The 60,948-nt window shown below is 45.2% G+C and overlaps 3 protein-coding genes, 1 long non-coding RNA gene and 1 other non-coding gene across 8 annotated transcripts; 3 read left to right on the top strand and 2 right to left on the bottom strand.

Moving 5' to 3' along the window:
• The first annotated feature begins 1,925 nt into the window (after positions 1-1,925).
• Positions 1,926-10,694, top strand: LOC120660076 (pre-mRNA-splicing factor 38-like). The gene is made up of 6 exons (XM_039938418.1): positions 1,926-2,311; positions 2,399-2,520; positions 2,629-2,719; positions 2,870-2,999; positions 3,087-3,166; positions 10,076-10,694. The coding sequence occupies exons 1-6, from the start codon at positions 2,022-2,024 to the stop codon at positions 10,539-10,541; spliced, it is 1,179 nt and encodes a 392-aa protein (XP_039794352.1). The 5' UTR covers positions 1,926-2,021; the 3' UTR covers positions 10,542-10,694.
• A 140-nt stretch (positions 10,695-10,834) lies between these two features.
• LOC120660074 (RNA pseudouridine synthase 4, mitochondrial) lies at positions 10,835-21,844 on the bottom strand. 3 transcript variants are annotated; one of them, XM_039938415.1, is made up of 10 exons: positions 21,430-21,842; positions 20,719-20,790; positions 18,164-18,304; positions 18,036-18,083; positions 17,879-17,956; positions 14,506-14,619; positions 14,308-14,400; positions 12,178-12,289; positions 11,590-11,636; positions 10,835-11,466 (listed from the first exon to the last, which is right to left on the bottom strand). In XM_039938415.1, the coding sequence occupies exons 1-10, from the start codon at positions 21,760-21,762 to the stop codon at positions 11,104-11,106; spliced, it is 1,401 nt and encodes a 466-aa protein (XP_039794349.1). In that variant the 5' UTR covers positions 21,763-21,842; the 3' UTR covers positions 10,835-11,103. The 3 variants fall into 3 exon arrangements, with proteins under 3 accessions (XP_039794349.1, XP_039794350.1, XP_039794351.1); XM_039938416.1 differs by lacking the exon at positions 20,719-20,790 and having other exon boundaries at positions 21,430-21,844; XM_039938417.1 differs by lacking the exons at positions 14,308-14,400; positions 14,506-14,619 and having other exon boundaries at positions 21,430-21,844.
• Positions 21,845-24,557: 2,713 nt separating this feature from the next.
• LOC120660073 (triacylglycerol lipase 1) lies at positions 24,558-30,124 on the bottom strand. Of its 2 annotated transcripts, XM_039938413.1 has the most exons (9): positions 29,820-30,124; positions 28,484-28,594; positions 28,184-28,324; positions 27,745-27,855; positions 27,531-27,674; positions 27,402-27,442; positions 27,241-27,320; positions 25,342-25,437; positions 24,558-25,169 (listed from the first exon to the last, which is right to left on the bottom strand). In XM_039938413.1, exons 1-9 carry the CDS (start codon positions 30,024-30,026, stop codon positions 24,844-24,846), a joined length of 1,257 nt encoding a protein of 418 aa, XP_039794347.1. In that variant the 5' UTR covers positions 30,027-30,124; the 3' UTR covers positions 24,558-24,843. The 2 variants fall into 2 exon arrangements, with proteins under 2 accessions (XP_039794347.1, XP_039794348.1); XM_039938414.1 differs by lacking the exon at positions 28,184-28,324 and having other exon boundaries at positions 24,691-25,169; positions 29,820-30,111.
• A 17,200-nt stretch (positions 30,125-47,324) lies between these two features.
• LOC120660072 lies at positions 47,325-50,167 on the top strand. The gene is made up of 2 exons (XR_005669334.1): positions 47,325-47,887; positions 49,073-50,167. It is a non-coding gene; the product is annotated as an uncharacterized LOC120660072 (long non-coding RNA).
• LOC120663155 lies at positions 48,158-48,239 on the top strand. Its single transcript, XR_005670378.1, has one exon. It is a non-coding gene; the product is annotated as a small nucleolar RNA Z199 (small nucleolar RNA).
• Positions 50,168-60,948: the final 10,781 nt, after the last annotated feature.

Here is a 60,948-nt window from a genome sequence, read left to right as displayed (position 1 = left end):
CCATTTGGCAGCTTTGTCTTCCATGTGTAGAGATGCAATAGTGGGCCACATACCCTCAGGAAGATTGAAAATACTGAAATAATCCTCACACTTGTCACGCCAAATACCAGGGTTGGAGTCGTCAAACAAGGGAAATTGCATCTTGGGCATATAAGTCCTGGAAGTATCGTGATCCTGATGTGCTCCACGGTCCTGATGGACGTGGCGATGGGGTGGAACACCTGCACGGCTGGGTGCTGCTGTAGTGCCCGCAGTCGCTGGTGGGCGACGCTGCTGAAAGTTGATCTCGTCGGTACTGTCACTGGAAGCTGGACTAGGTGGACATTCCTGCTGATATCGCATCTAAGCCAGGGTCAATTGTACCACCGCGTTCCCTGTGGACTCCATCTGTTTAGCAAGTGTCTGCTGATCGAGTAGCATCTTTTCTAGGACTCTGGTAGACACATCAAATTGGGCTTCCAGTTTCTGCTGACGGTTGTCGACAAAACCCACCTTAGCAAACAAGAGATCTAGATTTTCCATCACGCTGGTCCAACGCTCATCGATATCCTGTGCACGCTCCTCCATGTGAGAGAGGAGGATCTGAGTCTGCGCGGAGGGCTTAGGGGGCGCCGTGATGCCTCCACTGGTAGTGAGATGACTACAACCCGAATTGATGTTACCTCAAGAGGCTTGAGTAGAGTCACCAAACCCACGGAGTGTTGTAGGTCTCACTGGATCCCACGAACTGGCACCGAATTGTTCGAAGCCGCGCCCGTGCTGCGCAATCCACACTCAGAACAGTCGTGTGCAACTGAAATTCTCCCAAATCCGGAGGCCCGAAGGAAGAGACCTCGCGATCTCGGATCTATAAACCTAAGCGGCGCAGCAGTGTGTGGTCGACGGCGCTGGGACGGCTAACCGTCGATTTGCGGTGTCCGCCGCCGACTGGGAGTCGGTGGGCGGGGCGTGGACGCCGGAACCGAATGATTCACAGCAGAGCGAGTCAAGTTCGCTGGACTAGCGACACTGACCAAAATGGGATCGAGGAAGGAGAATTGGGCGGAAACATACCGAGGAATGCTGAATCTGATACCACTTGTAATACCCGTTGCTACCCGAAGATCAAGCAGCGTGAGAAATCAACAAGAGGAAGAGCAAATTCGGTAGGATAGTTGGAGGCCGGGCGATGAACCCTGACGCCCCGAGAACAGAGTGTTCTTCTTTCAGAAACGCAATGGTTCCAGCCGTGGCGGCTGTCTCAACTTTATCCCCTTCACAGGGTTACAAGTTGCTAGACCCCACTAGTCAGCCTCTCATTCAAAACTAGCGTAAACGATAGAAGGAAAATGTAAAGTAGATAACTACACTACTCCTGTCTTGACACGGTAGCAGTCATGACAGCCCTCCCGGTACGGCACGGGTGTGCACATCTCTCCCCTGCTGTCGCCGACACCCGACGCAGACGACCGGGAGGTGGACTTTGCCATGGCCACGAGCTCTCCCATCCCTGCTCACTCCTCCCCTACACTGAACTCTCCTCTTCTCGCGCTGCCTTCTACTCTTGCATCCTTCTACTCTTGCCGCCATTTATCAGGTTCTGGAGGAAAACCACCCACTTTTCCCGCCCTTACAAGTGGGCCAAGGGGACCAGCGTGGAGGTATATCCAGCGTGGCGTTCAAGGCTACCAGCACCCTTGAGGGAAGTTTTAACCGGTTTCATCTATTTTAGGGTGTAAAATACCTAGTTTTGTACTTGGGACGGTGTATTTCACTTTTCATAGTTCAGTGTGAAGTAGACTTTTTCCGAAATAGTATAATGTATAATAGTTTTGCATTTTACAAAAAGGCATTCAGCCGTCGGATTCTCGGGGAACGGTCGATCCCAACCGTCCTCGGACTGGGTCAAGGCCAGTTAGTTCTCTCATAACCTTCGCCTGCCTCATGCACGGCCGGTTGTCTAGGGTTTTGTTTGCAAATCCAGTCCACCCCGCCGCCGCCGCCGCCGGCGAAGCGCGCCGCCGGGCGCGGGTACCGAAGGGATGGCGAACCGCACGGACCCCCTCGCGAAGAGCATCCACGGGACGAACCCGCAGAACCTGGTGGAGAAGATTGTGCGCTCCAAGATCTATCAGAGCACCTACTGGAAGGAGCAGTGCTTCGGCCTTACCGCCGAGACGCTGGTCGACAAGGCCATGGAGCTCGACCACACCGGCGGGACCTACGGCGGCAACCGCAAGCCCACCCCGTTCCTCTGCCTCGCGCTCAAGATGCTGCAGATCCAGCCCGACAAGGACATCGTCGTCGAGTTCATCAAGAACGAGGACTATAAGTGCGCCTTACTTTCTCTCTACCAATTTCTAATTGGTTCCCTTCTTTTCCTGTGTTTGTATTTTGTTTTCCCTCGACGATTTGGCAGGTATGTTCGCGTTCTTGGGGCCTTCTACCTGCGCCTCACCGGTACCGTTGCCGATGTCTACCAATATCTGGAGCCGCTCTACAATGACTACCGCAAGATCAGGCACAAGCTCAGCGATGGACGTATGCACCAATTGCCCTCCTTCCCCCCCACCTAGCTCATTTTTTTCACACAAAGTAGGGGTGAATATTTGACCTGACATTTACAACGGATTCATTTTTCATGTCAAGAGTTCACACTTACCCATGTTGATGAGTTCATCGATGAGTTGCTGACCAAGGACTACTCCTGTGATACAGCCCTGCCCCGCATCCAGAAAAGGTTTGTTTTTACTCTAAACGTTCAGTGAGCCTAGTGATGCACTAAAATCATTTTGCTGCAGCATTTTGTATTGGCATACTCATATATTATAAAAACCTCTTGAAACTCAATTTCATCTCATGTTTGGGCTTTTGTGGATTCTTCGAACAGATGGGTTCTTGAAGCGTCAGGAACTCTAGAACCAAGAAGAAGTGCACTTGAGGATGATTTTGAGGAAGAAGAGGAAGACAAGGAGGAAGAACAACCTATGGAAATCGACGAGCCTAATGGCCGTGAAAAGGTAAACAGCTTTTCAATTCAAATCTGCAATCATTGTACCATTAACATGTTATGCTGATTGCTGAATCCATTTGTTGTCATCTTTCAGGATAATCATCGTGGAAGGAGCCCTGCAAGGGAACGGGATAGGGATCGGGACCGGGACAGGAAACATGAAAGGCACCACAGGTACTGCTCTTTATAAGCTGCACTCATATCTTGGTTTGTTATTGAATTATTCTGACTGTTTCTTCAACTGCTAATTATTTTCTAGCATCAATATTGCTTGTGTGAAAATTAGGTATCGGAGTAAAAGGTACAGAGTAAATGCTGTTACTATTTTGATTTGTATCATCTCTGGATGTTGTAAAATGCTTTTTGACTGACTAAATGCTTTTTGACTGATTAAGGACCCTGAAGTTCACTCCCTTTTACTAATCATTAGAGCCAGTCTGCAAGTTATACCGATTTGTAAAGTATGGGCCTGTTTGGGACTGCTCCGCTTCACGAATTCCAGCTCTGCTTCCAAATCTTCATGCCAAACACATCCAGCTCCACAAACTCTGGCTCCAGAAAAAACATGGAGCTAGGGGTCAGCTCCATAGATTTTAGGGAGCTCCTCAAGGAGTGCTCCAGAAACTCTATTTTCATACCTCCTTGTGGAGTTGTGGGATAATTACTTACCTATGCCATCGGTTACCCACTATGTAGCACCGATACGGATAGGCGTATCAGTATCGGCCCGATACGGATACGTGGATACGTCAAATTTCTGCAAAACTTAAAGGCACAAAGGTGTATCGGAGTATCGGATGCGGATACGTATCGGATACGTGATACGGGGTCATGTTGAAGTATCGGGGTTACAGAGGTTACCCATACTCCCTGACATATTGAACAGACTCCTCTTCTTCCCTGAGACCAGTCACCTCCCCGTTGTTTCTCATCCTGTGCAAGCTCTGCCAAACCCTAGATGCCGCTGATGGAATCGAGCAGCTTTGCCGGCCGTTCGCCGGCAAAATGGACCGCACAGCCACCTCTCGTCCTCCTGCCGGCGCACCGTTTCACCCACCAACCTCTGTGGAATTGGTGCCTAGCAGGCTAGGGCACGGCAGCATCGGTAGCCAGACTGTCACCGCCTCACCGGCCTCAGCACCCAAGGGTTGATAAGTGGCCAGCTTCAAGCTGATCCTCCCCTTGGGTAGGTTCAGCATCACCTGGGACTTGGCATCGTGGCCGTACATAGGGTGAGGATCACTACGGATCCGTAGTTTAGGGTGCAGGCCGTGAAGCATATGGCAAGCACCTACGCAATCAGAAGACAACTGTAGTTTCAGTCAAGATTCAGGACCAGTAAAAGGTTTCAATCACTATAAAATGTTTCCCCCCTTCTGCTGTCATTGAATCATGTACAAGACAAAACAATTGACACATTAGTTTGCTACCCAACGGTAAGGTGTGGCAGTGCAGCTGACTGCGAGCGCGGGTATTGTAGCATCGAAAAAATTGTAGCATCCAAAAAAAATCCTCCCAAAATGCTATCAAACAACAACCATCCATCCACCATGGGTAAAAGAGACTATTTCCACCATGTTCTACAATTCTAGAAGCCGGAGCTACGTTACCAGCCAAACAGGTTCATCAGCTCTGTGTTTTTCCTGAACCCTCTAGGTGGAGCTGCTCTATGGTAAAGTTGGTGGAGCGGAGCTGGATTTTATGGAGAGGAGTGCTCCCAAACACGCCCTATATCGACTGAACCACATGCATGTTATATCTTTGTTTTGGTAGATCCAAATAAAAAGCCATACCTAACTGTCATTATAGAACATCCAGCACTACAGCAGTGTCATTTTGCAGAACTCTGCTCTTACTAATGTTCTGTTGACATTCATTAGCCCCATCATGCTTAGTCATTAGAGCCAGTCTGCCAGTCTGCAAGTAATACTGATTTGTAAAGTATATCAACTGAACCACATTCATGTTATATCTTTGTTTTGGTAGATCCAAATAAAAAGCCATACCTAACTGTCATTATAGAACATACAGCAGTGTCGTTTTTCAGAACTCTGTTCTTACTAATGTTCTGTTGACATTTCAATAGCCCCATCATGCTTGGTCATATTAACTAGGGGGGAAGATCTTTTGAGCTGTAAGCACATATTATCTGAGTTACCATAGGATCTGCTTGTTTTGGTCTTAGAAGCTGCTTAATTTCAAAGAATGTTCTGGTGATAAAAACATCATGCTTAATTGCTGATTTCAAATCTAGATGCTTTTGATTCTTCTTCTTGATATCATATACTGGAAGCTGTTGCTGTATCATTGCAGCGTTGAATATCAGTGTTACTGCCATGGCATGTTAATATCAAGAGCCATTGGTAGGGAAACCGCTTCCTAGACTGAATCGTGGCTCTGCCAGGTTTCTCTGCACTGATAGTGTGCAGTGAGAAGTATGATGGGTCAAACAGATACAAAGACATAAACATTTTGGAATTAAACATCTTGTTTATTGAATGTTACTTCTTTATTTAGTTCACATTGAAGTCCGTTGGCCATGTCATTTCTTTTCTTCTCCATTTGCATATTTTCTAGCTGCGATGCCATTCTGGTTTTGACAATAGTTTGCTTTCATGAAAGTTTATAGTGAGTAATGTTGGGTTTCTGTGTAATACTTAAGTACTTATATTTCTGTATAAGAAGTGTATAGCGTGTGATGGACATTTGTCCTATTTTTTAATTGATTATCATGTGTTTTTAATGATCAGGCAAATGATTATTATATCAAATCTTGTTTGGTTTCAGTAAAGCAAGGCTTGTTAATGGAATAAAAGAAATGTTAATGATTTTGTATCAGCATTTGCCACCGACTTTGTAGCTTAAAATTTGGAGAACAGTGGATTTTTTATCAAGTAATATAGAAATCATCTTATATTGTAGTTAGTAGGAAGAGAGTTAAATATTTAACGAAACATAGAGCTAGTCAAAATATTTCATCAGGTGTGGATAATAATGAATGGAAGTTCAAAAGTATCGTGGGATTTCTAGGGTACCCACAGCCGGGTGGCGGAACGCACCCGCCTATTCCCTGAGAGGGAGTACTCGGGAAGGTACTAGGCGATTGGGTTAATCTAGCTCTGAGTTAGGTGCACAAGAACACGCGATCTTGAGTGGTTCGGGCCGTCTGAGCGTAATACCCTACATCCACTGGGAGAGGTTTTGATCTTGGTTGTGTATGAACCTATCCTCCCCTCTTTTATAGACCAAGGGGTGCGGATACATAGGGCGTTGATGCCCCGACAGGTGGGCCCAACGCGACTGTGCAGCGTACTGCGCAGAGTAATTAAACAGCTACAGTGGTTGCGAATCTTTCCTCCGATATGCTTCCATGCCCTGCACACCCTCTGACGAAGGGAGGTCTTCTCTTGTCGTGTCAGCAAGGTGCCCGTTAGGGGAACGTAGCTTGCGGCATGACCTGTGGAGGCTATTATGTAGGCGTCATAATGGGTGAAGCCGAGCCGTCGTATCCATCTGATATGGCAGACTGGCAGGCGCGGCGTGGGCGGCGCCAGCAGCTCCACTATCTTGGTAATACGCGATCAATAGTGCCCCTTGGTTAAAGAATCGCCTCGGCTTCTGCTACATTAAATGCGGACGTCCTCCTGTCGCAATGAATGCAGTGGTAGGTGAGCCTTAATATGAAGACCAAGCGGCCTTATATACGTGTCTGGGCCTGCTGACACGTGGCGGCCCCTGACCACCCCGAGGCGGGGTGTCGATTCCTTCCCTTGGAGAGGGGTCCGGTTACTATACAGGGGGTCCCGGACCCCATGGGGGGTCCGGGATTCCCTGGGGATCCGGACCTCTTCGGGAGGTCCGGAGCTTCCGGCCGTTCGGGCTGAGCGCCAGCTTTTCCCGGAACACGTGGTGCTCCCGGACCTTTCCCAACCAGGGTACGGGTCCGGGACCGCTGTCGGGTGAGCAGGGCTCCGGACCGCAGGGGTCCGGCTGCTGGACGTAGTTAAGGATGACTACAAGGCTTTTGCCTAGACACAGCAAGAGGGGGTACCCCAGTCCTGGGGTACCGACAGTGGCCCCCGGGCCCACCTCGGGAGAGGCACGAACCCGCGGGTGGGGCCACTAATGAGATGTGTTTCCACGCAACTTGATTGCGTCGGTGTGCTCATGCAAAGAGCAGGTGCTCCGGACCCCTGAGGCCGGTACACCGGTTGCCAGGTTCAGGCTCTAGAGCGCTCTGCACAGGGCGACGAAGGTGTAGGCTTAGGGTGCGGAACCAAGCTAAGCGGCTACACAGACCTCGGATCGCTCAGGGAGCAAGCACCACTTCCCGGACCTGGCTCTTGGCGACCGTGGCGAGTGGTCTCCGCCGGAGCGGGCCACCGGAGTGGACTTGAATCGACCGTGGCGAGCGGTCTCTGCCGGAGTGGGCCACCGGAGTGGACTTGAGGCGACCGTGGCGAGCGGTCTCCGCCGGAGCGGGCCACCGGAGTGGACTTGTGGCGAGCGGTCTTCGCCGGAGCGGGCCACCGGAGTGGACTTGAGGCGACCGTGGCGAGCGGTCTCCGCCGGAGCGGGCCACCGGAGTGGACTTGAGGCGCTGCTGACGATTCGATGAAATATGTCACCGGAGCTCGTAGTAAGGTGCAAGAAACCAAGCCTTATACTAGAAGGGAGCTCGGGACCTCTAAAGACAGCAGCCTCGGATACTAGAGTACTTGTAACGGGGTAGTGAAGTACGTAAACTTAGGGTACATTACCAGGCTAAGCTACGCGGAGCTTCTCTACCCCAGGATACGAGTACCACTTCTCCAGAGCAGGTCCTTAGGGGTCCGAACTGTCTTCCAGCTAGAAGGGGTGTCTCCACCTGGCCACAAGCCAGCAACTTAACTCGGATTGTTAGTAAAAAAGGAGGATTAACTCGGATTGTTAGTAAAAAAGGAGGATTCCGTTTAAAAGGAAAGAATAGTTAATCCAAGGCGAATAAATGTAATCAAAGTGGAGCCTAGATAAAACTGAGAAAGAAAATCTCCTTTATTATTGTGGTTGTCATGGTATACATCAGAGGTCGGGATTACGAGGTCGGACCTCTACCGCTCCGGACCGTTTCTTGCCTTTCTGTGTGATAGGGCCAGAGGTCGGGTTTACAAGGTCGGACCTTGACCGCTCTGGACTCACACGTAGGCGCCACGCTATTACAAAGGAGGAATTCTCTTTCTCTTAGGAGCAACCTACGGCTGCATGCTATACAGCGTGTTCTTCTCCGGTTGGAAGTGGCACGGCCACTCCTGAATTCTTCATAGTCGTCGGAGGCGAAGGCGCTCTAGATGTGCCTGAACTGCATCATCTAGCATCACCTCGGGAGCCTGGGGGCCACTCCTTGCCTAAGAGCTGTCATATGCTTAGGTAGCATGAGACAAATTCTTTGGCTTTGAATGGAAGAGGCCCCCTGCCGCCGCCGTCCGCCACCGGGAGCCAGCCGCCTGTCACTCGCTGCGGCAGGAGCTGGCTTTCCGCCCTGGCGCAGCGGGAGAAGTGTGCTCGTATGGACGAGCACGGAGCGTGGAGAAGGGCGGTCGTTCGCCGGCTTGTCCTTGGTGCTCGCGCCAGAGGCCCCCGCGCCTAGCGGCGGGGTCCTGTCTGTGGCAGCACCAAGCACCCCGAGTGGCGCCGGAGACGACACGACGACTCGGCCAACTTCCTCCGGGATGGCCGTCGGCTCCAGGCTCCATGTTGAGAGGAATCCTTGAGCCGATGCCATGCCGCCGCAGAGGAAGCGTGGCCGTTGCTTGAGAGAAACCCTTGAGCCAACGTAGGGGCGGCAGCGCCCAGCGGCGCCTCCGCTGTGCGTTGCCGCGCCGGCTCTGAGGTGTCGCAGTGGCGACGCACAACAAACGCCGCTGCCGTGCACCGCCGTACTGCGGGCGTTGGCGCCCCAGTGCCACGGCATGTGGCGTGGGTGACGCCCTGCCTTCCTTCATCTTCTCGTTCGCCGTTTGCAGAGGATGAACACAGCCCCCAGAAGCCTGGAGATCCAGCCCGCGCCTGACCTCCCCACGGACGGCGCCAAATATCGTGGGATTTCTAGGGTACCCACAGCCGGGTGGCGGAACGCACCCGCCTATTTCCTGAGAGGGAGTACTCGGGAAGGTACTAGGCGATTGGGCTAATCTAGCTCTGAGTCAGGTGCACAAGAACACGCGATCTTGAGTGGTTCGGGCCGCCTGAGCGTAATACCCTACATCCACTGGGAGAGGTTTTGATCTTGGTTGTGTATGAACCTATCATCCCCCCTTTTATAGACCAAGGGGTGCGGATACATAGGGCATTGATGCCACGACAGGTGGGCCCAACGCGACTGTGCAGCGTACTGCGCAGAGTAATTAAACAGCTACAGTGGTTGCGAATCTTTCCTCCGATATGCTTCCATGCCCTGCACACCCTCTGACGAAGGGAGGTCTTCTCTTGTCCGTGTCAGCAAGGTGCCCGTTAGGGGAACGTAGCTTGCGGCGTGACCTGTGGAGGCTATTATGTAGGCGTCATAATGGGTGAAGCCGAGCCGTCGTATCCATCTGATATGGCAGACTGGCAGGCGCGGCGTGGCGGCGCGGCGTGGGCGGCGCCAGCAGCTCCACTATCTTGGTAATACACGATCAATAGTGCCCCCTGGTTAAAGAATCGTGCGGACGTCCTCCTGTCGCAATAAATGCAGTGGTAGGTGAGCCTTAATATGGAGACCAAGCGGCCTTATATACGTGTCTGGGCCTGCTGACACGTGTCGGCCCCGGACCACCCCGAGGCGGGGTGTCGATTCCTTCCCTTGGAGAGGGGTCCGGTTACTATACAGGGGGTCCCGGACCCCCCGGGTCCGGGAGGTCCGGAGCTTCCGGCCGTTCGGGCTGAGCGCCAGCTTTTCCCGGAACACGTGGTGCTCCCGGACCTTTCCCAACCAGGGTACGGGTCCGGGACCACTACATTTGATTTGAGAATTGTGCTTGCTTGTGGTTGCAGTGAATATTGATGTTTTTTGAATTAACCACCTGTAGATAATAATTGCAGCACTTTTATCTCTGTTTTTTACAGGGACCGAGATTATGAGAGAGATCGGGATTATGATAGGGACTATGGGAGAGGACGGGAAAGAGACCGAGATAGAGATCGTGAAAGGGACAGAAACAGGGATAGGGATAGGGATCGCGATCGTCATCGCTTGAGAGATGATGATTACAGCCGAGACAGGGACCGAGACCATGAGAGGGATGGTAGAGAAAGGGAACGCCGAGACAGAGACCGTGGCAGGCACAGGAGCCGCTCAAGAAGCAGGGATCGACGAGATAGAGACCGTGAAGATGGAGAGTACCGCAGGAGGCGTGGTCGTGGCAGTATGAGTCCTCGAGGGCGTGGTGAGGATGGCGTCACAAGAGAGGAACCGAAGAGGAAGAAGGAAAAGAAAGAGAAGGGTGGAGGGAATGCTCCGGATCCGAATGATCCTGAGATCATAGAAATGAACAAGCTCCGGGCCTCTCTAGGGTTGAAACCGCTGAAGTAGATTTCTTGCTGTAGTGTATTTTTGAAGCTTGTTAGCTCCGGTAGTTTGAACCGAGCTGCAACATTTTTTGCTGGTTTTCTCACCTTCATGTAATTACCTTGTATTATTACGTTGATGTAATGATGTCATCTCATCTGATTGGTTAGTTGTCCATTGCGATGCCTGTTTCAGTTGTGGCTGCATGAGGCAGGAAAGCAGCTATCTTGCACGTTATGCTATGCTTTGAAGAAGGCTCCACTAATCTGCTGCATACATGCGGTGCTTATAGGGAGCGAGATGATCCAGTTATCCAGTAGTCGTGTAGGTTGGTCGTGTCATGTTAAAAGAGAAGGAATAACTATCATTGTTCGTTTTACATGTAATGATATAAAGCAGGTTTTCTCTGAAGGGGAAAAAAAAGAACAATGTAAACTACACAAACATTGTTTCTCTGCTTATCGCATCTCTAGAGGACCACAACTTGGTCAGCACTAGCATTGGCATTAAGGTTGTCCAAGCGAAGCTTTTGCGTTACTTGCCTAAGGACTTCATGACCAACAGATAAAAGACTAAAAGTACAATATTACTTGCCTAAGGACTTCAAAATCTCCCAGCTCAACCGCATATGCAACGGCAATGGAGCAACAAAGCTGAGCTTCTCAAGATCAGAAAAATCATGGTCAGCATCTGAAGACTGCAGGCGTTGCATAGCCTCTGAGATGTCAGGAAGGATCATCTGCTTGCAGTGTAGATGCAGCTGAGGCTGCTCCTCAGCTACACTTCCACCACCCAAAGCAAGCCCAAAGGGAAGCTTCCTTTTATTAAGCATTTCCTCATCGATTGCATGTGGCAGGGGAAGAGGCGACCAGTTCTGGTGTGCTTGCCGTCCGTACTTGTAATCCCCAACAATTGGTGTTCCAAGAACCTCCGCACAATGGACACGGAGCTGGCGGTTCATGAAGAAAACAGGAACAAGTTTTTCAGAGCACTTAGCCTGATCATGATACCTTGCAAGTAAAGATGAAACTAGTTTGTTCACAGATAACTCACATAGAAGTATTATAATTACCTGATGTTTCCTTCCTGTACGAGGAAATAGTTCTAACCAAGAGTAGCCTACAATTATTAGCAAACTTTCAATATTATTAAATCACAACAATAGTTATCTGTAAGTGAAGTCCACAAAACTTAAAGCAGTCTCACTGCATCACATTTTGCTCCTTACTGATAGTTTCACAAACTCGTCACAAAAAAGACAACAATTTTCAATAAAATGATGCATCATGTTTCGGTAGCAACAGATTGCTGAATATCTGATTTGTTTGCTAAGCTTGCAGCAGCTATCATCATCCAGGACAATCTAAGGTTAAAGCACTAGGAAATATGAAATTGGAACATCAATGATAAATCAATAATACCAGATCAATGTCTTAATTACATTACAGTTTTACCTTGCTGCCTATGCTCGGATTTTTCTCTAATTGAATTCGTTTTTGTTCACATATCATTTGATAGATATTTACTATCCTATCAGCAGCATTAGTGGCCAAGAGATATGCAGTATCTCATGCTACTTATTCCAGGCCAGCAGTTATTTATTTCTCCAGTAAAGAACAGCATTTGCTCTCCAACAGGCATTTTTTTGCTTCTTGCATACCTTGCGGGCAAGATTCAATCACTCGGTACTCTGTCAAAGCATCTTGAACAGAGGTGGAATTTGAACCAGAACAAACAGTCAGACGCTCCGACTTGCCATCTTGTAATACAACCTGTGAAAGTGCAAAGCATCACCATTAAATACTACCAATGGGAAACAGCAGCCAGCAAGCAATATAGTTGGTGAACAAACCATATGGAAAAGGAAGAAGAATTCTGAGATGGATCAGAGAGGTCTGAAAGGTGTAGGAAAAGAAAGCAAAGTTTTTGAGACTGAACAAAATAGAATAGCGATCAACAAAGTGATCAAAACTCACTGATATCTAAAAAAAACTCGACCTGCGAGGGGCAAGCCACCCCCCCCCCCGGGCATTGCATGTAAGAAGAGGCCTCACGCAGGCCTAGAAAATCCCCAAACCTCTGCCCCCACCTTTACACAGGCCGCTTGACACCCGGGCCGTTGCCCGTGTGAGAACGGGCCATACTTTGGGCTGTTGCCTCCATGTGCTTTGGTGCGGGAACAGGCGAGGGAATTTTTTTAACCTCAGCCTGAAATTCGCTCTCACGGGGAGTCGAACCCAGGACCTGAGGAGTGCTACTGAGGCCACCTAACCACTACAACTAGGCACCCGTTCGCTAACTCACTGATATCTCACCTAACACAAATCATTAATCAGTTACCCACATGCATGATTAACTTAGTGTAGTTCACTAACCTGTACATATAACAAATGTACTTTATATGTGTATCCACAAAAAATTGAAATGATGTTTTCCCTCGCTTTTGTTATCTCTTTACATTTACAATGAATCCTTGTAATATTGAATTGGCGTCGTATACAACGGACGATGCAAAAGGCCGGGACTCCTTTTCCATTATCTAAAAGAAACAAGCCAGTGGCTGGCTGACTGCCAGAGATAAAGTACAGGTGGATAACTGGATATTGCCATTTGTACAAAACAGAGGAAGAAAACTGCAAAATATTTGATGGACTATGGATAAAAGCCCCCACCCCTCCCACTATAACACCTGGGTTTTATGGTCGGGTTGGCTAGGTGGGGCGCGCTAACATGGTATCAGAGCCGAGGTCCCGGGTTCGAACCCACCCGACCACGCATTTCCGCTGCGCGATTTCCCCTGCGCCCTCTCGTGTGCTGAGACCTGCTGCGGGCTACGCCGGGCACTAGAACCTGCTGCGGGCTACGCCGGGCTCGCATGCCGTAGGGGGAATGATGGACTATGATAAAAGCCCCCACCCCTCCCACTATAACACCTGGGTTTTATGGTCGGGTTAGCTAAGTGGGGCGTGCTAACAATATTCACTGGCAGGAAGAAAGTCCTCATTGTGCTCAGAAGAGGAGACAACTGACCACCTTCTCAGCAATTGTGTGTTCGTGAGAGTTTTGGGTCAATCTCCTCCAGTGTTTACATATCCAACTGCTGTCACCTTCAGCAGAGGATGGGAATTTCGACGATTGGTGCAGTAGGCCTAGTGGTCGGCTAGATGACCAGGTGCAAAAGTATCACCATTCTCATCCTTGGCTCTTGGACCCCTATGGAATCATAGGAACAATTGTGTCTTCGATGGAGTTGCTACTAGCATGGCTGGGGCCTTACTGATTGCCAAAGAGGAGGCAATGTTATGGGTGATGGCTGGGGCTAAAGGGCTTTTTGTCTTGACAGCTCTAGGCCCTAGTGAGTAGTGGGTTGTTTTGAGGTTGTTTCTTTTCTAGTCACAGGCACGGATGTATGTTTTTAACCTTGGTTTGGAGTGTATGGTGTACTCAGAGCTCTATCTTTTTCTTCTTCTTTAGTACAATAATAATAGGAACCTCCCGTGTGTTTGAGAAATAAAAAATCAGACCAAACTCAAAAGTATAATGTTACAGCATCCCTGAAAACAAAACAATCCCCCCTCTGATCTGCCATACAACAAGTATGCAATACACCTGATGGCCTAAAAGGTAAATGATTTGTTCATACTTAACAAATAAATAGCTTTCAGATATAGAAATCCTACTTTGAGATTGCTGTTCAAGAGAATTTGAGGTTAGTCCAATGTCACTGAGTTGTGCACATTACTGGACTATAAGATAAATGCAAAGGAATTGTAGAAATATTCGTACAAACCTTCGCAAGTGGAGCTGACAGTAAACCCTTGGGATGCCTAGGTCTTCCCATAACAAGCGCAACATATTTTCTCTGCAGTACTTGTTGAGTACCCTTGACATAATGGATAATATTGTCAACATACATGTGTGTTCCATGATAATACCAAATGGTGCAGGGTTGAGTGATAATATTTTAAGGAATTATGTTTTAACTTACATTAGCTAAAGCATCAGCAGTTTTCTCACGGAATATAGCATGCATAATGGAAGCGCTAAGTTGGGTTCTTCCCAGAACAAGGACACCACTGCAATCCCTATCAAGCCTGTGGACCTTGTGAAGTAAAAGAATCAAGAAAATTAAAACAGGCAATTCATGTATAAACTAAGGGCAGCTCCAGCATTGATCCAAATTGAACAAGAGCGAAGTAGCATTTGATTTATACACTACAGCAACTGAACCGTGCGGGGATCTTTTTACAATTGATCTCTGCAGACAAGTCGAACCATGGATAATAAAAAAAATCAGCACCAGGCAGTAACTCATACGTGGAAGGCAAGTGGATGTCCCCTGGTTCAGCTCAGAGGGGAGAGAATGCTGCTCCTTTTTTATTTCTTTAATCACCACATGGGCCCCATAAATCGATTTAGGACCAGGGGGATCGATGTGTACACAGCAGGTAACGAACCAAAGTTTCGTTCAACTTCTTCGCTCTGCAGAAATCAATGTGGCACTGGAGCTGCCCTAACAAACAAGTTGTTTATTGAAACGGCGCCAGCATAATGCCAACTTGCTGAGGCAACAGCTTGAATAATCTCAGAAAACATGCTACTTAACACTACAAGTCTACAATACATAGTATTAAAATATTGCCAGTTTGAAACAATATAGCATTCACTAATTTAAGACTGATCTACCACTCTACCTGGAAAAATTCATGCCGTCCTAAGTTTCTTTGAATCAAACATAGCTTACATATCCCTATTTACTTATTAGTTGCCCTCAAGGTGCCTAAGTGGTTCATCCGTGCAATCGACAAGATCAGAAGGAGCTTTTTGTGGAAAGGAAGGAGAGAGGCAAATGGTGGGTGCTGCTTGGTGACTTGGGAGAAACTCATGCGACCACTTGAGTTAGGTGGGTTGGGTATCCATAACCTAGAAGTCATCGGCTTTGCAAATGAGATGGCTGTGGATAGAAAAAACTAAGCCAGAGCGCCTTGGGCTGGTCTTGAGATCCCTGTTCACCTACACACATTGGCCATGTTTGCAATATCAGTTGTGACTTGGGTTGGCAATGGGGAGAAACATTTTTTTTTTTGGGCTGATCGCTGGGTTCATGAAAGCTGCCTGGAGGAGTTAGCACCCAATGTTTTCAAGAGTGTCCCTTCGCGTTTGAGGAACAAAAGAACCGTGGCCGAGGCTCTCCATGAGCTGACTTGGGTTTCAGACATAAGAGGAGCCCTCGGCTGGCATGGTCTAGCTGAATACTTGCAGCTTTGGGACATGATCTCCGGCATTGCTCTTACTGTTAATGAAGATGCCCATCAGTGGAGGTTTGAATCCTCAGGCACCTTCTCTACTAGATCGGCCTACCGTGCTTTCTTCATTGCATCCATCTCCTTCGAGCCTTGGAAGAGGATTTGGAAATCTTGGGCACCGGGCAAATGCAAAACATTCATTTGGTTAGCCATCCGCAATCGCTGCTGGACAGCGGACCGGCTACAAAGGAGAGGGCTTCCCCATCCAGACCACTGCCCACTGTGCAACCAGGAAGACGAAACGGTCAGCATCTACTCACTTCATTTGTCTTTGCTAAACAATTCTGGTTTAACATCCTACAGCCCCTGAATTTGACAGCCCTGGTGCCAAACCGAAGATGTATTTCTTTTGGCTGATTGGTGGAAAAAATCCTGGAGGAAAATACCCAAGCAACACAAAAAGGGATTTAATTCACTGGTCATTCTTGGGGCTTGGACCCTTTGGAAGCATTGAAATGCTTGCATTTTTTATGGATCTACACCCAACAGTCAGAGGGCCCTCCAGGCTCTTCAAGATGAGATGGATCTTTGGCAATTGGCTGGTGCAAAGGGCTTAACTGCCCTCGGCCTACGCCGAGTGGTTCAGTAGCTTTTTCTAGCCCTGTGTGCGTTGGTGGTAAGGCCCTTCAGTTAGTTTCTTTTGTATAGCTCTTTTTTAACTGTTAAACACCAGCCCCATTCTAGTCCACGGTGGGGTTTGGGTTCTGTAATTGGACTATTCTTTCTTCTAATACAAAGATGCGCAGCTCTCCTGCGTGTTCAAAATAAAAAAAACATAGCTTACAATACACAACACCGCCTAATCAGTAGTAGCTTCTTAAGATGCCTACCAGAATAGCCTTTTTTTTGTCACTTACAGTAATGCCTACCAGAATAGCTCCTTTAGAACAGTTTAATGTTTTTTTTTCTCGAACGCGCAGGAGAACTGCATATTGTAGGAAAGTAGGATGCGTATAATGTGGTCGATGTATTGCATTGAGCCCTTGGGCGGTATATATAGGAGTACATGGCTTGGAGGACAAGTAGCCTCTCCTAGAGATAAGGAAGGTTATCCCGGGATTACAATCAATGCTAAACTAACCATATCCGGAGTTGCCTAATATACTCTAACACACATCATTATATTATGTCACAGGAGATGGACTCTAGAGCGTAAACTGGAAGAGCATCGGATTTTGGGGTAGGATCATAAAGAAGAATCAGGAAGAAGAAAGTCATAGGTGGAGAAGAATGGAGAAGGGCAAATAGCAGATAATTTCAGTTCCATTCATCATCTACAGCCAGCTTGTGCCTTATATAACAATGCCACCCTCGTAGCCCTGGCTTTGAGTCCACATGTCATCCCACGCTTGTGACCCTTACAGCAGGCTCCAACATGATTACAGGACTTAGCACTAACGCCAACTCCTCTAGCACATGACATTTAATGCCTCATATAAATGCACTCAACAATAATGAATTTTCTTTAGCACAGATTTGTGCACTGTGGAAAGAGATTATAGCCAAATGGCTGCTACATTTCGTCTACACTATTACCAATCACCACACCTTAAGTGCTTATGCAGGCTGAGAACCTTCAGATGGAGAGCAGGTTAACATCCTTGATATCCAGCCCTAGAATGGGGGGACCTAAACCAATATTGGAATGACAATTTTCTTGGCAGTTATTATGATCCATTTTCCAAAAGTAATATTGTGCATTTTTTTTAAAACAATTGCTTTGTTTTTTTAATATTGTGCAAATTATCACCTAAAAACACAGCTACTGTTTTTTCAACAAAAAAAAAAGTTGTGTTGTGTCTGGTTAGTGACTTTAAGATGAGGATTAATACTTATAGACATCCTATTCTATTTGGATCTTCAAATTCTGCAAACTCCTTTTATAACGCTACAAAAAGAGCTGGAAGCTCTTCAATGCATATTGCAGTTAACACTTCTATCTTATTGAAGGAAGTAACAATTCTTTTTAGTTAAGATGATACAGCAGGTTTGCACAATAATATACATGTACCAAGATCACTGCAAGTGAGTAGCATTGCAATGTACAAAACTCACCAGTCGAGGTGCTTCAGAAGAACCATCCTCAAACATCAGGGACAGCATATCAATACTATTTTTTATGCCAACACCACCCTTCAGAATCAAGAAGCAAAAAGGTTTTAGATAGGTGCTGTAATTTTCCTGAAGCTGCAGGAGAAGGAAATAGATTTACTTGCACTGGCATTCCAGGTGGTTTATTGAGCACGATGATGTTCCTATCCTGAAAAAAATTACAGATGCCAATAAGATCATTTACCATCCAATCAAATCATCTTTAAGAAAATAAATACAAATTTACACCTTGTAGATCTCAAGGCTGCGTAAAAAGTCAATCTCATTCTTGTTACCAAATTTCTTGGTCTTCTCAGCAACAGAAGATTCTTGAATGTTAACTGGTAGAAAGAGAATATCACCAGGCACAAGTTCATCTTTCGCTGAAACCTTTCAAACAATTAAAACTAGGTCACAAACTGCAAGAGAGGACTAGTTACTTTTTTGATTGGAAAACTCCAAGGGAAACCCCTGAAGCATAAAGGTGCGGCACCCAGGGCGGAAGCACTCCAGCCCCTTCATGAGGAACATTGTGATCTATAACCTCATTAGGCTACAACTAAACTTCGTCTCATTTTATAATATCATTGGCCATTCTTTGTCCATGCCACCTTTTCCCCTTTGGCAATAGACCATAAAAACTCTACATTAAAGCATGACACATGTGTGCAGGATGCAGCGTAATAGAACCAGACATTGCGATATCACTTATTAGGCGAACAGTATGGTTGCATGAATAACTGGAGACACAAAATTGCAGGAATGAAAGAAAAAAAGAGAAAACAATGAGAAAGATTTGTAGCTCCACAAACTTCCGCAAATAATGAAGAAAATGTGAACTAGATAGTCATGATATAGTGATAACTGCTAAAGTACAAATGAATGTTTCTGAAAATTGAGGCATTATGTTGAAACTTTGGTGCTGATACCACCAGTAAAAAAAGGGCGTATCCAGTGCCGTAGGCTTTCCGCACTGCGTGGGGTCTGGGGAAGGGTTGTTTTAAGCACCAAGCCTTTCCCGCACAAATGTGCAGAGGTTGGGGCTCGAACCCGGGACCTTCCGGTTACAGACTGTAGGCTCTACCGCTGCACCAGGCCCGCCCTTCTGCTGATACCACCAGTCCAAGTCATTATTTGGTCAGTGATTGCTATTGCATCATATAAGTTATAAACCATGGTCACAAGCTACCAAGTTTCTCATTTAAGCAACAGTAATATCAGAAGATAGGTCATTACTCAAGAGAAAAGGATTTGTCAGTCCCCTGTTTCACTAATATGTAGGCCCATAAACCAAATGCCTGTGACACATCGAGCATCAAATTCTCAAGGCGAAGGATGGTGTAAAGTCCGCAAAATTCAATAATTGGTGGAGTAACTCTGTGTACCAAACTAACATTGAGGATCTGTTTGGCATTGCGGTGTCTTTTTCAAAAGCATTTATTTCTTTCCAGATTGGGCGCAAGAGCTGATTATGAGCATCATTTTAGCCATAACAGAAAAAACTTGCTAGTATTAGTTAAATTACCATCCTTGAGCAGCACAGCACAACAACCACAAAATGGCCCTAAATCAAACTGACGATTATATACATATACATATACGTATAGGTTTATATACTGTACCAAGGCAAATCTTTTATCCAATCACCATTTTTACATGAGTAGTAGGAGTTTGTGTATAGGAACACAGATTGCTCCACCTTAATGTTAGTTACTTTGATTTAAGATCGTAAATCTTTTTAAGAGGTCATTGCAGAAGCACACACCATAAAGTTATACCTCACTCAAGAACATATTTAATTTCTTTCAAAGAACATTACTATTCACATATTTTCTCAAAATTGTGCATATGGTAGCAAATATATGATGTATCCCAATTTCCAAACAACACATGATACAAATTGTAAAGGAAAAACATATACAACAACAACAACAACAACAACAACAACATAGCTTTTTTTCCCAAGCAAGTTGGGGTAGGCTAGAGATGAAATCCGAAAGAAATAAGTTCAAGGTTCAGGCACATTGATAGCTAGCCTCCAAGCGCTCCTATCCAAAGCTATCTCTTTAGAGATATTCCAATCCTTAAGGTCTCTCTTAACCGACTCATCCCACGTCAGTTTAGGTCTACCTCTACCCCTCTTTACATTACCGACCCGCTCAAGAACCCCATTACGCACCGGCGCCTCAGGAGGCCTTCGTTGGACATGTCCAAACCATCTCAGCCGATGCTGGGTAAGTTTCTCCTCAATTGGTGCTACCCCGACCCTATCCCTAATAACTTCGTTCCGGACTCTATCCCTCTTTGTGTGCCCGCAAAACCACCGCATCTCTGCTACACTCAATTGCTGGACATGTCGCCTTTTTGTAGGCCAACATTCAGCACCGTATAACATCGCCGGACGAATTGCTGTCCTATAGAATTTGCCTTTTAGCTTTTGTGGCACCCTCTTGTCACAAAGGATGCCAGAAGCTTGCCGCCATTTCAACCAGCCAGCTGAAATTCTATGCCTAACATCTTCATCAATGTCGCCATCCTTTTGTAGCACCGATCCTAAACACCGAAAAATATCCTTCTGGACCACCACTTGCCCATCTAGACTAACGTCTCCCCCCTCATGCCTAGTCGCGCTGAAATCGCAATCATGTACTCGGTCTTGGTCCTACTAAGTCTGAACCCTTTCGACTCTAACGTGCGTCTCCACAGCTCTAACTTCCTATTAACCCCTGCCAGGTTAATAGGAAAAATTAAAACTCAGAGTCTCAGACTGTCAGGTATTTCTGATTAACCCATGTCATTCTTACCCTTCTTAACCGGAGTTGTTCAGTAATGCCATCAGTTGAAGAGGTACCAGCAGTCAGAAGATTCCTCTTAACCTGCAATAGTGAGTAGACAGTGCAAGAAATATCTTCTCAGAGAATAAACTATAACTTCATGGAGCAGCCCTTTTTTTTTGGGGGGGGGGGGGGGGGGGGGGCAAGAAAAGTGGGATCCAATTCCCTACAAAGTACACCTCGTGCTTACAAAATAATTCTATTAGCAATTTGTGGCCTCATAAATACTCAGCTTGGAAGAATTACACTGCCCAAGAGTGCCCAGTTTTGGAATATTCGTGCATATTTAATTGATAATGAGTCCAGATATGGAACTTTTATAAGTAAATACCTACCTCTATGATTTTTTCATTGGTCTTATATTGTTAATGCTCCTCTTCCAAACATTATCATATGAGCATAGTACTGAGGGTAAGTTTTGCATGAGGGCTAAATTTGCATCCAAAACGAGATGACTTGTGCTATGTAAGAAGGTTTTAGAATTCTTTTGCGCATGCTGAAATGTAAATCAACTAGAGATGCATCATCCACAAGCATCAAGATTAGCTAATTATGGAAGATCGCAAGATGAACACGAAGTTTATCATGTTTTCCTTTCCAAGAGATGCGAACTAACTGCGAGGGAGGAGGACAGGCAGGCACAGGCAGTGTAGCATTTGGTCGAGTATGTGGTGGGCGCACCTTGCGGAGGCGGAACAGCTTCTGCACCAGCGACGCCGGCATGTGCGGGCAGCAGCGCCGGACCCACCTGATCGCCGTGGCGTTGGAGCACGCACCTTCTCCCCCTCCCCCTCGAGAAATGGCTCGCGCGGCGGTGTTGGCATCGAGCGGGGTGTAGGGAGGGAGCTCCAGCCACCGCTTCCTGTTCCCCTCCCCACCGCCACTGCAACCTCCGTCGTCTAGAACATCGTGTCCCGCTGCGGTGGATAGACCGGCGACGTAATGTTGTAGCGGCTTTGGAGCAGCCGCGGCTGCCCGGCGCCTGAAGAGGAGCGCCGCCATCCTCGTCGCCATGGAGCCTTGGGGTCGGTGTCTTCCAAACCCTTCGCCCTTCTGTTTGTCCTCCACTCGTTCTAGGCTCCTAGCCGTTGGATCTACGGGCCGGGTTTGGGCCTAGCCAAACCAACGGTTATTTTTGGTGTGCGAAGGCCGTTAGCCCCAGCCAATCAACTGGAAATGGAATTTGGAAATACTCTCCTAGGCCGCAACTAGCAGCCCAGTTTGGAGAGCAGATCACGTCTGAATATTGTATTATATTATATGTACATCTATATCGCCCAACCAAATGTTGGCCTCCGGTGGCCTGAGTAACTGTTATTGTGTGGGACCCACATCATGTGTCGCGTGTCACCACGCCTCGGTCGTCGAACGGTTGCCAGTGCGGAACAAAAGTTGCGTCCGGCCTATGCGAAAGCCTCTGCACGTCGTTCTTCACCGCCCAAAAAAAACAATTACGTAACGTTAGCCTCAGGTTCTCACACCCCGCGGTCCTCGCCTCCAGCCATCTGCCATCCAACGCCACCGCCATCGTCGCCGCCGCCTATCTCTGTGGATCCGTTGCTCATTCGTGGCCATCCTCCGCCGCCTGCTAACCCCACCACAGCAGCTCCGGGTCCTTCGCTTCCTCGGCTCCTCCACCGAAGGTTAACCCGTCGCTCTCATCATTGCCGGCGTCGTTGCCTCCATCTCCGTCCAAATCGAAGTCTCCGTTTGCGGCGGAGCTCTACGTGCTACTGCACGGTGAGGGACCCGTCCGGCTAGACGGACGCAGAGAAGACAATGCGGTAGCTGCAACGGCTTGTGATGAAAGCAGGCTTCGGCAGCTGCATTCCTCCTTTCGCTCTAACATTCAGCTTCGCTCATATGCTTTTGCACAGTGATGGACCAGTCTCCAGTAGGCGAGCCATCTGCTCCAACCCTAGCGTTGCCGATTCCTGTAGCCGTATGCGTCGTCTCCTTTTCCAGATAGAGGTGGATTCACTTGCATTGCTCGACAGTACTAGATTACTTGTTTAAAACATTGGATTTGGAATTGTTTAAAACATTGGATTTGGAATTTTGCTAGAGGCGCCCTACAGGTCATCATATCTGGCGATGCACCTTTATTCATACTAATTATTAAACCAAAAGGTGTTACTTATTTCATTTGTGTACCTTCGTTTGTAGACTTTATCCCATGAATTACAATTCCAAAGAGCTGAACCATGAACAAGTTCTTTTCTTTTTCTGAAGTTTTAGGTGCAATCATGAAATCGGTATGTGGTATTAGTTGGCCTTTGATTCTAAAGGTTCGGCCCTTTAGATCAACACGGTTCATTTTCTTTTCTTCTCATTGCTGGATTTCTTTCACGTTCTTTGAGTTCTAAGAATTCTGGTGGTAATCTTTGTTCTTCATATTTTGAACGGTTACGTATACCATACAACTATTTTTTTTTGCGGGTAGTATACCATACAACTGTGTACCAAGCAACACCATAGTTTATTAGTTTTCAATCTCATCTTTCATCTCATGCTATAAATGTGCCGTCTCTTCAAAAAATTGACTACTAAATCATTTTTCAGGTATCAGTTCAAATGTAGGGTGGCCAACTACGAATCGCCACTATCTTGAGCAAACTGCTGAGACCCACTACATATATGCAGTCATTATGCTTTATCATTTACATTGTAATTTATCTACCTTTCTTCTGTCTTTACTATGAAGGATTGCATGGCCTGGCCACTTCTTGAGTTCTATGCTTGGGCGTCACTTGATACATATGTGCGCTCTGCATTGGTGCATTGGTTTGCCGGCCGTTAAAAATTAAAGAAAGGACTTGCTTTTTGTTGCATGTATTGCACAAGTCAGTGTGTCTGATAGCATACACACACCAGCACGCACACAATCAGCACCAGCGCGGCGAAGCGCCAATCTTCCTAGTTACATCTTGTCGCAGAAGAAATCCCCGGCCAACGAGCCCATCGGGTTACTGTATGCTACAGTACGTTGACAAGCCCCGCGTCTACTTCATGCGGTTAGAAAAAATTGATGCAAGGGGATTTGTGAGCACCAAATTAAAGATAGCAGTATTGTTGGTGTGCGTCCATTATTTCCCCCTCAGCATCCTTCCTCTCCCTTCTCGCTTATGGCTATGTTTAGATCACTTGGCCAAAAAATTTGAAAAGAAAATCTTTCTAATTTAGAGTATTAAATAAAATCTATTTACAAAACTTTTTGCACAGATGGGTTGTAAATTACGAGACAAATCTAATAAACCTAATTAATCTATGATTAATCCATAATTAGCGGATGATTATTGTAGCATCACTGTTGCAAACACATGGATCAAGTAGACTAATTAGATTTATCTCATAATTTACAACACATTCATACAAAAAATTTTGTAAATAAATTTTATTTAATACTTCGTGCATCTTTTATTTCGTGGACCTTCTCGCTTCCCAGTGCATACGGTTCGCAGGACACACTGTCGGCCGATCACCGTCCTTGATGACAGACGACGCACCGGCACCCGGCGCTCCGCAGCCCGCTCAAGTGACCACAGCTCGCCTCCTCGCCGCTCTCACCCAGCTCCTAATTTTCCCCATAGATGGTGATGATTTAGTTGGAGCTGCGTGCTTTCCTCTAAAGCAGAGGAATTGTGAATTCTTCCAAAAAAATTTCTAATTTTCTTTTGCTTCCCATACATTCCTTTCCATTACGATTTCACAATTATTAACCTCTTCATCTTTCCCTATATTGTTGCAATCCGTCCGTTTTCTGTCTCTGGATATGCATTATAATCACTGCATGATGAACCAACAAAACATTACGCATTTACAACTCGATTTGCTTCCCGGATGCAAGCTCACAATTGGCGCAAAATAAGCCAAATTGCTTGTTCTACATTTTTTTTCATACACCAGTACATGTACCGTACCCGGAACGCAGTACAGCAAACAGATAGCAATCCACACCATACACGAGCAATTTTTTTAACGATAAGTATACACGAGCAATTTAATTGATTGTTTGCGCTTGCCGTTGGTACAAGCGCATATATACATATTTACATGGTCGTACTGTCATAGTGTAAAGATGTAAAGGCGTGCGACCTAATAGCTGCTGTGCAGTCCCTGCTGGGCCCTGAGAAACCTCATTAAGTCGACATAAACATCGTCTTTTGCCCTCACGCTCATGATGAAATCAATGTGACCATAGTCACCAATGTATAATAGTTCTGGTGTGGACCTCAACTGTTTGATAGTGCGTTCAACATCTGTGACATCGGCCAGTGCATCAAGACCTCCATATCCCATCCATAATGGCAGTGATTCCGGAATGCTGCTTAGATGGAATGGGGGAGGGTGCAGCTGGCCATAGCGTGCTAGGTTACCCACCCATCCATAGTCGTACTTTGCAAATGTGCCTTTCCTAATCACTGCATGATGAACCAACAAAACAATTTGTTTGAATGAATTGTAAACAATAATACACTCCAGTAGCACTGACAAATAACAAATCCAACAATATCCTGCACTGATTGTGGTACATGATTTCCAGAAACAGACTGAATTGGCAATTTAAGAATTAGACGGGAGAAAACAACATACTCTGGAAAAGATGACGCAGATTTTTTGTTGATGATGGATGGGGTTCATACTCCAAATAATAGTCAATCCGTGATGAATTGAAGCAACAGTTTTGACCTAAAATAAAGGGTGTAAATTATATTTGACAAATCATAGATCAGCCAAAATATGCTGCATCACATAAGCAACCACACTAAAATGTTTTAATTTTATTCATCCATTAACATTCATTCCAGTATGACCAATTTGGGTCTCCGCATGGATGATAGCATTGATGTAGCCTTCCAATACAGATAAATTAAAATATTAGACAGTTGATTTTCTTTCAAGATGTTAATTTGTGTGCCACGTATATGAAATGCTAAAAAAAATAGCAATTGTTTGTTTGTTGTATCATACAAACGCCACTACTATTGAACAATTATTATTCTTCGAAATATCTAATTGAAAATTATGACGGTTTTTCATATGAAATCGATGTGAGCTAGTACTGGTTTATCACACTGAAGAGCTTACTGGGAAATTATTTCAAACTTTTGCTCAGTAAACTAGCCATTTACTGACGAAACGTCACTATATAGATAGCTTTCAGCATTTTCCACATGTAGGATTTGTTCATTCAGCAAAAAAGGCCACCAACTGCATAAAGCAAAGTCCCCTCCTAAGAAAGGAAAAACTATTGTTCCTTTGCTCTCACCACCATGACCTGAAAAGTATGGCTGTGTATCTAAGGTAAAAGAGTCAAGAGGTGTGTGCCTGACACCATGCTGAAGTACATCAAACTTTACCGCACAGCCTACGCCAGCAACTGTACAAGACGTAGCATGATGGTCTCATCTCATGAATTTGAGTAAGTACTGGGCTAACTCTCCATTTTTTTTTGTGAGACGAGCCATCAATATGTGAAGTTGATTCTTGCTTCGTATGCAACGTAAAGCAGCATGGCTCCATGAAAAGTGACTAGAAGTGAATGTGTGAGAGAACACCAAGTGGCATTTTTAAGGAAGAATGAGAACATGCTGCTTAACTAATGCTCCTTGAGTGAAGCAAGTCGAGAGGTATAGGCTATTATGTCTATGTATTACCTGGCTGTTCCAGAAACAACCCCGGGTTGGATCTTACATAATTGTATCATCTTGATGTAATTGCTTAAGATCAATAAAGCTTCCCGTTTCCAAAAAAAAAGACTACATATGTAGAATTTATCAAAAGGTGAAACTAAGTGGAAAAGATGCTTGTGCATCTGCTGGGAGCAAAAACACAGAGACATGGTCGAACTCAGAAACAAACATGCATATGCATGCACCCATATACTGCACAACATGCCTATGCATGCACCCATATACTAGTGCAGTTGAAAATGTATAAGCTAAGGAACACTTTAAACATACAGCCCACCTTCTGATACATGTAGAAGTGTATCCTTTAAACACTGCAGTATGGATGACAAACTCGAACAAAGTGGCAGTCATTAATTGTTGTAATGCTTATATTATATTTCTATAACAGAAGCCATCAAATACTTCCTTGCTTCCACACCCCTCTCATAATGCCTCTCCAACCTTTTAACGAATTTTCCACTCTTAAGGCTGAGGTTTATCATAGCAGCAATGTAGAGAAGCGGGATGGTAAAATATTAAGCTTGAACCCCACAGATGACCATTCTTGGTATTTAGGTGATGGTGCAAAACATCTTTATATTGTCTTCCATAAGGTTCACCAACAGGTTATGCTAATATTTCGAGGCTCCTATCATCTTACCTAATAACACATGATTTTATGGTTTCTTGATATAGTGGGAATGCCAACATTCTGCTATTCTACCAAGCATAACTTATCTTACCAAATATATTAGGCTTCTCAATCAATGCAAATTGAGATTTCAAGTAGCAAATAAGAAATTTATTGGACAATGCAAACCTGTTATTGAAGACAACATTTCGTTGCAGTCCAAACGTTCAGCATCGCACAAAGCATCTAATATTTGTACACCCATTTCGCTGCTCATAGAATCAGTTAAATATAATTATGACCACACTCAAGGAAAAAAAAAGGAGAAATCAGGTAAAGAAGTGCCACACCTCCAGAAGTTCAACTGATGGATGCCCATAGTAATAAGCATCTGTGAAAAAAGGTCACCTTAAGTCACTTCAGACTTCAGGAGTTACTGGCATACACTTGGTGGATTTCTATGAAGCATAGTATATCACCTGATCAAGATGCATGGCAACCGCTCTAAGAACAAAACTAGCACTGATGTGATCAAGGTAAGAAATTGGGCAAAGAAGTGCAGCAGAGCTAATCATCTTTACTATTTTAGGATTTGTAAATGCAGCCAGACCCATAATAGTTCCCTACAAAAACCATATGCTTGTAAGTAATATGTAATAGTTTGACTCAAATCAAACCCAGTAGCAGGTATACCTGTGAATGTCCCACGTATAAAATTTTAGACTGTGAAACTGTATATACATAGCTTAGCATTGCCAAAAGGTCATATTCAGCAAGGTCTTGCCAACTCCAATCCCAGAAAAGCTGCAAAAGTTAACACAGAATTCAGTAAGATCATACAAAAAAACCATAAATATGATCATTGATCAGTTAGAAAGCACATCATGAGTTATGGTTGTTGCTTAAAGCACCATAGGCACTTGACAGGCATTATATACAATCTCATCAAAATTATAAACAGTTAAACACACAAGATCTATTTTTCTTTAGTGGCTTCATCTTCCAACATAGTCCTATTCCCATCACGTTTTGCTAGCATGCAGTTCAGTGATTGGAGATGTCAGGAAGTTTTGTATTTAGGTTTTTTGTTTATGGAGAGTTTACATTGTAACTCCCTATGGAGTACATTCACCTTGTCATGAACAGAGAGAGTAGAATGGCCTTTACTCCAATGTGTACCACGGACATTTCCAATCCAAACATCAAAACCATTATCAGCAAGGATATATCCAAGCGACTGTTCATTGGAGTTTATGAACCACGTGTCTCCACCCTGTCCAGAATTTGGATAAAGTAACACAATTTGAGAATAGAATGATTGCAGGAAAGCAAAGATAATGCCATAACATAACTGAAGCTAAAAACTACATCTAAGAATCTTATAATAATGTCTACATCTAAGAAAATGTATATAGCTGTAACAAGAAGAAACCTGAAAAAGACCATGCTGAAGAAAAACTGGAGGTCCAGCATTATCTGCTACTCCATTTTTTCCATGCTGAATATGTTGAATAGACAAAAGGAAGCCATCATCCGTTTGAACCTGCAAAAAAGCTAAGTTAGCATCCTTGAGAATAGAAAAGAGCAACAACAAGCTTAACAAGATTAGTAATGGAAAATTTCAGTCGCAGGAAAGACTTCTTACTCAATGAACTTAAATAGGAATGGCAGAAAAACACAGAAGGCAAGAAGACAATCATAATATTAAGGTTCCTGGCAAGTTTCCTCCAAGAAAAATCAAACGAAGTCTTAATAATAATCTGTTAGTTCTGATCAGTTACAAGTTTGCATGAGATACAAGATAAAGGTCAGCTGCTTTTCCCCTTAAGAGGGGAAAAACCAATTGTTAAGAAGAAAATTGGCTTGCAGCGAACATCAGAAAATGATCCAAGATGTTTAGTAATCACTATGGGATGCCTATGCCTTTATCCTGTAATATGACTAGAGTAATGAACCTTTTAGTTGGCACTGGTAAACTGCTAGTAAAGAAGCTTAAAGAGTGAACAGGCAACATGAAACCATGGAAGGCATATGACCCAACAGGGAATATAGAAGGGCACACGTGCAAGCTCATAGGAGATGAATGTGAGCAGTATTTGGTTCACGGTTCACAGAATGCAGAGACACACCAAGTCTCAGAGACTGTTGCCCAGTTGTTTGATCACAACTTCACAAGCCTCTTGTCCCCTGAAAGGCTAAAACTGGGCCTCGACAACTAGATTAGAAAAGTGGACGCAAAGTCTGTCGGAAAGTGTCCTTTGCTTGGAGTGGAAAGCAACTATGGACTTCTTAGTCAATAAACTTGTCCTTTGCTCTGATTAGTGTAGATAAGCTACTAATGGAACCCATTAACCTATCCTATTGACAGTTTGACACAGGCCTTGCGTTTAGTTTCTGGGGAAGGGACCTCAGACACAGAGTCCGGTGGTTGTACGGGAACGGCAATTGGAATTGGAGCAAATTTGATTCTTCCATCCCCTTGCCTGGTTGGACCGATTGATTATTCAGCAATACATACAAGACCACCATTTCGGTTGGCGATTGGAACACCATTTCAGTCGCCGCGTTGGGCTTCGGTGGGGACAGAGACAAGAAACACTCGATGCCTTGCCTCGCTGAAACCAATCTTCATCTAGTCATGCGCAATCAACCGATCCTGGTTGGGATGCTAACGATTCGGTCCCGAACAGCAAACCACCAAAGAACCAATTCTCGGCACCAAAGAAAACAAAGAAATCAAGAACATGCAGCGGGAATGACGTACGTACGGTGTGCTCGGTGCACGGGTAACCCTGCGGCAGGAGCAGCTGCTGGCAAAGGCCGCCGGCGGCAGCGCGGGGGGAGGCGTGGCGCAGCGCGTCGGTGGCCGGGGAGGCGCGGGCGCCCCCTGCGAGGAAGCAGAGCAGGAGGAGGAAGAGGAGTTGGTGCTGGGCCGCGGCGAGCGCTCCTCCTAGGCCCACCATCTCCGCCGCCATTTGCTTGCTTCCTCCCCTCTGACAAGAGAGTGGGGGATCCGGATTTGGGTGTACCCGGCCGACCAGACGCAATCACGCTACCACCCCTCTCCATACGCAACCCCACCGGATGAAGGCATGGACCGGATAATGGCCAAATTGGAACTATACCATTACAGAGCCTAGGTATAATTTATTTATATACCATTAACAAATTTAGTTTTAACTAGATACCATTAAAAATAGCAATTTTATCATCTTAATATTTCTATTAGAGTAAAATGCACTGGGGGTCCTTAAACTAGTTGACATGTTCTGTTTAGGTCCATAAACTCCGAAAGTGCATTTCTGGGTCCCTAAACTTTTTAAGTCGTTCACCGCAGGTCCATATACATCCATGTGGGCAGCTAGCGCTGATGTGGCATGCTGACTAGGCACTCTCTCTCTCTTTCTCTCTCTCCCCGTTCTCCCCCTGCACCGCGCCTCCGCCTCCCATGGCGGTGGAGTACGCGGAACAGAGGAGGCGGCTCCTCCTCGGTCTTCTCCAGGCGGCCCGATGAAGGCGCGCAAGGGAGGCGGAGGAGGGCGGCGGCGCGCGGGCGAAGGACGCGAGGGCAGCTCTCGCGTCGACTTCGAGCGGCCTCCGCCGTCCCTGCCTCATCTCCGACAGTGGTGGCGAGCAGGGCCGGGCGGCCCTCTGCTCCCCCGATCCCCTCTCCCATGGCGGCGGCCAGATCCTTCCTCGCGGCGGCGCCACTCCCCGCAGCGGCGCATCCTCCCTTCCCGAGCTCGCCGGCGGCCAGCTTCGCGCGGATCTGCGGCTCTCCTCCCTCTGTCCGGGTGGAGCTCCCTCCCGCGCCGCCGGCCCTAGCGCTGCTCCACGGCCACGACCCGCAGATCTGCCTGCGCCACGGCGGCGGCGGGGCCGGCCTGCGCGGCCGGCGGATGGCGGTGCGCGGCGGGGCGGCGCGAGGCTGGTCGCGGCACGAACACGCACGCGGGGCCATCCCTCCTTCTTCCGCGCCATCCCTCTCCCCACTGGCCGCGGCGGCGGCGTGCGCGCAGGCGGAGGCGCGGTGCAGGGGGAGAACAGGGGGAGAGAGAAAGAGAGAGAGCGCCTTGTCAGCGCCTAATCAGTGTGCCACATCCGCGCTAGCTGCCCACATGGATACGTATGGACCTGCGGTGAACGACTTAAAAAGTTTAGGGACCCAGAAATGCACTTTCGGAGTTTATGGACCTAAACAGAACAGGTCAACTAGTTTAAGGACCCCCAGTGCATTTTACTCTTTCTATTAACTCAATGTTAACTCTGACCATTGTACTCTTTGCTGATAAAATGACTTGAGAAGCAGTTGATAAAATGATTTGAAAAGCAGTATAACAGTATTGCAGCTCCATTTTAACAGCATTTTAAGAGGACACATACAACAAGATTTTTTATATATTCTAACACAAACATCTTTGCAACATATAAGACACTTGTATAAATAGTATACACACAACTTTTGCTGCCATTTCAATACTATAATTGTACGATGCAGCTAATTCTTTCAAGTTCACTATATAAGCACTACAATCTCATAAAAGTGTTGCACAACAGTGCCATGGTACACACATAGAGTTGCATAGAAGACCACACTTGCACAACCATGTTCACACTCAAGTTAGGGTAAGACAACAGTGCCATGGTACACACATAGAGTTGCATAGAAGACCACACTTGCACAACCATGTTCACACTCAAGTTAGGGTAAGACAGTTGTTATTTCTAGGCTATTAATTCCTCTAGGTGAGATGGATGTCATCCTCATTGTAGGATTTGGGCTATTCGGAAAAACAAAAGACAAGCTTCTTGTTGTTACACCTGGACTGCACGTCACTTTTAGATCAGCAACATTTTGGAATGGCTCAGCATCAATTATGTAGACTTCAACAAATTCAGATTTTAGATTTCCTAGGGGGGCAACATGGATAAGGGAGGAAATATTCAGGAATGATATATTATTATACATTTGTCTTTTTGTTTTTCAGAAGTAGTGGTAGAAGCTCTTGTTATGATTCAACTTGAGTAGCAGTACAACCCTTCTCTATATGTCCAAATTGAAAGCACCTTTTGCATTGCTATGGCCCTCTTTTCCTTGCCTCTCCACTAGCCTTGATTTTTTTTCATTCGTCTACCAATAGATCTTTTAGATTACAAAGTTCTCAATATTAAGTTTTCTAACTTTTTCAAATAGAGTTATTGCATGAGGGTAGGGTTTTCATAAATTTGCCATTATATTGTCCACATCCACAAGTTTTTTTTTCTCAATGTCAACAGGAACTCTCCAATTCTTTCCTTCTTTTGTTATTACTATATCTCGGCTGACATTGCACTAGTTCTCTGAAATTCATAGTGCAGCCCTCGCCTCTTCATGTTCAACTCATCTAACACACTTCCCAAGATACGTCCTTCCATTCTATTAGCTATATCTTGCCTTGTATAAATCTTCTGCATGATCTTCTCTCTTATCTTATGCATCAGATAAGCAACTTGAAGGTCTTTGTAATCTTTTATCCAATTGTTAAAGCATTCTGAGATGTTGTTCACATAATCAACCTTACAACCTATAGAGAATTTGGATCTGCTCCATTTCATAGAGTAGGTGTTTCTGTACCTTAATAAAAGAGTAATGAGTAAAATGCACCAGAGGTCCACAAACTTGTAAGTGTGTCTCATTTAGATCCACAAACTCCAGAAAGTGCATCTTTAGATTCACCAACTTGTAATTTGTGTCACTTATGTCCATAAAATTTGAAAACATAGGTCCATAAACTTTGGAAATCCATTTTTTGGTCCATAAACTTGTAATTTATGTCACTTTGGTTCATAAACTCCGAAAGTGCATTTTTACGTATATGACCTTCATCCATGAGCAGTCGTGTGGCTACAGACATGCCCACAAAGGTTGCCTCAATGTCACTATCCGTAAATATCTTTCAATCCCTCATTGAGAACCACTCTGGGTTGACCCAAGTCTAACGTCATCACAAGATTTTACACCACAACCCGTACCACGGAGGACATAAGAGCATCTCCAAGAGAGCCCAATATATTGGCTCCCAATAACTCAAGATTGGGAGGTCCAAAAAAGATTTTGGGCCTAGAAAATAGACCTTTCTCCAATAGGGCTCTTTTCTTTTGATCCCAAAAAATTTGAAAGAGCCCACATCAACCAGCAGAGCGACGAACGGAAGACACGAATGCAGTTGGGGGCACTCGTACACACCAAAAGGAAAAAAGAATTGGCATCAACGGTGGACTGACGCGGGAAGGGCGAAAAAAATGCGATTGAGAGCCCAAAACTTCTGCGAAAATTTGGCCCCGGATGTCGCTCTTTTTGGTTCGCGAATAAATTGGGAGGTTGATTGGACCACTGTTGGAGCAGGGTTTTTCTTCTTTTTCCCTATAAACTATTTTTGGGATCTTGTTTTGGGCACTCTTGGAGATGCTCTAATATCCCCTAACATAGTACATGTACATGTTTTTGAGTTCCTTTGTGACCTCCTCCACCTTTCCCAAGCCCTCACCTCCTCCTCTCCACCCATATTACGAGGTCATATCTAGATCTAATCTCCAGAAGTCACCAATGGCAGTCTGTAAGCCCCTTCTAAATCCTAATACACGTCAATAACCTTCAAGATAAGTCTTTCATCTCTCCTCTCTCTCCTCTTCCTATGCACTTGATTTGAAATTGGAGCTCAAATTTGACCCTTCTGGTGAAACTCCAGTAGCGTGCGGGCGCCGTGTAGATTCATGTTGGTGCGATATCAGTGCGTGGAGGCTAGGTGGAGGGGTATGGACCTAGGTGACACAAATTACAAGTTATGCACCTAAAAATGCAATTTCGAAGTTGATGGATCTAAACGAAACCCTCTTACAACTTCAGGCAACCTAATCGACTTTTGTACTGAGTGTACCGAATTAAATGGAACTCTAAGTACCACTAAGCAAACAAGATTGCTAATTTTCTACAGAACTTGGGCACAATAATTAATTTCAAATTCAACAATTCAAAAACTGCACTAGCATGGTAATCTGATGCACATTTCAACTTTCTTAAGCAAAGCGATTCTAAAACAAAAAGCAATTGAACAAAAGAAATCAAATTTTAGAATTTTATCTAAAATGAAATAACCACACATGCAATTCGATATAGATATGAATTTTGCAGCGTGACACTATCACTGCCGCACTGGTTTAACTTTGAGTCTGTTGACACCATTTTTTGACACGTGTCAAGGAAGGTGATTTTTGTGAAGGGAAGGTGGCCGATTTGGAAGAAACCAAAAGATGCACAGGGTTGGAATCGGCCGATGGAGTCCGTCCGATGGGCCAGAGGAATATGCTTTGAAGATGCTGATCCGCTAGCTCTGGTATCCGGCTGATGGAGAGTTGCCGATGAAGTCGAGGAAGGAGGAGAGGATCCGGACTCTACGAGAATCTTGATGATTCAGTTGTAGTATTTAGAGTAGTTTATCTTTAGTTAGTCTTTTCTTTTAAGTCAAGTAATGTTTGCCGTGATCGGCTAGGATTTGATAGCGCTAGGCTATATATATCAGTTGTAAGGGACCGGAAAAACTTGATACACATCCAATACAATAAACTTTACAATTCTTTTGCACTTTTTTGGTGACTTCACCTTTTCTTTTCTTTTTTCGACGAGGTCTTTCAAGTTCATCAAGGACGCCTCACATTCGAGCGACTTGATTTGCTGGTAAGTTTTCGTTTTACCGAGTATATTTGAGCTTTAGCTATCAGGCGCATCGCTGTAGCTTCGTTCAAATCTATTCAAAAGTTATCGAGTTTATCTAGGTTTTGACTTCCGGGCGCATCTCTGTCGTCTCGTCTAGATTTATTAACCAATTATTGAAATCGGCTAGATTTGTAGGTTTTCCTATGCTTTTTGGCCATTATCACATCTAAAAACATACTAGATCGACTTTAGGTTTTGGAGTAACACTTTTGCTATCTCAAGAGCCGGTTTAGATCTGTTTTTAGCTCACATCATCTGAGTTACACATTCGTAGCTTAGATCTTGTCATACATACGCAATCGGCTGTTCAAAGCCGGTTTTGTCGTTTAGTGCATCGGCTGATCCTGCCGATGCGCTCTTTTACTACATGCTTGCATTTAATATCTTTTTGTCATCTATAGTATCAGCAAAGCTTGCCGATACGCCCATCTGAGAGATATTCGGAATCCCAGCCAATACGCTCTTGAATTTGACTTTGTTTTCTCTCTTGTCAATTTCAGGTCAAATTGACTGACACGCTTGGTTGACATTTCGTGACTCGGCGAACACTTGCCCTCGAATTCCAGTGTGTTGATTTTTGCGTCAACACATCTTTTGGCATGCCTGGTGGGACCGAAAGCTTCAACATGGTGGAAATCACAGATAAATCTGCAGTTAGTGAAGAAAACCATATTCCTGTTCCTGAAGGCAAGCTCAAAGAAGAACAAAAGAAGGAATATGAAGAGCTGGTGGAGAGATTCAAACGTGAATGCCTCAAGTCGTACAGTGTCAACAGATCTGGTGAGGTGATCAAGAAGTTTAATCTTCCATCTTTCCAGCCATTGACAGAGGCTCAACGTGAAAGCAAGATGATAGACGCAGTTGGCCAAGCTGTGGCACAAGCCTTCATCAAGAGTGCAACAGTTATGGGCAACACAGTGCACAATGCGGTGGTTAAGACTTTTGCTGAAGGTACGTTTCCAGGGTGCATGGGTCCTTGCTATATACAACCAGATCAGATGTAGTATGTTCTCTTGGAAATATCTATGGCAGCAGCCCTGTCGGCTCAAAATAGCCAGGCAGGAACAAGCAACAGTCAAACTCCACCCCAGATGACTACTGCAGCATCGGCGGGTACAGCAGATCCTATCTACTCAACCATGCCGCCGATTGCTACAACTGTGCAAGATGGATCTGCGTCCGTATTTCCTAAAGGATGGAATCCTGCTACTGGGTATGGTATGCATTCGGATTTCTTTTCTACGCCACCCAAGATGCAGTTTAATGCGTCGGCTTCTCAGCTGATAGCCTCTCAGCCTGTCCATCGGTCGTTCAGCCGATGGGTGCACAGCAGGATGCATCGGCAACACAAACTGAATGCATAAGGCGCATGGAGTCCACAATAGATGGCACAAGCTAATGCATCGGCGCCACCGCCGATGACCCCACAGCAGCATCTTGTTATCCTGCTCCAACCCCAGTCTCCTTTAGAAGTGTTGTCGCAATCTCCGCATCGGAAGGGAGTCAACTGGGTATTCCACAATCAAGCAACTGGACAGATACGGTGTGTCAGTGTACCATACATGGATGCTATTGGGCAACAGTCGGTAAGTCCATCGGCTCCACAGCCGACGATGACTCAACAAACATCCAATCGGATAGCACAGCAAACATGTCAGATGCAATCGGCTGGACAACCGATGAACCATGTAGCTCAGCAACTTGCAATGATGACCAATGCAGCGAGCACGGTTTCCCCCTCAGCAAATGCCAATAGTTGAGCCGCAAGTTGATTGGAGCACAAAGATAGCTGAAGTGATGAGAGAGCAGTTTGGTTTGAGGCCAAAGCAACAATCTGTTATGTACAAGACTCCCTATCCTTCGGCTTATGATCAGATTCCTCTCCCACACAAGTACGAGATGCCTGACTTCACAAAGTTCTCAGGGTAGGGAGAAGTTTCTACGATGGAGCATGTTAATAGGTTCCTTCTTCAGTTGGGAGAGGCGGGCAACCATGATGCACTCAGAGTCCGTTTGTTCTCCTTGTCTTTGTCTGGATCGGCCTTTGCTTGGTTCACCACTTTGCCGGCAAACTCCATATTATATTGGGCCGATCTAGAGAGACAATTTCATCAGTTCTTTTTCTCTGGGATTACTGAGTTAAAGTTGACCGATTTGACCGGCTTAAGACAAAGAAACGATGAATCGGTTGCTGCTTTTATCCAAAGGTTCAGAGATGTCAAGAACCGATGTTACAGTTTGGTTCTGTCCGATCAGCAGTTGGCCGATGCAGCATTCAATGGGCTCTTGCCGCACATTAAAGATGAATATGCATCGCAGGAGTTTGAAAGTATTAGCCAGATCGCGAGTCGGATGACAGGAGAGACTCAATCCTACGTGTCCAAGAAGCCTTTTTAGAAGAAGATCAACTATGTGGAATATTCTGTTAATGATGAGTCTGAAGAGGAGCAAGAAACAGTCGCATCGGCTGAGTGGATATAAAACAACAAGAAGCCGGTGACGTGTCCGTTTGGAAAGAAAGAGCCTTAGTCGTATGGGTTTGACATCACCAAAGTCGACAAGATCTTTGACTTGTTATTGTCAGAAGAGTTGATCAAGTTGAAGCCATATCACAAGATTCCATCGGAGGACGAGCTCAAGAATATGAAGTACTGCAAGTGGCGCAATGCCACGTCGCATGACACAAATGAGTGCAAGGTCTTCCGACAGCAGATTCAGATGGCTTTCGAATAAGGGAGATTGAAATTTGAGGCTCCCAAGAAGATGATGAAGATCGACGGGCATCCTTTCGCCACAAACATGGTTGATGTGGCTAGAGATGAGGGTTCTCCTCAAGCCAAGATTCTGACGTCGTCATCGGCCAAGAGATCTTGGGCTGTTGATCCTAAAGCGCAGATAGCGGCCGATGAGGTCAAAGAAATGGGTCCGATGAAGGATGTTGGACTTTCATCGACACCATGTAGATGTGTCACGTCTTAAATGCTGTTGAACAAGTTTCAGCATAATCGTGAAAGGCGACAGCGTAGAGAAGAAGAGGAGCGACGCGAGCAAGATCATTGGAGGTGTCCTTTCTTTGTCTACTACTGAGAAGAAGGGTTGACATTGCCTTCGGCATATGATTGTCCCGAGTGCAATGGTCAAGGCAGCCGATCATATGAAAGGCCACGTCATGAACCCTATCGGCGTGAGCGCACTCCTGTGCACGATCGGCTAGGGAAAAAGGTATCGGTGCATGATCGACGGGGGGGGGGGGGGCAGATTCATGCTACGTGATCCTGCTGGAAGAAGAGTACCCGCACATGATCGGCTGGAGCAGATGGCCGATGATAGAGTGCAAGATGATTAGCCGATGCGAAGAGATCCAGAACGTGAGCCTGATCACACGAATCAATCTCAATGGTGTCCCGGAGGTTTGACCAGGTCTCAGAAGCGACGTGTTCAGAGGTTACGCTAGCTAGAGATCATAGAGGAAGAGCAAGAACAGACTCTAAACAGGAAAGGAGTCAAATCACAAGTCTGGCGTGTCAATGCTAAGGCCGATGGTGAATCAGCTAGTAACAGTTCCACACCGATCCAAGCAGTCGGTTCTTCAGAAAGTTCCTAATGGATGAGTTCCTAGAAGAAGAAGGGAAGTTGGGGCATGGATTTACGTCGGCCGATTTACTAGAGGAAATTGATATCGGAGATGGTGATAGACCGAGGCCGACGTTTATTAGTGCCAACTTGGATCCCGAATACAAGCAGGAACTGAAAAGTTTATTAAGAGAGTACAAAGATTGCTTTGCTTGGGAATATTATGAGATGCCTGGCTTGGATAGATCTATTGTGGAACATCGTTTGCCTATAAAACCGGGATATCGGCCTTATCAACAAGGAGCGAGGCGATGTAATCCTAAGATTTTGCCAGATATAAAGTCCGAGATTACATAGTTAATTGAAGCTAATTTTATTTGGCAGTGTCATTATGCTAAATGGATTTCTAATGTGGTTCCTGTTTACAAGAAAAATGGCAAGTTGCGGGTATGCATTGATTTCAGGGATCTCAACAAGGCTACGCCAATGGATGGTTACCCCATGCCGATAGCTGATATGTTGGTAGATGCTGCTGCTGGGCACAAGGTGATCAGTTTTATGGATGGTAATGCTGGGTACAACAAAATCTTTATGGCGGAAGAAGACATCCACAAAACTGCGTTCAGATGTCCGGGACATCTCGGTTTATTCGAGTGGGTAGTCATGATCTTCGGACTAACAAATGTAGGCGCTACGTACCAGAGAGCCATGAATTATATCTTTCATGAACTCATCGTCAAAATTGTGGAGATATACATTGATGACGTGGTTGTGAAGTCAAAGGGGCACCAAGAACATTTGGCCGATCTGCGTAGAGCTTTGGAATGCACCAGAAGGCATGGTTTAAAGATGAATCCTAACAAGTGCGCTTTTGGTGTATCAGCTGGCCAATTCTTGCATTTTATGGTACATGAGCGAGGGATTGAAATTAGTCAGAAGACTATATCAGCCATCGACAAAGTTGAAGCCCCTACGACGAAGGTTGAACTTCAGTCATTGATCGGCAAGATTAATTTTATTCGAAGATTTATATCTAATCTGTCGGGAAAAATTCAGCCGTTCAGTTCTTTACTGAAGTTGAAGGCCGATCAGGAATTTGTATGGAGAGAGGAACACCAGAAGGCATTGGATGAAATCAAACATTATCTGGTAAATCCTTCGGTGTTGGTTCCTCCCCAAAAGTACAAGCCGTTTAAATTGTATTTATCGGCTGATGAGTGTGCTATCGGATCAGCATTTATTCAAGAATTTGAAGGAAAAGAAAGAGCTATTTATTTTGTGAGCAGAAGGCTGCTGGATACTGAAATCAGGTATTCTCCTGTGGAGAGATTGTGTCTTTGCTTATACTTCTCCTGTACCAAGCTTAGACATTATTTATTGTCGGTTGAATGTGTTGTTGTGAGCAAAGATGATGTTATTAGATATATGCTCTCATTGCCGATTTTAAAAGGGAGAATAGGGAAGTGGATTTTGGCATTATCAGAATTTGATTTGGGATATGAATCGGCTAAAGCAGTTAAGAGTCAAGCCGTAGCCGATTTTGTTGTGCAACATTGTGGACCAGAGCTAAGCATGGTAGATCTTGTTCTTTGGACTTTATTTTTTGATGGATCTTCGTGTGGGAACGGTTCTGGAATTGGTGTGGTGCTGATTTCCCCTCGGGGGGCAAATTTTGAGTTCTCATTTCCGATTGAAGCCTTTGGGACCAATAATCAAGCTGAGTATCGTGCTATTCCCAAGGGGATTTAATTACTTCGACAAATCAAAGCCGATGCCATTGAGATTTTTGGAGATTCTATGCTGGTGATCAATCAGTTAGTTGGGGAGTATGAATGCAAAAATGATATTTTACAATTATATCATGAAGAATGTCTCCGGCTGCTGAAAGAATTCAAGAAGGTAACCATCGAGCATGTTCCCAAATTTTATAACAGTGATGCAAATCGGCTGGCTCAGCATGCTTCAGGATATCGGCCGATGGAAGAAATAATGGCCTTAGAGTTAACAGCCGATGATTGGAGAAAAGATATTATTGATTATCTGAAAGATTCATCCAAGAAAGTGAACAGAAAAATCAGATTCCAAGCAATCAAGTATGTATTGTTGGAGGAAGATTTATATTATCGGACAATTGATGTGGTTTTGCTCAAATGTATTGATAAAGAAAAAGCAAAGGTGTTAATGGGTGAAATTCACGGAGGTGTCTGTGGATCCCATCAATCGGCCTATAAGATGAAATGGGTGATCAGGAGGAATGGATATTTTTGGCTGACGATACTGGAAGATTGCTTCACATATTACAGAGGTTGCCAAGAATGTCAGAAGTTTGGTAGCGTGCAAAGAGTTCCTGCGTCAGCCATGAATCCCACAATCAAGCTGTGGCCATTTAGAGGATGGGGAATTGATTTGATCGGCCAGATATATCCTCTATCCAGTAAAAATCATAAGTTTATCTTGGTGGCCACTGATTATTTCACCAAGTGGGTTGAAGCAATTCCTCTGAAAAATGTTACATCGAAAGAGATGATTGAATTCGTCAAAGAACATATTATCTATCGGTTTGGTATTCCACATACCATTACGACCAATCAGGGTACTATGTTTACGTCAGATGAATTTGAGGAATTTGCTACTGGAATGGGAATTAAATTGCTGAATTCTTCTCCATATTATGCCCAAGCTAACGGTCAGGCAGAAGCATCTAATAAAGGGGTCATCAAATTGATCAAGAGGAAGATTGATGAATATCCTAGAAAGTGGCATACTGTGCTTCATGAAGCTTTATGGGCATACAGAATGGCTTGTCATGGTGCTACAAAGTTGTTTCCATATCATTTGGTATACAGACATGAAGCTGTTCTCCCATGGGAGTTGAAACTTGATTCACGGCGTGTCACGTTTCAGAATCAATTGACGGCCGATGAATATTCTGCTCTGATGAAAGATGAATTAGAGGATTTGGCTGGCCATCGGCTGAAGGCTCTTATAAATGTTGAGGCGAATAAAGCCAGAGTTAGCTGATGGTATGATAAAAAGGTAAAAGCTAAAACCTTTGAGCAAGAGAAATTGGTTTGGAAGTTGATACTGCCGATAGGAACAAAGAGTTCAAAATTCGGCAAATGGTCGCCAACGTGGGAGGGACCATTCAGAGTAAACAGATGCGTTCCTAGCAATGCTTATATTTTAGAGACACTCGAAGGGGAAGAGTATTCTAGAGCCCTTAACGAAAAATATTTGAAGAAGTATTACCCTAGCGTTTGGGTGGATGGATAGCCGATTAATTGAGTTATCAGTTGAATTGTTATGGCTGACACGATATGTGTTGCCCTTAGTGCAAAAAATTCACACAATCCAAGCTGCTCAGATTCAGGTCAGGGTTGGTTTTTTGCGTTATCAAGTGAGAAGTTGCAATGGAAATCGACAAGAAAGGGGAAATACTTCGTTAATAATATCATTTACAAAAAGGCCGATCAGATGATCTGGCCGATACAGCAAAAGTTGTTTCTAGGAAGATGCTACTCCTAGAAATCTAATCATCGGCAAAGACATTGCCGATGACCGCCTCTATGCTGACATCTTCGGAGATGGTGGCGGCTGCCATCTCCATGTCGTCGGTGAGCTCCTCGAAGGCCCACCAGTCTTTGCTGCCCAGCGGGAAGTGGACCGGTTCGATTTGCAGGAAGTCGTGGCCAGACTCAAGCTGAGCTGTGGCGAGGGCTACAGCGGCGCCGCGTCGGACTCCATGTCCGGGAACCTCCCAGACGCGGTTGGGGATGTCCTCTAAGCGGGCGGCGACGGTGTTGCCGCGAGCGTTCACCGATCCGGTCGCGGGGCGGCTGTGGCATGGAGGGCTTGGATCTGCGACTCCAGAACTGAAGTGAAGGGTCAGAAAAGAGATTGGTGAAGCAAGGGAAAACAATGCTTTAGGAGGAGTGACTTACAGGCGACCCTGGAGTCGGCGGCTGTAAGTTGAGCCGGGACAATGGCCCGGTCGGCTTGTGCCGCCTCCAATTCGGAGGCGAGACACTGAGATATGATGGTCTCCTAGGAGTAATTCTCCCGAGCTTCGTCCTTCTCGCGAAGGAGCTGACGAATAAACTCTTTGGTGCTCTCGGGAACACCAAGAAAGATGGGTCCCTCCGAGTTGGAGGAACCAGAAGAAGCATCGTCACTGCACAGAAAAGAGGCAGAGAAATTAGAGATCGAATGTTGAACAAAAACGTGGCACTCCGATGATGGGAGAACAGGGCTTACTCCACGCGGCGGCGGATCGCTGGCGGAATATCAGAGGGGCCCTCATCGGTGCGCTTGGATCCCGCCATTGCTACAGGAAGACCTAGGGTTTTTGCTGAAGGAAGAAGGAAGAAAGTGCTATAGCTAATGGAGACTTGTTGCTGATGCAGAGCCAAGGGGTAATATTTATTGCCCAGTCTGGGTAAGTGAAAAGACAGAAGGTGAATTGGCGCATTGGGTTTGCGCTGATGGAAGGCGAAAGGCCAGGGGCAAAGAAGAGTTTTACCTAGTTGTATGGGGTATGCCGTGTGCACGGGGTACGGGGAATGGCTTTGAATGCTGGTTGGAGTAATTTCGGAACAAAATAAATTATTCCGAAACTGGGGTCATGTGTTGACATCGTTTTTTGACACGTGTCAAGGAAGGTGATTTTTGTGAAGGGAAGGTGGCCGATTTGGAAGAAACCAAAAGATGCACAGGGTTGGAATCGGCCGGTGGAGTCCGTCCGATGGTCCAGAGGAATATGTTTTGAAGATGCTGATCCGCTAGCTCTGGTATCCGGCCGATGGAGAGTTGCCGATGAAGTCAAGGAAGGCGGAGAGGATCCGGACTCTACGAGAATCTTGATGATTCGGTTGTAGTATTTAGAGTAGTTTATCTTTAGTTAGTCTTTTCTTTTAAGTCAAGTAATGTTTGCCGTGATTGGCTAGGATTTGATAGCGCTAGGCTATATATATCAGTTGTATGGGACCGGAAAAACTTGATATACATCCAATACAACAAACTTTACAATTCCTTTGCACTTTTTTGGCGACTTCGCCTTTTCTTTTCTTTTTTCGACGAGTTCTTTCAAGTTGATAAAGAACGCCTCACATTCGAGCGACTTGATTTGCTGGTGAGTTTTCGTTTTACCGAGTATATTTGAGCTTTAGCTACCGGGCGCATCGCTGTTACTTCGTTCAAATCTATTTAAAAGTTATCGAGTTTATCTAGGCTTTGACTTCCGGGCGCATCGCTGTCGTCTCGTCTAGATTTATTCACCAATTATCGATACCGGCTAGATTTGTAGGTTTTCCTATGCTTTTTGGCAATTATCACATCTAAAAACATACTAGATGGGCTTTAGGTTTTGGAGTAATACTTTTGTTATCTCAAGAGCTGGTTTTGATCTATTTTTAGCTCACATCATCTGAGTTACACATTCGTAGCTTAGATCTTGTCATACATACGCAATCGGCTGTTCAAAGCCGGTTTTGTCGTTTAGTGCATCGGCTGATCCTGCCGATGCGCTCTTTTACTATGTGCTTGCATTTAATATCTTTTTGTCCTCTATAGTATCGGCAAAGCTTGCCGATACGCCCATCTGAGAGATATTCGGAATCCCAGCCGATACGCTCTCGAATTTGACTTTGTTTTCTCCCTTGTCAATTTCAGGTCAAATTGACTGGCACGCTTGGTTTACTTTCCGTGACTCGGCGAACACTTGCCCTCGGATTCTAGTGTGTTGATTTTTGCATCAATAGAGTCTTTTACCTGTGTGCCATTATTAAAGATTGAAATGACCTACATGCCATCCAAATTAGAAAGTTACTCTGTACCCTTCTTCGAAATTTCCTTAACCTGTGTGCCACTTCTGTTAGTTTTCCAGTGCTTCCAACAGGTTGTAAAAAGACTCTTTTACCCAGTGGTGGAGCCAAAAAAATATTATAGGTGGGGCAACTTAAAGCGAGTGACTAATCCAAATATAAAAACACACCCATTCACACTGCATTAGCGTGTTCATCGCAATCTTACAAATTTCAAGCGAAGTTTTAGGATGTTACCTCAAATTTGAAGAATAAATTTATAGTTCTTGCACCAATACGCTATCAAAAATTTATAGTAATAATGAAGTCATATGCCTCAAATGACGATGAATGTTGTAAGAATACACATAACACTAGGCACTAGCAAAGCACTAAGGAACTCCAAATCATCTAGGCCCTTGCCGGCTCTGCCCCACGGCCGGGTGTGCAAACTGTAGCCATCGTCATCACTTGGACTGCTGGCTACTACGGCGAAGAGGAAGACGAGGGGCATTGGGTTCTGGAGTCTGAAGATCAAAGCAAGTAATAGTAGTAATGGGCTTTGGCATCCGGTGGATATTTTGTGCTGGGTTGTGCTGGCTCATGGATACAAATCTAGCCCACTTGCAACTTTGCCTTCTTCTTGCTTGTTTCATCTCCATCTCGCACCTGTAGGCAGCCATGAAGGCTTGACGGAGGACGGCGAAGGACCGGGGTGGCTCAAAAAATATCACTACAAGAAATGTGGTGATCTATGACGAAAATTTTATGACATTTTAATGGAGCATCACAATTGCATACAATCTATGACGAATTTGAAGGTATGGACCCTAGGCCCAGAAATTTATGACATTTTATTGAATTCGTCATAATTGAGCCCACAAAATATGACGTTTTTACATTAATGTCATAGAAATCGTCATAGTTATTTATGTTTTAATATTGATGTGTAATATTGATGCTATATTTTGCAAGCTACTTTCATGGCGTGCCTTAATTAGTTATTTAAAAAATAGAAAACTAAACTTTTTGTAGAACAAGTGGTAATTTTAATTCACTAATGTTATAGAAACTACCATAATTCACACAATTTCATGGTGATATAAAAATATGTTATAGAAAACAAGGGCCGAGCTCTTTTTCACTTGTGTGTGGGCCGATCCCTCTCTCCTCTTGTTGTCATGCGCCAATTGTGTGTGGGCCGATCCCTCTCTCCCCTTGTTGTCTTGCGCCAAAAGCCCAGACGCAGGGGGAAAATGCGCCAGCGGAGGGGAAAAAAACAAACTCAAAGGGGAGAGCCAGGAGGAAAAAAAACAAACTCAAAGGAGAAAAAACTCCACCTATATATATATTCTCACAAAAAAATATTGTTGATCCGCTTCCTGCCGCATGTGCCAGCGATTAAAAGAAAAAATGGCCACAAACACCCGCCGTACATGCGCTTGTGGTAAAAGGGGGGAAAAGCAGTCCAGGAAATAATAAAAAAAAGAATTGCAGCCTCCCACCTGCGCTTGTGGTAAAAGAAAAAAATGGTATGGATGACATAGGCATCGAACGTAACAACACCTTGTGTATTGAAGAGATAGGAGCCTAACCAGCTCCACCAGACAACTTCATCTGTGTTGTGTCATAGTATTAAATTTTTTATAGACAAAAACACATGCCGCAAAAAAGCTACAATAAAGAAAGCAAATTATTTCTATTGGCATTTGGGGAAAAAAAAACTTAACCGTGACGCTCAAAAAGGGGAGGAAAAAAGCTACAATAAACAAAGCAAATTATTTCTATTGGTATTTGGAAAAAAAACTTAACCGTGATGCTCAAAAAGGGGGGAACAAAAAGGAAAACACGTACCAAGCTGGAGTCGAACCAAGACAGCAAATCTGAAGGAGCAAAGGATTAACCATTGAGTTACTACTTCGTTTGGTTGAAGTCAAAGCGTTAAAATATCTTTTATACACGGTGGAGCTAAATTTGGAAAAAAAAAGAGAGGTGTTTTGAATGGCGGGGATTCGAACCCGGGTCATCGGTACACAAGACATCGACGCCATACCACTGCGCCAATCACCAATTTGTGTTCATGGAGGATAATAAAATATTTATATATTATTATTTACACGTGGCCCTGCAATCAAGAACACATGTGCGATTCATCTTTTTCTTTTTAATCCGGAATTAAATTTTGTTGTTGGTATTTCTCCCTCATAATAACTCCAAATTTGATGATTCTTGTTTCTGAATTTTTCTAAAATCAAGAAATTTCATCTATGGCATATTTTTTGTATGTAAATTATTATTTATCATAACTTTTCTATATAGCAAGTTTTCTTCTAACCAAGTACAAAATAGAAAATAACATTTTGGCATAGCAATGACCAATGTAACTTCATATTTTCTAACAATATGGGGAAAATGAGGTTGTGTCCGGGTTCAAGGTGCATATGAGTTCAAAAATATTATGAGGTATTCAAAACTCAAAGTTTAGCTTGAGTTATAAGAAACTAGATGAGGCATGTATCATTTTGTGAACAATATATGGTCTCACTTTACTAATACTATACAAGTTTTTTTATCGTGAGCTTATGGACCAAAAACATGTTACTATGTTAATTTGTAGATTTTTTTTACCAAATTTAGATATTATTGTAATTATTATGCGGTAATTTGGAGAAAGAAGTTTGATTTGTCCATAGAATACAATTGAATTTTTCATATATCTCGAGGAAATTGACTAAACTGTAACATATGAGACTAAATATAGTTTTTGTAGGTTTTTTTAATCCTATGAGATGCACATGTAATTCAATTTGGAATTAATTTCGATAACCATGTAGAAATTCATTTAACTTATAGAAAATAGTAAATAAGTTCTAACAAATTTGAAACTTCTGCAACACAATTTATCTCTAGGCTGTTACACATTAAAAATAAATTTGTATATATAACATAATTATTTTTATAGTTTACTTCACAGTGGTCCATAAAATAAAAAAGAAAAATTAGAACGTTAAACGGGCCAAGAAACACAGACAGACCTGTTTTTCACTAAGGCCCAACTTCTCTTAGCCATCCATCTTCGATCCAACGCCTGAGCTGCATCAATCATCCAATAAATATCCCCTGCTCCACTTCCAAACCCTACTCGCTTCTCCTCGCCCTCCCACATCTCACCTCAGACGCGCCGCCGCTCTTCTCGCATCAGATGCGCCGCCGCCCTCCTCGCCTCTCCCTGTCCCGTCCCCAACTGGCACTTCTCCGGCCTCCACACCTACCCCTCTCTTTCTCCTCAGATCTGCGCGCTGCTCCCTCTCGCTCGTCCAGGGCCGCGGCCACCGTCTCACTTGACCTCGTCGCCGCTGCGCAGGTGCTTGGACCCAGCTCGAGCACTCCTTCCTGCGGGCGGCGGTGCGTGGATCTAGAGGAGGCGCGGCCCCAGGTGAAGTGCACGGATCAAGAGCAGGCGGTGCTTCTTTCTCTCCTGCTCGGAGCGGATCGAGTCCGCGGGGTTCTTCCTCGGCAATTCAAGCTCGACTTCCAGCTGCGTGGGCTTCCCCCACCTACGATGGCGTGGTTGTCGCGGGCTCGGCGGCGGCTTCTTCCTCCCCAATGTCACATCTCCTCCACTCCGTCCATGGCTTCTTCCCCTACCTCCAGAAGACCACCTGCTCCTTGTGCGATACGCCGCTGGCCGCATTCGCAAGTGCAAGATCCGGTCTCTCTCTCTCTCATCCGTTCTCTCTCTCATCCGTTCTCTCTCTGCTAGATCTACCTCGTTTTCTATTTCTCTCTGCGTGTTGCTGGATTTTCCCTGATTATTCACTGGTTTTGTGTTTCAAACCCAATTTATTCAGGCACTTTCTCTGATTCACTCCTTTGGAAATGTTCCTAGCAATTAGTAGTTAAGCCATTGGATTATATGCCTGTTTCATTGTACGAGTTTCCAATGCATCTAAATACCCTTCTTGTCTGCTTCGACTGTCGAGGGTCAAGTGATGAGTATAAACTGCAATAATATCATGGGAGTAATACTCTTACGATACTTCTTTATTACTAATTTGTTTACTACTAAGCCGAAGCCTTGCAATTTGTTTACTACTTGTTTAATACTAATTGTACAGTAGGAAACGATATTTTTTGCGTGTGGAGGTAGAAATTTCAGCCTTTACTTGTGTTATTCGTGAAGCCTCACTTGGGAAGTTTGGGATTGTTTCGATCAGTTGGTTCCTATGACCGGCATAAACCTGGTATTTGTGTATAGTTATATGTTTCTTGCTGTTGTGAACAAGTTAGTTTGGAACAAAATTGGCTGGTGTGGCTACTAGATTTGATCAGTCTACTAGAGTTATAAAAGGAAAACTGATGCTTGCTTCTAGAGTTTGGATCATGAGTTCTGGGATATTTCGGCATACTAGCCCCTGCACATATGAATATAGTTTACCACTGTTTCTGTACCATGAAATCGAGTAGTAAAAAAGCTTTGGGTACAACTTCAAAGAGGGACAATACTATATCTTATGTACAAATTTGTTTCGATCCCATAACTGAATATTTGGACATGTATTATCCTAGTATTCAGCATTGTTATTCTTGACAAGTCTTACATGTTTGGGGAAGCATATGCACCTTGACTGATATTAAAGCGCAATAGATCCCCCCTGAACTATTTATTCACATATTTGTAAACCTTTGATAAATACAATTGCTTTTGTCTTATATTTTCATTTCCTTGCAGAAGTTGGTCTGAGCATTATAAACATAGATAGGACTCATGCTACCATTGCAGTTTCTTTTGACAACCAAATAGCGTTTCAGTTTCTTTTGACTCTCCTAGTATTATGGTTATCATCAGTAGAAAATTTCCCATATTTACAATATGGAAACAGAGTTTATCCTGCAGATGGAGCAAAGGTTGTGCAGGAGCAAGTGATGAGAATGGCTGGTCATCACACAGGGAAGAAAGATAATTTGATTTCTAATTGATTGTTGTTTATGTGAAGTGAGGCTAGTACTCGCACTGCAATATTGTTTTCATGAGCTTTTTTGTTTATTTATTTTATCCTAATGTGGTCTAGTATAAACTAAAATTTTGCTGAGATAAATTGGCAATAAGCAAATATTTCTTTGCACAGTTTTTTATTGCATTAGCACGCAGCAATTTTGATTTGGTAAATAAAGTCAACTGGTGCTCGATGATTGTCCTGATAAGCTGTAGCTATCCTGTGCAGTGTATTGTTTGTGACCTACAAACTGATAAGAGACTTTGAGTCTGTCATACATCAAGATAAGTTTCTGATCCCTTATAATAACAGTCATACCATGTTTGTAATAAGAAATCATTAATTGTAGCTATCTATCCTTAAACTTTGCTATACCAATTTTTTAGAACTTCGGATTAGAGGTGTTCTCAACTGCTATTTTGCTAGACTGAAAGTACTAGTGCTAGGAGGACCAGTTAGATATCTATCTGAAAATAGAGTTCTTGCTAGATGGATGCACTGCCTGATGAGGTATTATATACATGTGCTGTACTGCAGATTTTGTACTCTACTAATCTGTAGAGAACATGGATAGATATAGAAATGTAAGATCTGAATATGCAAGACCTTAGTATCCTCATAATACCATATGAAATTTATCATGTACATGTGCATCTGAACTTTATAATATATATGTGCAGGTACAACATGGTTGTGGATGTGAATGAGATGGCCGTCAAGCATACATGCAGATTTCTGCTAGGTCAGAGATGAAAAAGCAAATTGTGTTGGAGGCGCAGCTTGAGCATTTGCTGTGTCAAAATGGACCGAGCAAAGCGTCATGGTGGTATGTTAGCTTTTGGTGGAACTAAGCTTTTGCAGGAACCAAACTTGTGTTTGTAATTCTACTGAAACCTATCTTTTTTTTGTTTCTGATGCTACAATGGACGGCAAGTGATACTAGATGAAAAAAAATGTATGTGATATGTTGATTTAATGCGATGCTGAATGGAACATTTTTGTGCTGGGATTTTTGTTTCGATAAATGGGTGGAAAAATGGGATGAATTGGTGGGCCAAATTATTATTTGGGCTGTATATAGTGTTGATTTTGGTTAGCTTGAAATTAATGGTGGGCTGAGAAATATTTGGCCCAAGTCTGTTGACCAGGCTGAATTGGGCCCATTCACAAATGGGCCGTGGTGCTGATGTCACCCGCCACGTCAGCAACCATGTCATCGGCCACGTTAATTTACACGTCATCATTGCTATCCACGTCATCACCATGTCAGCAGCCACGTTATCCTCCATGTCATCAATGTGTGACATGGCAATAGAACCTGTGACGAAAATTATACTGTTCGTGACGTTAATTTTCGTCATAGAAAACGGGCTTGGGTTGGGCTTCAGGGGGCCCGGAGACATTCCATGACGGTTTTAAAACGTCATGGATCAAGCAATCTATGACGAAAATTTAAGGAACGTCACGAGGTGTGATCTGTGACGCTCAATACATGACGTTATTTGAGATCGTCATAGATACTGTTTTATGATGGTTTTTCAGTGATCTGTGACGAAATTCAATTGTCATGGATCACCAGATTTTTTGTAGTGTATGGGGGGGGGGTCTTGAGACAAGCACGCCAGCAGGGGCGGCCGGCCCACCCCATCGATAGGGTAGCTCCACCCCTACTTTTACCCTTCCTCTATCTTCTCTGGTCATTTGCCTCTCCGTTCTCTGGTTCCTCTCCATTCTCCACTGAAGCCGAACCCTAGATTCGCTCTTCCTCACAGAGGAGCGGCGCGGGCGCCTCACGCGGGCGCGTAGGCCCGGGTGCTTGTCAGCGAGAGCGAGGCAGCACACAGGAGCGGGGGAGCAGGTACTGTGGAAATGCCGCCTGTCGCGGGATCTAAGCAGGTGCCCGAACTCGCCCGATTTGGTGCGGTGAAAGGATGGCGGCTAAGCGACCAGATTGGCTTCCAGATGGGTGAGTTCTTGTTTGTGCCTTCAATTGCATAACACCAGTGCCATATTTGGTGTTGTTAGGATTTAATTAAATTTTGTCGATATGGATGTTCATCTTTAGGAATGACATCAAGACCAGTTTTAATCTAGAAATTAGGTATGCGAGGACCATGGTTTGGCTTTAACAAAGTTATTGATTCAGACACCACAAATTTTAAAGAACTTGTTGATGAAATTGTTGATAAGTTTCCTTGTGGGTATGGTGATGTGGTGAAGCTGTTCTATTTTTGTGCTGATAGCAAGTCCAACATTGAAATTCATTCTGACCAAGACTTAATGAATATGTTGGCGAAACATATGACTTCCAAATGTCGTCACATGTCAATTGCATCTATAAACCTGATGCTAATCCACCAGAAATTCCACTATGGGACAATGTTGAAATCACATGCAGTCAATGTCAGCCCCTAGCTATGTAGAACCTAGCAAAGCAACTCAACCTAGGACTGTTACAGAACCAGATTATGACATGGTAGAGGAAGAGAACTGTTGACGGTCCTTAAGTGTCATTTTCGACCGTCAACTCGTGCAGCTTTTCACCAAAAATAATCACCAAACATAGATATAGGGCTTACAACTAATCATTTCCGCGAGTTTTGGTGAATTGTCATCTGCAGGCACCCACATCTGTAAAAGAGGGAAAACACAAGTGAACACGAGGAAAAATGCACAAAAGATCCACACTGAAACGTGTCACTTACAAGGAGGGTCCACATGTCAGAGCAAACGAAAATACTTGACTTGTCTCAAGATGATCAAAGGCCCAAGGATCAACAACTCACAACTACTCGATGGAGTAAATCGAGTTTCGCGATCAATTGAGGGCTGCGTCAAACTTGCAGAATCCACCCTTGGCTCATTTGCATCACGTCAGAACCCAGAAGCGTTGAGCCCACCAAAGGAACGGTCGGGTGATATACTCTTAGGGATCGATCGAGTAGATTCCAAGCTCGCCGACTGCATTAAGATGACTGAAGGCACTCTGCAGAACTTGAAGCAAAAACCGGGAGGAGGAATCTGCGGGGGATCTGGAAAGACAAATCCCCGGCTTGTTCGGATGGGATCGTCTATCTCCAGGAAACCTCAGAACCCTTCACCGAAACCTGCTCACAGTCAGAAAACAACTGACACCTCCAAGTCCTCTTTCGATCAGGACTTTGATCAGTTCATGAATGGTCTCGACAAATTTGAACCATTCGATGATCTCAAAGACTGGTCCGACAATGTCGACTTGTTAATGGGCGCTATGGCCAATCCACCCGAACATGCTGACGCCCTTTGGGAACTGGCCAAATTCGAAAAGGGAAAAGCCAAAGTCCCAGAACAATCCAGGAAGTCGATTTTCGACAAACCTTGGATTAAGGAGTCTGTAGGGCTAACTCCCACTCAATCATGGCTATTGTCAGACCCGGGGCAGCGGGACTGCTCACATGCATAGAATGTTCTAGAGTAAGAGATAGTTCATGGATGTACCTTACCTCTTTTATAACTACCCGAATAGGCGTAGAACTAGCTGTAGTACAAGGAAACTACCCGATCATGTTTTAGTAGGATTCCAACTGTACTCAGCTAGGACTTTCCATGTAACCCTGTCCCTCCCGGATATATAAGTGCGGGCAGGGACCCCTCGAAACACATCAATATCTAAAGCCATACAAACCACCATACAGGACGTAGGGTATTACACAACTCGCGGCCCGAACCTGTCTAAATCTTTGTGTTCTTTGCACCATCGAGTTCTAGAGCCGTCAATCCCTACCTACAAACCCTACTGCTATGGGTATCCCTGAGTAGGCTTGGTGGTAAACACCGACAGCTGGTGCGCCAGGTAGGGGACTCGGCGAGTTCATCGGCGAGTTCGATGGCCACCTTCGCTTTCAGCACCATGATACCTCCCCGAGGCGCCACCTTCATCTTCGGCTCGTGGGTCTGCGTCGCCAATGGATCGGGCGGCTTCGACAGCCACCTAACCTACTCACCCACACTAAAGATCTCTACGTCGGAAGATTCCAACAAGCTCGCCAGATCTTGCGATCGCGGCGTCACGTTGCTTCCCAACCTCGCCAAGGAGATCGAGGCGAAACTCAAAGACAATTCGAGTTCCACTCGGATTCAGACTGATCTCAAACCAAAATCTACTCGGATTGAGACTCTTCTTGCGCAACCCATATTTGGTCTGCGCAATTCATCGTCTGCTTACAAACAGATGATTAGATCCTTCTATTAAAATAGCTTGGATCGCCTATGCCATGTAGAAAACCAATCTATCACCGCTAGTTGGGAGGCACCCGTTTTCGACGTATACCCAGATCTAGTCGAGTCACCCCAAGACAGCCTAGATTTCATCACCAACGTGCTGGTTAAGATGCAACTCAAATCTTGCCGAAGCCGCACCCTCGCAGAACTACTCGACTACCTGCGAGAAGTTGCCAGCATTGTCGATCTCCCGTTCCAACACGGTACTCCCCTCATAACCGAGAGGGAAACTGGGTCTGGTGGAACTGTCCTAGCTAATTACGAGTCAGACCTGGAAAGCTTCTCTCATGAACGTTTGGTTCCTGTGTTCATCCAACCTGGAGGTGCTCCTAGCCAGCATGATCCAAACGAAGCCTTGGATCAGATCTAAGTAGACAATCTGACTCAAGATGCTCCACAAGATGAAGATGAAGCCACTCGCACTGCTCGCAGGGCAAGGAATCAACGTAAAGAGGAGCACAGGGCTCGCGCGGCCGAACGTGCTCGTATTCCACCACGCAACCTCAACGACGAATTCAACAATGTCGCGGATCCTGTCTTCAGGACTCCAATCGCTGCGATGACAGAAGCAACCCTGCGACTCATGACGATGCCCCGGAATCCAGAATTACAGCGAGTCATAAATCTCACAAAGAATGCCGTTGAACAACTCGAGAGACAGAACCCGCTGTCCTCACTCCACGGCACACGATCAAGGGCCACTGCAACAGTCATACCTCAGGTGAGCCGTACTCCCGGAGGCCACAATCGTCAACAACAGCCGGAGCAACAAAACCAAAGGAATCAAGAAGACCAGGAAGCTGCGAGCAGTCATCGCCCCAGGGGTGGCCAACCACAAGCAAACCAAGCTCCTGGGCCTCAGCCAAACCGCAACAACAACCGTGGGCACAACAGGGAAGAGGTAGCCGACTCCATCGTGGATGCACGTGATATCATCAACGCAAGACGCAGAGCACAGCTTGCGGACAATTCCAATCGCTTCCAAGCCCTGAGCAGGGCTTTCGACAACATCGAGTACCCAAAGGACTTCAAGCCTACGAACATCCAAAAGTACGACGGTAAGCAAGACCCTGCTCAATGGTTATGTTTATACTCGACTGCTATTAGTGCTGCAGGTGGAAATACCAACACCAAGGTCCTCTACCTACCGATGGCCCTCGAGCCCGCACCCCTCACATGGCTCGAGAGATTGGCGTGCGAGTCAATCAACTCGTTGGAGGTCCTCAAGAAGGTGTTCGTCGACAACTTTCAAGGGTCGCTACATCAAGTAGCTACTCGCCACGCCCTGTCCATGATCAAGCAGGAGCATGGCGAGTCGATTAGATCCTACGTCAAGCGCTTCTTCGACACAAGAGCTACCATCCCCAACATCGCCAACGACGATGTCATCGACTACTTCCAGAGCGGCATCACTGTCCAATCCCTATACCGCGACTTCGGGCGTAATTGCCCCAAGACAGTGGTAGTTCTACGAGACATGGTGCAGTGCTGGGCAGATGAAGAGAAGCAAGAACGCAGTCGCTTTCCCCGTCGCAACAACGACAACAATGGGAAGCGCCACAACGATCGTGGAGGGCCCAGCAACCAGCGGGATCCCATGCGCAAGCGTAAGCCTGATGACACTGTCGGCACTATGGATCGCACACCGCGTGGTAAGAAGGGTGACAAGCCGCAGGACCAGTTCGACAAGATTCTCCACAACAAGAGATGCCCGATCCACCCTAAGAGCAACCACTCGATGTGGGAGTGCACGATCCTGCGCAAATCCTTCCAGTCGGCACCTGCAGTCGCCCCTAAGAAAGAACAAGACAAAGATGACGAAGATGACAAGAAAGACCACGACGGTTTCCAACAGCAACAAAATGTCGTCGACGTCATATTTGGAGGAGATTCTAGCTTCTCCAAGCGAGCTCAGAAGCTCCTACTTAGAGAGATCCTCTCAGTCGAACCAGCAATTCAGAGGCCACTCAAGTATAGCGAGGTCCCCATAACCTTCACAAGGGAGAATCAATGGACCAGCTTCTCTGAACCTGGAAAGTTCCCGTTGGTACTCGATCTAGTCGTTCAGGGCTCCAAGCTTACTCGAGTACTCATCGACGGCGGAAGTGGGCTCAACCTGATCTTTGCAAGCACATTGGCAAAGATGGGCCTCAATTATATGAGTCTGCTTACTCCAAGCAAGGTTCCTTTCTACGGCATTGTCCCCGGGAATTCTTCTACACCAATTGGCTCAGTCACTCTCCCAGTCACATTTGGTATAGAACAGAACTTCCGGACAGAATATATCAAATTCGAAGTAGCCGACTTCGAATCTTCCTACCATGCTATCTTGGGAAGATCTGCTCTTGTCAAGTTCATGGCAGTACCACACTATGTCTACCTGCTCCTCAAGATGCCAGGCAACAAAGGAGTCCTTTCATTGCGAGGAGACCTCCTCAAGTCTTTCGAGTGCGACAAGGAAGCAATAGATCATGCCGCCACTATCCGGGTCCCTAGCTCTGTCAGCGAGATACTCACTGCTGCTAAGGAACTCTCACTCAAGGAGTCGATGCCGTCCAAGAAGCCAAGCCAATCATCGGTTAAACCAACCGGTGATGTGGGCACCAAGACTATCCAGCTACAAGAGGGAGACGACTCCAAAACAGCCATCATCGGAGCAGGACTGGGTGACAAATAGAAACTCGAGCTCGTCAACTTCCTTAGGGCCAACCGTGACGTATTCTCATGGAAACCAGCGGATATGCCAGGGGTGCCCAAGGAGTTGATCGAGCATGCCTTGAAGGTCGACCCTAAAGCCACACCGAATAAGCAACGGTTACGTCGTTTTTCACCGGACAAGCGAGAGGCCATCAAGAAAGAGCTGGCAAGACTACTCGCAGCAGGGTTCATCAAGGAAATCTATCATCCTGATTGGCTAGCTAACCCTGTGCTCGTCCAGAAAAAGAACAACAATGAGTGGAGGATGTGCATCGACTACACCGATCTAAACAAGCACTGCCCAAAGGATCCTTTCGGGCTACCACGCATAGATCAAGTGATCGATTCGACAGCAGGATGTGTCCTATTATCCTTCCTTGACTGCTATTCGGGGTACCATCAGATCGCCCTGAAAGAAGAAGACCAAATCAAGATGGCTTTCATAACACCTTACGAGGCATACGCCTACAAGACTATGTCCTTTGGGTTGAAGAACGCTGGTGCTACCTACCAGCGAATGATACAGCTATGCTTCGCTGACCAGCTACACCGCAATGTTGAAGCCTATGTCGACGATGTCGTTGTCAAAACCAAGTCCCAGGATCAATTTATTAATGACCTGGAAGAGACATTCAACAACCTCCAGAAATTCCGCTGGAAGCTCAACCCAATCAAGTGCGTCTTTGGCGTACCCTATGGAAAACTACTCGGATTCATCGTCAGTAACTGAGGAATCGAAGCCAATCCAGAGAAGACCAATGCCATCATGGCCATGGACACTCCAACTACCATCAAGGATGTCCAGAAGCTTACAGGTTGCTTGGCAGCTTTGAATAGATTCCTGTCCAGGCTTGGCGAACGGGGTCTACCCTTCTTCAAGCTCTTAAAGAGACAAGATAAGTTCGAGTGGACTACAAAAGCCATGGAAGCACTCGAGAACCTCAAGAATCACCTCTGGTCTTCGCTGATTCTGACAGCTCCACTACCCGGCGAGGAACTACTCCTCTACATCGCTGCGACTACTCATGTGGTCAGTACGGCATTAGTAGTCGAATGCCTGGAGGAAGGTCATGCCTATGGCGTTCAGAGACCAGTCTACTCATCAGCGAAGTACTCTCTGAATCAAAGGTCAGATATCCATCAATCCAGAAACTTCTGTATGGAATTCTAATTACCTCCAGGAAGCTCCAGCATTACTTCGATGAATACAAGATCTCAGTCATAACTGACTTCCCATTGGGGGATATACTCCACAATCGGGATGCCACTGGACGAATTTCAAAGTGGGCAGTTGAACTGGGAGCCTTAGAAATCAACTTCAAACCAAGAACAACAATCAAGTCACAAGAACTAGTCGACTTTTTAGCTGAATGGTGGGAAAATCAGATTCCAGCCCCCCAGAACGTTCCAGAGCACTGGGTGATGTACTTCGATGGCTCACTCAAGCTCGACGGAGGCGGCGCTGGAGTTTTATTCATTTCCCCCAAGGGAGAGCAAATGAAGTATGTGTTCCAAATCCTGTTCAAGGTTTCCAACAACGAAGCTGAATACGAGGCACTGCTATATGGTCTTCGACTAGCAGTTTCTCTTGGCATCAAGCGACTACTCGTTTACGTCGATTCTCTACTCGTCGTACAACAAGTCAACAAGGAATGGGACATCAACAAGTATACCATGGACGCATATGTCGAAGAAATCAGAAAGCTCGAAAATAAGTTCTCAGGATTGGAAATCCACCACGTCGATGGCGACAACAATGTGGGAGCCGATGTCCTTTCCAAGCTTGGATCCACTCGAGCAGCTGTTCCACCGGGAGTCTTTGTCCATGAACTTCACCATCCATCAGTCAAGGTACCAAGCCAACAAGTTGCTGACACGGAGGCTCTGGCCATATTCAGAGAAATACTGATGATTGAAGAAGATTGGCGGACCCAGTTTATCGACTTTATCAAGGAATTCAAGCTTCCACCACATGTCGATCCTAAGAGCACTGAAGCTGCCCGCATTATTAGGCGTAGCAAGGGTTTTGTCCTTGTTGGCGACAACCTATACAAGCACTCTGCTTCAGGCATCCTCATGAAGTGTGTTACCCTTGAAGAAGGCAAAGACATCCTCTGAGAAATACATGAAGGAGTTTGCGGCAACCACGCTGCATCAAGGACACTAGTTGGCAAGGCGTACATGTCAGGGTTCTTTTGTCCAACAGCTGTTTCGGACGCAGAGGACCTCGTCAGACGATGTCCTGGCTGCCAATTTTTCGGCAAAAAGACTCATGACCCAGCACACAACTTGATAACAATCCCTCCATCATGGCCGTTCGCCTGTTGGAGTCTGGACATGATCGGACAACTGACCATAGCTCCAGGAGGATTCAATCACGTGCTGGTAGCAGTCGATAAGTTTACCAAGTGGATTGAGTACAAGCCCATTGTCAAGATTTCTTCCGACCGAGCAGTGGATTTCATCTCTGACATTATTCACCGATTTGGCTTTCTCCACACCATCATCACAGATCATGGCTCTAACTTCACCTCACAATCTTTTTGGGATTTCTATGACAACTCCTACATTGAGGTCAAATATGCTTCAGTAGCCCACCCTCGGGCAAACGGGCAAGTTGAGCGCATCAATGGTTTAGTACTCGACAGCTTGAAGAAAAGACTCTACGATGCCAATACCAAGAAAGGTGGCAAGTGGATTCAAGAACTTCCTCACGTAGTCTGGGGGCTGCGAACCCAGCCTAGCAAAGCAACTGGACAATCTCTGTTCTTCCTTACCTATGGGTCAGAGGCTATACTACCAGTACATATCATGTGGAGATCCCCAAGAGTAGATGCCTATCAAGAAGGAGAAGCAGATGAAGCTCGATAACTTGAGTTAGATTCAGACGAAGAGGCCAGGGTCAACGCCTTAACTCAATCGGCTAGATACCTTCAAGGAGTCAGACGCTATCATGATCGCAATATCCAGCAAAGATCCTTCAACATTGGAGATCTAGTACTTCGCCGGATTCAGGATGAGACAGGACTACACAAGTTAAATTCTAAATGGGAAGGTCCCTTCATCGTAACCAAGGTTATAAGACCAGGATCATACAGAATCACTGATGCAGATGGTAATGAGGTACTGAATTCCTGGAACATCGAGCACTTGCGCAAGTTTTATCCTTGATCCAAGTAGTTTAGTGGTGTTAGTTGATTTCTTTAATAAAGTGAGGGTCCTTATTGGCATATCGACTACATTAAAGGATATCTGACAGCATCACCAGTTCAGGATAGCTTACACAGTTTTCCATCAGGACTACTACACAAGCCGCATCCTTGCCCTTAATATAAGGGCACAACCTACTCGCCTAGCTCGAGAAGGTGAATGGATACCTTTACTAGTTGTCCATCTTGGGTAACTCGACGGAGCTCATCCTAACATGTCAATTATAAGGGACTCCAGCCTTGTTATAAAGGCAAAACTACTCGCTCGCTCAAGTATGTTATGGATACTACTACATTTTGTCCATCCTGGGCAACCCGATGGGGTTCGCTCTAATAGGTCAATTTTAGTAGTTACTCCAGTCTACAAATTAGACAACTTACTCGCCTCGCCTGAGTAAGTTTTGTATATCTTTCTGGCATTTACGTCTTGGATAGCCCGACGGGGTTCATACCTAACAGTTTTGCCTTAAGGATTACTCCAGTCCTTAGTTAAAGATCACTTTACTCGCCCTGCTCGAGTAAATTTTTGGATATCCCTTTGACATTTACATCTTGGGCAACCCAACGGGGTTCGTACCTAATAGTTCTGTCTTACGGATTACTCCAGTCCTTGGTTAAGAAACACTACTCGCTTGCTCGAGAAGTTTATGGATATCTTTACAAGTCTTTTCTATTTGGATAGTTCAACGGGACTCATCTTAAATGATTAACTTTAAAGATCACTCCATGCGAGTATTCTACTCGATTGATCGACTAGTTCATACTTATCCTATGGTGTCAAATCATGCTTTTAAAGACACACCAACATGATACAAGATATGAACAGCTATATGGAATCACTACAGATTATAAGAGTTGTTACAAGCAGTCTACTCTGCCATGTTCTTCAGAATCTCCTCAGCAATCACTTCTGATTCTTTGCAATAGTCCCGGAATTTCTCATCGGAACAAGTGGGAGCTATTCCCTTAGCTATGGGAGCTAAGTTGAAGTGAGGCGAGTAAGATTTAACAACTCCTATCATGTGGGTTAGATAATTCTTGGAAGTAGCCGTCATGACATCAAAAATCTTCTGGGGAGCTTCTTCCAAACGCTCCACCAAGGACTTGCTATTTGACGACCCTTCTTCAGAATCAACCACATCCACAAGAGCCTGAGCTGCTGCAACTAGTCGAGTATGGTCTTCTGGAGAACCTGATGGAAAAACTTTTCAGTAATTATTATTGACAAAGCAAAATCAAGGCAAAAGATTGGGTACTTACAGGCTTGGGCAGTCTACAATTGCTTTTGCAGCCTGGAATTTTCTTCCTGAAGCTTTGATCTTTCTTCTTCAAGATCCTTGATTTGGCGCTTCATATCACAAACCTCCAGATGATGCTGTCGATTTGCTTCATAGAGTTTATTGCGAGCAGCAAGGGATTCATCTAGTCATTTTGCAATCATAGCTTTCTGCTCTTCCAAGATCTTCCGGTTGTCTACAGTCTTATATAGAGCATGAGACTTTAGGAAAGATCGATTGGCTACATCCTGTGACATACAAAGCAAGTTAGACGTCAAATAACTACTCGACGAAAACAAGCAGCAGCAGACGACTCACCTTGGTAAATTTAAA

This window comes from Panicum virgatum, chromosome 2N (genome assembly GCF_016808335.1).
Source record: "Panicum virgatum strain AP13 chromosome 2N, P.virgatum_v5, whole genome shotgun sequence".
Lineage (NCBI taxonomy): Eukaryota > Viridiplantae > Streptophyta > Magnoliopsida > Poales > Poaceae > Panicum > Panicum virgatum.
Note: the sequence above shows the minus strand (reverse complement) of the source record. Positions and strands in the feature narration are given on the sequence as shown.

Bases quoted from the DNA above. Each gene is read 5' to 3' on its own strand.
- LOC120660076 (XM_039938418.1), top strand. From the start codon at position 2,022: ATGGCGAACCGCACGGACCCCCTCGCGAAGAGCATCCACGGGACGAAC. The intron at 2,521-2,628 runs GTATGCACCAAT...TTTCATGTCAAG, and splicing joins GCACAAGCTCAGCGATGGAC to AGTTCACACTTACCCATGTT. The intron at 3,000-3,086 runs GTAAACAGCTTT...GTCATCTTTCAG, and splicing joins AGCCTAATGGCCGTGAAAAG to GATAATCATCGTGGAAGGAG.
- LOC120660074 (XM_039938415.1), bottom strand. From the start codon at position 21,762: ATGGCGACGAGGATGGCGGCGCTCCTCTTCAGGCGCCGGGCAGCCGCG. The intron at 18,084-18,163 runs GTGTAAATTTGT...AATTTTTTTCAG, and splicing joins GCAGCCTTGAGATCTACAAG to GATAGGAACATCATCGTGCT. The intron at 14,620-17,878 runs GTGAGTTTTGTA...TTACTTCACAAG, and splicing joins CTTCTGAAGCACCTCGACTG to GTCCACAGGCTTGATAGGGA.
- LOC120660073 (XM_039938413.1), bottom strand. From the start codon at position 30,026: ATGGCGGCGGAGATGGTGGGCCTAGGAGGAGCGCTCGCCGCGGCCCAG. The intron at 27,856-28,183 runs GTGAATGTACTC...TAACTTTTGCAG, and splicing joins CTCTCTCTGTTCATGACAAG to CTTTTCTGGGATTGGAGTTG. The intron at 27,321-27,401 runs GTGTGGCACTTC...TTCTATGAGCAG, and splicing joins CATCAGTTGAACTTCTGGAG to CGAAATGGGTGTACAAATAT.